At 35.9% G+C, this 72,089-nt stretch overlaps 1 protein-coding gene, 1 long non-coding RNA gene and 1 pseudogene across 3 annotated transcripts; all 3 read left to right on the top strand.

Annotated features, from left to right (window-relative positions):
• The first annotated feature begins 21,350 nt into the window (after nt 1-21,350).
• Nucleotides 21,351-24,525, top strand: LOC130053186 (uncharacterized). The gene is made up of 2 exons (XR_008801690.1): nt 21,351-21,528; nt 24,401-24,525. It is a non-coding gene; the product is annotated as an uncharacterized LOC130053186 (long non-coding RNA).
• A 7,764-nt stretch (nt 24,526-32,289) lies between these two features.
• On the top strand, nt 32,290-41,775 carry LOC125682380 (receptor-transporting protein 3-like). 2 transcript variants are annotated; one of them, XM_048922916.2, is made up of 4 exons: nt 32,290-33,096; nt 37,494-37,638; nt 40,056-40,226; nt 40,576-41,775. In XM_048922916.2, exons 1-4 carry the CDS (start codon nt 32,831-32,833, stop codon nt 40,738-40,740), a joined length of 747 nt encoding a protein of 248 aa, XP_048778873.1. In that variant the 5' UTR covers nt 32,290-32,830; the 3' UTR covers nt 40,741-41,775. The 2 variants fall into 2 exon arrangements, with proteins under 2 accessions (XP_048778873.1, XP_056015853.1); XM_056159878.1 differs by having other exon boundaries at nt 32,383-33,096; nt 40,056-41,775.
• Nucleotides 41,776-61,643: 19,868 nt separating this feature from the next.
• On the top strand, nt 61,644-64,574 carry LOC125675473 (uncharacterized; annotated as a pseudogene).
• Nucleotides 64,575-72,089: the final 7,515 nt, after the last annotated feature.

Below are 72,089 nucleotides of genomic sequence, written 5' to 3' on the forward strand. Positions count from 1 at the left end.
CTCACGTGAAATTCACATTCATGTAACTTTCACGCGAAAATTCTTACATGAATTTTCCTTGAAAAGAGCATCAAATTTGAATTCACACACACACACACACAATCACATGAATATTGTATCATTTAGACGACTCATCTATTAAACAGTCAAGTATTTCTTTTTCAGGGTCTCAAAGAAAGAAGACAATGGGTCAACCGTGTAAAAATGAATTCAATCAATAAATTATCGGCAGATTGAATACAGAATTTTGCTCTTTTTCGTGTTTGATTCAGGATATCAAAATTTGCATGAAATCCGTGTCAACAGTTTTAGTATGAGAGTTACATGTAACGTGAAATTTATGTGAATTTTATGTGAAATATAAATGAATTTCATGTGTATTTTACGTGAAATTCATGGAGTTGTTTTTCGTGTGAACTGACATTTGATGCTCATTTCACTTGAAATGCATATTGAAATTTTCACGTGAAATTTATGTGAATTTCACGTGGGGAACTTTTGCCTGTGAATGACTGCTCGATTATTTCCGTAACAACAAATAAATCTCGTATGTAGGTCAACGCCATCAGCGTCATGTGAATGCACTATTTTGTTGTTGTTGTTGCTATGAAGAAATCTACAAATTTGCATCCTCTGCCAGCAGGATTACATGAACTACAATCATAAATAACAACAATTTAATCACTAAATCAAGTTCTCACGAACATCCACATTTTTCTCAAACTATGAAAATTTTAAGTAAAGATAACAAATGACGCTACAGTATAATATTTGGATATCCTGACTTTTGACTTCATTAGGCTTTAATAAGTTGCAATTTGTTAAATCAGTATTTCAAAGAATGGGAGGCCAGACGACGTTGTAGTATTCTAGGCAGGACATATTCTCTTGTACACTTTACTCTCAAGATATCTTTTAAAAACTATCCCTCTCAATGTTTTCCTTACAGTACGTGTTTAGTTCTGAGTGTGTACGATTAGGAGATGAAAAATACAAAACATTGTAATTCATGCTACATGTACATATACATGTAAACATTATAATTATAGAAACCACGTTTTAAAAAATCTAGCAATAATACGTTTTCCAGCAGAATGGCTGTACAAAATGTGGATATTTTTTACTGATACCACGTGGAACGGATGAGAAAGATTGATTGATTAAATATTGTTTAACGTCCCTCTCGAGAATATTTCACACATATGGAGACGTCACCAATGCCGGTGAAGGGCTGCAAAATGTAGGCCTATGCTCGGCGCTTATGGCCATAGAGCAGGGAGGGATCTTTATCGTGCCACACCTGCTGTGACACGGGACCTCGATTTTTGCGATCTCATCCAAAGGACCGCCCCATTTAGCCGAAAGAAAAAGAAAACTATTGTTTCATCCATAGATTATATTAATGATGTGATCAGTACATTCAGCTGGATTCATTTAGACATTATTTAAAAAATGATAATAAAAATTTCTTATTTCACGATTCCAGTTTCAGTTGATACACATGTATTCAGACAGCCAATCAATGCATACAAATAAGAAGCTTCTTTTATATTTCAAAGTAATGACCTTTATAAACTCTCACTGGTCTAACCCACGTGTTTTGTATGTGAAACCAGAACTGGAGTAGGTGCACAAGATTTTCTCTCCTTCTCCAACAATCTCGTTGCTGTACTGTAAATATACTTCCCTTACTATTCTTTGATAATAAATCTCATTGAACATATCTTTACTATTCTTTGATAATAAATCTAATTTAACATATCTTTACTATTCTTTGATAATAAATCTGATTTAACATATCTTTACTATTCGTTGATAATAAATCTGATTTAACATATCTTTACTATTCTTTGATAATAAATCTAATTTAACATATCTTTGATATTCTTTCCATCGCTATATGTTAAGTAAGTCTCATCTGTTACATGTATATTTCTAGCCTATCTGGCGCCTAAACTATCATTTATATAATGAATAAGAAATTGATTTAACCATTCTTACTTCCAGACTTCTTTTAAATCAACTCATTCCTTCCTATGGTATGATATCAGAGATATGATAAAGTAAAATTTAACACAAGTGATCCGAGTATAAGCATTCGGCAAGATTATAGATAATGAAAATAGATAAATATTTGAATTAGGTATAAATAGTTTATACAGAATGCTGTAAGTGTTACGAATCAAGCCTTAACGACTACTTTTACTATCCAATGAAATTATTCAATCGTTACATATATTGTATACGTGACTGTACATGTGATGCGTGAATGCAAGTTGGATAACTAATTTGTGTAACATGGCTTGCATTTTTGAATACACTTGGTGACATTTTGACACACATTAGATTTCACTAGTCTAAGATTACATATATTTTGTTGCCTACTGCTACTTGAAGGTGGTGTATACATCAGTTTATGAGTAATGAATAGGAAAGCAAATCATTAATGATACTGAATTTGATAATAACGACTGGATACTGAATGAGTTACACTACACGAGGAAGCAGAAGAGAACACTGTGTGCATCAATCATTATATGATTGAAAGGTTAAAAATAAAATTATGATAAATAGTTCCTTGATTTCTAACAGTCTTACGTTCTATGCTATCAATATTTCAAGGTGACAGAGAATAATTTGGTCTGTATCAGCAGAGATTCTCCACGGATATATTTAGTAGCCATTGGGAGGTCTGAGGAAAACATATTAACACGCGCAAAGCAAAATGCAGTGAATAGCAATTGGATTTAATTTTTTTTTAAAAATAATAAAATATTACTTCTCTAAATACACAGAGACAGACGTCTTTTATGACTTATTTACATATGCATCTTAAAGAACATTACATACAAACTAATAAATCAAAATAATTAGAATATCTCCAAATAACACAGGTGATATAAGATAAAGCAAAATTATAAATAGGTATAGTGCTTTATTATTTATGGTTCTTTCAATATAGTAAAAAGACTATAAATCTAAAACTTCCCGATCATCATCTATTTAGCATAATCGTAAACTTCATATTGATATGCAAGTTATTCCCCTTGTCCTTCATCTGTCTGACGTTAATTGTCGTAAACTCATTCTGTATGTATATTTCTCTCATCGTAGTTTATGTCTCGTACAGTTTACAGACTGGGTCATTTGGTAATCCATCCTTCGGATTGTCCCAAAATGCGTTAAAATAATATTATAACTACATATCCAATATCTGTAACAAAATATTGAGCGTTACACTAGGGAAATTTGATATGGATGAAAAGTGGAGAATATGAACAGCGGTATTTTGAAATGGAAAATCTTCAAATTTACTTTAATTTGTTTTTTTAAAAATGTAGTTTTAGTAAAAAGTATTTTAAAAAATTGAAACCCCTGCTGGACTCGCGATCAACAGTTCATCAGTTGACGTGCTAACTTTTTGAATCGAAAAGGAATAGACAAATATTGCTGATATTTGTATTTTCATCCATGTTTTAAAAAGGGAGACACAGCCATTATAATGATGTAGTATAACTCCGTAATTAGCACAGTGTGTGCAAAATTAGGACCCTAGATCTCGATGTACAGTGTATGATTCAACGTAGAGGCTACAAATGGCGGACACAGGTCTTCGTGTTGGTGATGGCGTGGACGTCCTCTGACAGTTTCTATGTACACGGCAGTCCAGATCCAGATCATGGACATGTTTTAAATTGTCTGTTCAGAAATTAAGTAGAAGTCCGTGTAGAAATCATTGTGACTGCTGCATACTAGGGATCTTGGATTTTGATGAAATTCTTCCCAAACCATCACAGTAAACTTTACATCAAATCGTGGTTGCTAAAGAAAATCAGACATTCAAATTTCCACAGCAACCATACATACGAAAACTTTAACAGATTGGTCAAGATTTAATAATCAGAATATATAGAAGATGTTGATTTTGAAATATTTTAAGTTTCGTGAACTCATCTTGAACTCCTGAAATTTATTACTAGGCAGTGTTGCGTGTATGTGGAAATTAGGTGTTCGGTTGTTACTAAGACGTTTTAATTTAAAGTTCCTGATTTGTTTATACTTACAACCATATGTAAACATAGTCAATGCTCAATATTCAATTGATAATCAATAACAAACGGGAATAGGTTAACATACTTCTATATATATTATTGCAATATTCTGTAATGTCTCGCAATATCTAGTTATGAATTTACAGTTCAGAAGAAAATCATGATCATAATTTAGTAACTTGTATATTGTTCGGCATAAACATGTTCTCTCTATTTATTACTCTTCTATAAAAATCAACCAGTTACATCTTTTGATTGGTTGCTTCTTTCGTAGATATTTGTATTTATGTATAAGCTTTGTAAATCGGTTTAAATTCTATATGAAGAATTTTTATATTTTTTTTGATAAATTTGTGAATGTAGTAATCAAGTGGTTCAATATACATGTGATTTACCGCAAATGAATGAATTGGAATGGCTTGATTTACTCTATAGGTATGATTTGTGTGCAAGCCATCTTAACTTCAGATAAATCAATATTTACATTAATGTGTTTTAACGAATGTTTACATTAGAATGTAGCTAATTGATGAACATGATATCGGAGGTTTCGTTTCTCTACCATAAAACTACAACTAATCTGATATTTAATAATATCTCCGTTTACCTGATCAGGATATAGGGCTTACGGCGGGTGTGACCGGTCGACAGGGGATGCTTACTCCTCCTAGACACCTGATCCCACCTCTGGTGTGTCCAGGGGTCCGTGTTTGCCCAACTATCTATTTTGTATTGTTTGTAGGAGTTATGAGATTGATCAATGTTCGTTATCTTCACCTTTCATTTAAAAAGTGAAATTATTCGACATCTTAATTAAAATTCTGTGATAGCAAAAAATACTAGTATTCAATTTTTTATTTCTTTATTGCTCAAGACTTCCATCCTATAATAGAATCTAAATTATGGACAGTACATTGTCATGAAAAACATGAACAATTCCTCGTATACTTATGTCGCTATGCATACTCGTTGAAATATGTGTATTTTGTATGTGATCATCTCAAATGCCTGTTGGGATGCCTTGATGCAGTGGTTAACGCCCTCGCTTCTTACCGCTGTGACCCGTGTGTAATCCGCAGAATCGGCGCGGAAATTGTAGGTGGGAGGGTATCAAGATCGCCACACGTACACGTGGGAGGGTATCAAGATCGCCACACGTACACGTGGGTTTAGTATTCCATATAACGAAAGATTATGTGTTTTGTGTAATGAAACAAAAGTTGCAGATGATTATCATTTTGTATTAGAGTGTAGTGCTTTACCCGGTATAAGAAAAGAATACCTACACAGAAAATATTGCATGAGACCAAATGTAATGAAATTTTATGAAATCATGTCAACGAGTAATGTTAAAAACCTTAAAAACCTGTGCATGTTTATTTTAAAGATATACGAATTAGTACGTTCTCCTTAACACACAACTTGAAATTGTACATATTTATGTATATATTTCACTTTGTTTATTTGCATACCTATATACATTCCTCTGACTTACTTGTATTGATACATGAAATTTTTGTATTGTGCCTCATGTACCATTTCCATTGTGGTCTGAGCGAATAAAATGAATGAATGAAAGATTTCCTCTTGATATCATAGTTTCCTCCCAGATCAATTATCACTTTATGCAATTTACTATAGAGGTTGTTAAAACTGTTAATCGTCGTAAAATTAATAAAATGCACGTGATTTGGAGAGAAATTTTATGCTGTGCAAGTTAAAACTTCTATAATTTATGATTCATAAATATGAGATTTGAAGATCTTCGAAAAATGAATTTGTCGGCATATTTTAGGGGCCAATTAATCTGAAAGTAAAATTGATAAACGTATTCATAATTGAAATACATATATGTCAAATGTCTGCATTTATTTATAGAAGTGATAAATGTAAAATTGAAGACAAACATTTGTATATTTCTAAGCTAATGAATTCAGTATGAATTAAAATTTGGAAATGAGAACCTTGATCTTGGGGACCTCACCGTCTCCCCCACTGCCTCTGAAACAGAGTTAGGTAATGCCTTGCATTTACACATTAGTACACTAGTACTGTCATAAAAGTACAAGACTTATCCTTCTTAAATCAACTGTGACAAGTACATTTTATTGCACCGAGTGGAGTTTATGTTCCGTTATAGTATACAAGCTATCTCCACTCGTACACGTTCACTTATTAGCGCTTATATGAGAAATGCTTTGTCAAATATTCTTACGCCAGCGGAAACTAAAGAAACATTAATATTAAGCCTGGGCAGGTTGAAATTGGTGCCATTAGAATATTCAAAATGATGTCTAGAATTAAAGTTATGAATACTGACACCTCATAAATGACATCTTAAGTGACAATTTATATGACAGGGACGATATTTGTCATTCATAACGATTCTGACCCTATCGGTAAGGCACTCAATAACATTTCTATTTTAACACCGATGCTGAAAAATGAATGCCACACGACCCTTCAAGGTTTGTCAGAAACTCACACTTTTTTTGCAGTTTTCTTTCTTCTCTTCATAATGCACATGCATATTTAATGGCAAATTAGAAATTTTGTTTCACATTACGTACTTATAAATGAATATGGTGGTGTAGATTATATTTACATATCATGTATTAGACATGCATGTAATTCCGGTCTCCTGGCTACGTATGTAAACTAAAACCTATAGAATTAGGAATATATACAGGTGTACATATGTAAACTAAAACCTATAGGAGAACTAGGAATATATACAGGTGTACATATGTAAACTAAAACCTATAGGAGAACTAGGAATATATACAGGTGTACATATGTAAACTAAAACCTATAGGAGAACTAGGAATATATACAGGTGTACATATGTAAACTAAAACCTATAGGAGAACTAGGAATATATACAGGTGTACATATGTAAACTAAAACCTATAGGAGAACTAGGAATATATACAGGTGTACATATGTAAACTAAAACCTATAGGAGAACTAGGAATATATACAGGTGTACATATGTAAACTAAAACCTATAGGAGAACTAGGAATATATACAGGTGCACATATGTAAACTAAAACCTATAGGAGAACTAGGAATATATACAGGTGTACATATGTAAACTAAAACCTATAGGAGAACTAGGAATATATACAGGTGTACATATGTAAACTAAAACCTATAGAGGAATTAGGAATATATATGTAAATTTCTAATCAGTAACCATTACTACGATGAAGTATAAGAAAACATTCTACTTCTGCTGTCTCCTTCATCTACAATACATACCTGTAATATACCTGTAATATACATGTATAGATATATATCATACATATACCTGTAATATACATGTATAGATATATATCATACATATACCTGTAATATACATGTATAGATATATATCAATAATGACCCAAGGAGAAGAACTAGTCAGTTGTACGAACCTGCTTCTGATCCTTTTGTATATATCATATACAATTAAAAAAAATCAATGACCAATGAATTTAGTCAAATTTTCCGGACAACCCTTGCTTCCTTCAGGACACAGAAGTTAATTACATGTATAAATTACATCGTAATGAGAATAGAATTTGTGTTTTGTTCATTTTGTTTAGTTTCTACATGCATCCCAACTTTGTGTGGATTCAAATTCAGTTCAGTACTGATCCTGTGGGGCCACGGAGGGTTATAATTAGAAGTCAAAATGTTTCGTGGGAAGGGTAGAGAACCTTTTTTAACACTTCTGGTGAATAACAGCAGGGTCAATGTGACTCAGGTGAGCAATATGGCCCATTAGCCATTTATCTGTGCATCTTAAACTATCTTTAGCCATCTTACGTAAAACTTTTTCTCCGTTTGACTTGAGGAAGGTTGGGTCATCCCGAAAATTTGACAATCTTATTGTTCGTGTCGCTGAACATTTTAGTGCGTTATATAATTTTTTGGGGGGTATTTGACCTTGTATCTACTTTGGGTCCAACATCCGACACGTTAAAGCAGCGTGTATGTATATATAGATTTTTTTTCGGCAACTGTCGGCTGTAACAACGTTACTTTTTCGATCGATTGTGACGTTATTCAAAGCATGTCACGAAGGTCCCTTTTCGCAACTCATATAATACATTATATATATATTAAATGTAATAGCAATGAACTATTAAATGAATATAGCTGCCATAAGTAAAGAATATATATATTTATAGAATGTTTATGCATTATGAACTTTATATTGATAGTGCACTTCATATGTACCATTGAACATATTTTGAGAGAATAACAGAACCTTGAAACAATACAAAAATCTTCAGGATATTTATAAATCATACTTGATGCGTATGTCAATCTTTATTATAAAGTCTGCCAATTAACAGCCACATATCTATCAGAAGAATAAGAATTAAAAGTTATGTTTCCGCGGTTAGAAATAAATGGATTGTGTCATAGTCATTATTTGAGAATATTTATTTAGTAAAACACATTGCAGTCCAAAATATCGTTTTCTTAGTAATATTAGTTTTTAACAATATCAATTCATGTTCATATTCTTAATTAATCGTAATGATTTATTGTCAAGTGACCATAACGGACGACGAAAGTGCATATTAGTGTCTAAAATTACTTTCCATGACAAAGGGTTTTCTAAGAAAATTATCATTGATATTAAACTAAAATTTACTGTTAATAAAAACTTTGATACTTGTTTCACTATACAGTACAATCTTTTGATAATCTGATAGTCTTTCACACTTTGATTATTCGAGTATAAAATCGTTGATAGTTTAAGTGAATTTCGTTATATTTTTTGGTGATATTGAATATATTTCAACAAAATGAAAATTGAAAAATATTTGATTTACTGCGTCGAAAAAATACCAGGTCCGGGCTAAATCAGATAAAATATTAAATATCCTCCTGGGCACCTGATCCCACATCTGGTATGCCCAGGGGTTCGTGTTTGCCCAACTCTCTATTTTGTATTCCTTAGAGGAGTTATGAGATTGATCACTGTTCGTTATCTTCCCCTTTCATAGTTTATTATAGCAAGAACTTTAATCCACATATAAGCATTAGTTTATTATTCATTTTACACTATATCTATAGTAAACAATCTGATTCCATGATTTACTACCATAAAACGTAAGTTTGGGACTTCAATTTACAAGAGGAAAAACTTTTTTAAGGTAGCTCACTACACTAAAGCTTATACTCTGTGTGACACCACGTCACAAGATGGAGATTTAAATGGTTTGTGAAATTATTTGTATCGATCAATTCGTTTGTATACCATTGTAGCTCAGTGGTTAAAGCATTGGGATGGTGAACCGCAGATCTCGAGTTCAAATCCCCGAGAGTCATGTTTTTATTCAAATTTGTATATTTTTTGTCTTTTTGGCATATATACTTAATATATATCATCATATCTTTTATAGTTAAATCAATTCAGACTGATTTGAGAAACTATTTCTGGGTGTAGTGAGTCACCTTAAATTATAGTTTACTATTGTGGCTTTTATGTTAAAGAAACTTCAACCTTAATGATAACTCTGCTACGGCTTTCCACAAACTTCACAATCTATAATACAATTTAAGCAGGATCGTTGAAAAATAAAACTACCCTCCTTGTGAAGACATCCATGGCGCAGTTAGTACGCTTAATTAGTTTGTTTGGGGGATGCGATATTTTTCGTGTTCAAAAGACGCTCCCATACGCTCGAGTCTTATTTATGCGTACCGGTCGCCTAAGGATAGGGGGGAGGGGGGGGGGGGCTTACTTCTGGACAGGTCCGATTCTCGATTCCGACGCATCGTCAGAACTAAAACGTTTGACGAACCTTTGAGATTAGAAATGAAAGTCACAGGTCTCTTAACACAGGGATCACATGACAGTGTCACGTTAGATGTTGACACGACCACTGCTACGACGTCATACTTCGGTCAATTGTGACACTTTACAGTTGGTGATGTTTCGATATGAGTGATTTTTTTTTAATAAAACGTAAAAAAAAAAAAAAAAAAAAAAAAAAAAAAAACCAACTAAAAAAAACAAAACAAAGAAAAACCATTTTCTACTTCAAGATTACTGTCCCGCTATACTCCTACCACGATCACGTCACGCTCCACGCCCGCCCTTCAACGACTGCGTTATAGTGCTCTTACACGCTACAATATCATACCACGCTAGCACTACGCTACAACCTCGGATATCGTGTGCACTACGTCATTTCCGTTGTGTAAATGATAAATGGGTCAGCTTTATATCTATACAAACAATGTTGTAAATGTTAACGATTTTCCTATAAATATTTTCAGATAAATAGTTTAGAGACTGTTTGCATAAACTTCAAAGAGCAAGAACGAGGCTTGCCAAAAATTCTGGAAAACATTCATCTCATTGGCTAGGCAGAACACGTCTCTAAATTCACGATTTAAAATCAAAGATTTACAGGTCAAATATTTGAGAAGTTTAGTTTACCAGAAATATGTTTTGAGGTGCTGCCGACAGGATATGGAAAAACTGCCGTATGAAAGGTGAAGATAACGAACAGTAATCAATCTCATTATACATACATAACACACACACACACACACACACACACACACACATATATATATATATATATATATATATATATATATATATATATATATATATAATTCCTTGGGAGAACGGGTATGCAGGGAAAGTAGGCTAAAGAGATGATCCAGATTCCTTAGTTTTTATCGTTATATATCCTCTTCAGTATCGTTTGTTAAGGACCACTAGTAGTACATGTATTGCTAGCATTACAATTGTCAAAATGTTTTCGAAGGCGTTGTCATTCAAACCAAACGGCAACAAATTACGCCATCTAGTGGTTACAACTGTTATCGCTACTCTCTATCAGACTGTTGCTAGTTGTTATTAACGGGAAAAGACAAATGTATTGTTGAAAGAGACTTCATGAACAAGCCAGTTTTCAGTTCGAAAGAGGCTAGCTTTTAATAGATGTTTTACGGTAACACAAGTTTAGTGGAACAAGAATGTCAGTAAAACTCTGCATCTAACCAATTCATGACTTGCACAATGATCAATAACTGTTGAAATAAAAATATTTTGTATATAAAAGGTAAGTGTTGAGTGACCTTGACCTTTGACTGTTAAAATGAGAAACTTGACCTTTCAAAAATGATCTTGAGAGAAGGTACTAACTAGTACCTCGGTCTGAAGACCTGTTGAAATAAAGGTTTTCTATATACAAGGCATGTTCTGAGTGACCTTGACCTTTCCAAAATTGCAGTAGGTGACCTTTATCTGAAAGACATTTGCCTGTTACTTATTTGTGTGATATATGATCAATACCTGAAAATGAGGAACTTTTTCGTTATACATTTTAAGTTCTGAGTGATCTTGACCTTTCCAAAATTCCCCTGTCCAAGCAAAATCTGTGATCAAATTCTTATGAAAGGTTTAGGAGACGGGAACTGTTAAAACAAGAAACGTTTATGTTTTGAGTGGCCTTGACCTGTTTTTAAAAAAATGACCTTGAGAGACGTTGGTCCACAAGACCTTGTCTCAAGGAACATTTGTGATCAATGATATCAATTTCTGATGAAAGATTTAAAAGATACGAGATCGGACACGACTATATGCTCCCCCGAAATGTTGAGGTGGCGAAGCAAGAAAACAGCGATACCAAGACCTTAATCGTGCGCAGAAAAAAATGCGCTGTAATCGAAGAGGGGTTTGTAACTCTCGGGTGAATTTTTTTTAAAAAAATCCTCAGAAAGGTATAGTTCTGTAGCTATAAACTGAGTGATTGTTTATTTAAAAATGAATTTATAAACTGTACACAAGATAAGACCTTAGTTCCCATACAACATACGCGCATCTCTGGATCAAACTTAATCAGCATGGTTGAAGCCATACATGTATATTGAAACCCAAAACCAATACGAACATGAAATAGCAAACATTGGATGTACCGAGACTTCTAAAACTATTGCAAGGGGGAAAATAACCTGCATGCAACAAAATTTCTAAATTTATAACATGTACATTTTGCAACTGTCAACGAAATGTGATGCATGCATTTTCTACAATATTTCAATAGCTGTTCTTCGCGAAGTTGATTGGTCGTAAAAGTCGCGTCACAGCTGTATTCGGGAGCGATGGGACGCAATACGCGTAGCGTGGACGTAGTGGTGCATGTAACGTAGGACGTAAACGTCGTGGTGCAAGAAGTCGAGCGTCAGGACAGCGTAGTCAGTCCTGCATTATACTGTTGTAGATCAAGCCACGCAGGCCCTGCCAAGCCACGGCTGTCACTACACATCTGCCACGGCCCTAATACTAGACGAAGTCACGGCTGTCAGTGGACTTCTGCCGTGGCCTTGATACAATGTCACTAGAGATCAGCCTGTAATCACCACGACCTCGCTACAACAAATTTTGTTATCATGCCGTAGCTCTACAACCCTGTATGTTCGTATAATCACTGTCATCACCAATACCCTGCAAATGACTTTCTACAAACGCACATTAATTTGTTAAGTTGTAGCGCGGTCGTCATCTACTCTAAAATGGTTTTAGATTAAAACTGAAAACAAACCGCGATGAATTTTTTAAATCCTAATCTCATATTACCCTATGATGTATTCATAATGAAATTTAAAGTGATCAAGACTAGGATAGAAGTCAATTTTACTAAGACAATCTTTCACTCATCGAGATGAATAGGATCGGGCAACAGGTTATACCTATTAATACCCTCACCTTAACTAGGAGGTCAATAAAGACACCAATATTTACAATATACCAGGTAGGCATATAGGACCCAGTCATAATATACAGCATGTTACACACCGCATAGCGTCATGCATATGATTATATTACATACGTACACTCAATTATATATGCAGTTCATACTCTTATGTATTTGCAAACCCGAAATTCATTATTTTATATTCACATTCTACCTTTATTTCTGCAGGTATTCCCGACCATTATATTAAAAGTACTACATTTGTCAAGATTCGTACGCGAATTGTTCACACTTCCCGCGCATTCATGAGGAAATGGCCGTCATTACGATTTTAAAGCAAAAACATTGTATGGGCATGATGGGTGGATGGATGGATATAATTTAGTGTAATTTGATTTAGTGTGTAATATATCACAAAGTCGATTGGGTATACTCTACTAGTTTCCTTACTTCTTCGGGAAGTAAGAAGTAAAGAAACTAGTCCAGTGTACTTTTGAAATCGGTTTTGTTAAATTTCCATGGTACTACTAGTTATGTAGATTTTTCGATACTTATTGCTGGCATATATTTACTCGTATATATAGAAAGTGTTTGAGAGTTTAATCTAGAGCATAACCTACCGACTTCTTCATTCTGGGGAGTGTCAAATTAAAAACAAAACATCATTGATATTATCATTCAGTCAGGTACCATTGACAATGATTAATAGCAAATAGAAAACTGGTTGATTGATTGATGTTTTCCGCCACACTGAACAATTTTTATTGGTGGAAGAGAGAACCCAGATACAATGTATCTAGGAAAAGACCACCGACCTTCCGAAAGTAAATTGGGAAACTTTCTCACTTATCGGCGCGAGCGGGATTCGAACCCGCGCCGACAGAGGTGAGAGGCCGTGTGATTTTGAGCGCTAAGGAGGCCCCCTATAGAAAACTGAAGACAGAAGCCAGATTAAATAAAATTTATATTTTCAGCTACGTATTAAAGAATAGAATTGGTCAGGATTTTGTCCAATACTTTGTAAGCACTATTGATTACTATGAAATTACATATTGTCCAGAGAACTTCCCACAATTCAATGGAGCTAGCAATGAGTGCAGAAGACTGTGGTTACCTAACATACAGGTACATTGTACTAATGTATGCCGCAGCTATTAACGTTTCTCTGATTATTGGTGCATAAATATCAAAAATAAGAAACTTGTCCGCCAAGAGATGTTTTGATAAATAGCTCTCTTGTGATAAATGTTATAAACTCATTGTGAGCTAACATTAAAAGTTTCTGCGACAGATTTATTTATGGTTGTTCCGGATGTCACCAGTAATGAATGTCTCACTAAAACACAGCGACGAACTTCTCAAATCAATTATAATTCTTTCAAATACCATAATTGCTACGATAGCGAAAAGTCTGACCATCAACTCGACAAATTTTGCTGACCTTCGCAAGATGGTTTGCCCCAAGGGCGAAAGATACAAGTACCATCACAATACCTACAACAGCGCATGCTGTGTCAAACACAATGTAATAAAATGTGTGCCAGTTTAGCGCTAAGCATCTAATTCTGTCTCTTAAATCTTTTTTTGTTCTAAATCCGTAGAGCGGTACATATATAGTAATTAGTAACTTAATGTAATATGTACTATTTTTGTGTCAATCTAAACTTTCCCATTTAAAAGTGTTTTTCTGTTGTTGTTTTTTATCATGGTGTAAGTATTGAGTTCAGTTTCTCTACTCTAGCTATAAATGCAACAGTATATGAGGTACACGTAGACGAAATAATTAAAATTGTGAATAATAAAGGTAATGAATGAATTTAAAAAAAAAATTGGAGTGGGGTGACAAATTCACAGAAGACAGAATACGGGAAGTTATATTTAGCTTTTTTCTGAATTATTGTAAATGTAATACGGTTTGAACTTCCATGACCTCTATCAATCACAAATATTACTTCTTCCAATGAATGCACCATTAGGAGCGGAAGACCATGTGGTCTTTATCACTCTGGATGGAATATTTGGACCTTTCATCTGCGCTGGACTTGATCAAACCGCATTTTATTAACCCTTGTCAAAGCATCTGTCTATGGTTGCAGTCTAATCGCTGACCATGGTCAGCAAAGCGTGGATGAATTGGCCAACTGAGACAGCCAGTAAACAATAAATACATCGACCTACTAACCTACTGTTACAATCTTAGCAAAAGTTGTATCCCGAAAGCTATTTTCAGGTTTTAAATATACCACCACCACTCCAAATTAGAAACTAGCCCACGGGTACTGAACTTTTACCAACTGAATCTGAAACTGAAAATACGTAGCAATAAGTTACAATTCAATTATCTAACATGGCAAACTGTGTAATATATACATGTATATAAATATAGAAGTAGAGCAATTCTTTCCCGTACATGTACATAAATGTACCACTTTTGAATAATCTACCTTTAAATGTGAGATTCTCACATCTTTGTCAATCTTGAAACGTAATGTGGAGAAACTTGTTAAAAACAATCGTGATGATCCTTAAAATTTTCCTCTTCGTCACATTCTCTCCTTCATCGTGCCCTGAAGAGTTTTATTATACATATTTGTATTCACTTCTTGAATCTCCCTCCGCTTTCATATTGTATAATATCATTTGTACATGTATTTATCTGAATGCATGTGTACATGTATATATGTACTATATATGTAATATCAATTTGTGTTATGTGTGTTTTGTAATATATTGAATTAAATGAAATTTAGAAGAAAAGGGTAATGCACTAATCGGGTCAACTTCTATAAATAAAATAATAATTAGTAGTAAAACGAGGACTTTACAAAATGAAAGCGTAGTGTTGTCATTCCCTGTTTTCTTGCCGACGACTGATCTATGTTATTGAATTTGTATCTACATGTATATCTATCATCCCGCGAGGATCCGGGTTAGAATTGGTCCTCAGTACCCCTTTCTCATCGTAAAAGGCGACTAAATGGGGCGATCCTTCGGATGAGACCGTAAAAACTGCAGGAGTGGCACGATAGAGATCCCTTCCTGTTCAAAGGTCTTAAGCGCCAAGCTAAGGCATACATTTTGCAGCTCTTCACCAGCAATGGTTGGTTGTACATATGTATATTGTTTAACGTCCCACTCGAGAATTTTTCACACATATGGAGACGTCACCATTGCAAAAATGATTTATTCTAATATTTCCCACGCTACGTGGCATGTCCGCAATATCACTTCTCTAAAAGGATGTCTTATTTATTGAGAGAATCCCGGAATTGCAGTAGATTTTGTTTGTAAACTCATTACGGAATATTACACACACACAAATTATTACGAACGTGCAATATGCACATCTAAAAATGGTAATGAAGCATTGTACAAAGTTTCAAATCTATTCGATAAGCCATATAGGAGGAGAAGCATTCACAAGATTTTGTGATAGACAGACGGACGGACGGACGGACGGACAGAAAGTACATAAACAATATGTCTCCCCCTGAAAGAGGGGAGACATAAATGTATATTTTCACGGCTGGGAATTTCGACAGAAATGAAATTTAAGAAATAAAAACTTGCTTCATGAAGTATGCCAGTGTGAAGCGTTGCAGTTCATACCCTCACGTGGTTTCATATTTACATTCTACTTTCATTTTTGTAGGAATTCCTACATTGTAATTGTAGATATAAGTATTTGGAGACATCAAAAGACTTGAACCATTCTTTTACTTTCAAGACAGATAGTCTACTTGCGTCTCATGCTGGAGCTCAAGTTAGAAAGTATGCATACATTATGGGTGCCATTCTTACTCTAGAATTGTGTTTTCTTGTGTCTATGAATGTTCGACATAATTGTTTGTAAAAGAGTCCCAAAATTTTCATGACGCAAGAAGTTCGTGAATGCACAATTTGTAGGATCCCTTTATATGCAAATACAGTTTGGGGGTCATTTTGCTAACCTTATGAGGTTATTAAACCTGAAATATTGAAACATAATTTGGTATTAAACTCTTTTTCAATTGTTAAAAATGGGGGGGGGGGGGGGGGCAGTCATGCCTGAACTCTCTTTGACTAGACTAATGCTATTTAAAAATGATATCAAATACACTGCATTTTACTTTAATTTGATAAAACTACGTGTATGTGTCATTGTTCACCCACTAGATCGAATTAGGATCCGGCACATAATGAGTTTACTTGTCCGTGTATATGTTTTTGTGTGTTGGGTTATGCTAAAGACTTCAACATTCAGACACACCGGTAAAATGAAAGGTCGATTAAAGTAATATACCCGTAAAGGACAAGATCTATTTAGGCACGAGTGGACTCAGCTACGGCTTTTGGGATAATGTATGGAAAATCGTTTTAGTCTGGACAACAACAAAAAAAGACAACATTGAACAAAAAACCGTAACTTAATTTGCAACGGTTTTTATTATTATTTGTTGAGTCGATTTTCATGAGTGCCGTCATCCATGTTCCATTATGATCTGGGATCTCAATTTCACTGTGTAAGTTTCGGATCTCATTTCTTTGGACCAAAGACTCGTCAGAAGACATCAAACACAAAATTAACATACTGTATGTAGAAACACATTCACAACCTGTACCACTGATGTTTAAATTTATTACATCTTCATTAAAGAGTGACAAACCTGTAAATTTGTCCACAGGACATGTAACACCAATGCGTATACTTTGTACTTCGATATTCGAGAATCGTTATATTGGTTTCGCTCAAGTTACCTATTAAATCGTGATTTTCTCGTCAAACATCGCTAATAAAGAGTTTTGTTACAGTGATTGAAAATTGACAAACGCATGTTTATTTTTCGCTGTCTGGGTTCTTTCTCCTTTAGCACAATGCTATCTGTTGAAAATTAGAACGTTATTTCTGAATAAGTATCTATCCTATTTAAATAAACCTACTATTACCCTTTAACACTTTAAATATGTTTTCTTTTAATTTCGGGAGTACTCGTGTGTGCCTTTCGAACTCCCTCCTATTAAAGTAATCTATCAGGTCGAAAATAGGGTATAGAAAATTAAATACAAAAATATGGGTTATTCTAATGATATCGGGAAAAAAATATTATGTTGTTGTACATACAATGTATATACCAAAAAATATATATTTTCATAAAATTCATTCCATATTAGAGTCACCATGTTCAGAATTTGTGTATATTTCCTTTTATTCAAATATATATATTTCAAACTGTTATGTTTGCATATATGTGACATACATATATTTGATATAAGGTATTAAATTTTTAAACATCCTGTACAGACATACTTACATTGTACATTTTAATTTGAAACTGATATATATTTATATGAATGTAAGTAGCCGTGTTCTAATTTTTAAAAAAAAATCTCATTTTAAAACTACAGAGCACTTTAATTATACCTAAACCGTAAACGTTTAAAACTGGAATGAAAATGTAAAGGTATACAATGTACAGGTATCAGTAGGCTGACTTGTAACGTTCCGCGAACGACATGTGGACGGTCCTGGTACATGTAGTTGTCAGCATTTTCTCGTCCAAACTACAACAGGCCACGTGGATTATTCCTGAACCTCATACCATATACGTCACAAATAAAGAAATCCTACCGAAAGGGATGAAAATGTAGTCGGCATGCATATGGACGTCCAAATTATTTCCCCAAGTTGTTCATCATTTCATCCAAAACCATAGGCGCTATACGGTGGGTGAAGTCAATTTTCAAACGTTTATGAAATAAATTTTTGTACAGCATACTAGTAGATAAGTAAGCAAAATTGATAAGTCATTGAAAAAATTAATAATAAGTTTTAAGATTTTATCAAAATAAAGATTTCGGTTCTATTGAATATACATATATAGCAATATATTGAAATCAATTTGTGCACGGGAAGACAATAATGTAATTTTTGTCAACACAGTGTGTGCTAGTTTGGTGGGTCTGAATGACAAAATCTTGTTGATGTGAAAAATGTCATTTATTAATGTAAATGACAGATAATATGCAATGGTAAATACAACCAATAATAAACAAGATATACATGATGAAACATCACAATCAACATACATTTAATATCCACAATTATATGGCCCAGTAATTTTGCTTCGTTCAGAGCCCCTGGAACGGTTTTTTAACACAACTATCAATATATATTAAAGAAAATGAAAGGAAGCTATACGAATATACCCTGAATATAGGGAAGGGTTACCAGCTATTACGTGTCTATGTTTGGACCGTATGTTAGATCTAAATCATCAAAACTGAAGTACCTACCAACTTAGGAATACAATCTCCAAATGTTTTTATAAACAAATTGTATATCAGAAACGTTATTTATTATTATCCTTATAAATGCATGCATCAATTCATAGATTAAATAAAGTGACTTGTAGGTTCAGGTACAAATTGCCAATTTCCATATCTATTGTATATTAAATATCTTATATGCACAATGTCACTTTAATACACAATGACTTACAATGTACTAACAAGCTAAAACGCCTGTGGGGATCCGGGTTAGAATAGATCCACAGTACCCCTTGTCGTAATAGGCAACTAAATAAGGCGGTTTTTCTGATGAGACCGCAAAATCCGTGTCACAGCAGATCTTTTAGGGAGTTTTTTTTGGGAGGCTTAGCTACACATATTTTTCGACAATGTATCAAGTTTTAAAGAGTGTAGGTTAAAAAAAAAATGATTTGCTCAAATTGTGATTATTTGGTGTTTACACAGTTAGAACAGTGGCGGATCCAGAGGGGGATTCCAGGGGTTGACCCCCCTCCCCCATTCCTCAGAAACATTTGCTTTACAAGGGTAAAATAATGCATGATGAGGGTGGATCCCCCTTTGAAAACTAAAATTGATGGTAGAAGCCCCTTTTCAAAAATTCCTGGACCCACCCCTAAAGAATACTAGAGTGATACTGTGAAAGATAATTACAGATATTTGACAACATATAGAAATAAAGAATAGCGTTAAAACATAAAAAAATTATACCATAACTGTGTCGCACCGGCTCTAGATTATTATAATGGAGTAAGGGGTTATACAAACTATCATTGTGTGGAAATGGTCTAAAACAGAGCAATGTGATATTTCCTCGGCGTTCATCGTTCTACACCAATCATAGCGTTCCAAGAAGAAATTAGATAGTCAGGATAGTTTTGTCGACATCAGTTGAACATGATACGTATTTGAACCATATATTGACGATGGGCGAGGAACGAATTACTAAAGAGGTATTCTACTGGGATCGAGTCCAGCCAAGTCGGACAAACTGGATCTATCATACTAAAGCCATTATGGATTCATTAAATGAAAGGTGAAGATAACGAACATCTCATAATTCCATAAGCAATAGGAAATAGATAGTTGGGCAAACACGGACCCCTGGACACACCAGAGGTGAGATCAGGTGCCTAAAGGAGTAAACATCCGTGTCGACCGGTAACACCCGCCGTGAGCCCTATATCTTGATCTGCCAGGTAAACGGAGTTTATGTATTCAAAATCAGTGTGTCACGAACGGTCTAACAATCGGTGTGAAACAAATCAGACAACATCTGACCCAATGATAGGTTGTATTGGCAAACTAGGTCGTTATAGCGACCATAGAATTTGCGAAACACTGACTTTAAACGAGAATGTTGAAACCCCTGTGCCATCAACTTGTTTGTCAGTAACTGGTCTCGATTTAAAAAATGACCATACGTAGAACAAGCTCTTGCGTATCGAATCAGTTGAGAGATATAAACTCCATATGCAGGTGATAATGGAATACATTGCTACATAAATATGGGAAGTTCACGATGGAGAACCTGAAATCATCCCGTTTGTCATAAAGTTGAGTTGTTAGTTTGATAGGACGCAACACTATCATGTGATCTTGAACCCGTAGACGCCAAATTACGTCAGCAATCCTCAGTTCATTCGCTCCTAAATATCAAATTATTCAATCCGTGTCTTTATGATAAGTTTTCAAAAGTTGTTTCCTAATCCTTCTTGATGTACTTTATGTATGTAATTGTTAAGGACACTGGTCTGTGCCAATAAATATGGCTGTCCAGTTCTGTCCTCACAGTCCAGTTTACCAAAAAATAAAAACACCAGTTATTAAACACACACTTTACTAGTGGTAAGCATAGGCATTTATTTCATATACACCCAAGTTAAACATGTACAGTATACCTATTGAAAAGAACACAATGTTCTATGGGTGAGATTAAGGAATTACCCAATAATCGTATCGCAGATTCCATTTTATAAGTATAAAAGTCCTCAGTTATAAATTTTCGTTTTGTTTTCTTTGTGTCTGTTTCAATTAAATCAATGTATCTCCCCAGTTCACGGTGTATCGTACTGTAAGGCGAGTAAAAATTCCAAAACCCACAATGCTAGTTGCGGTTTTTCCAACCATCATCTTGTGTTACCAATACGTAATCAGACGATATGGAGAATTATATACATAAATCTTCTCACCAGGTGATAATTGTTCATTGTTTTTTATTGATAAACATTTTATATAGGGCGACAATAAGAAGAAAAACAACTTCATTTATGATAATCAACACTTTGTCTATATCGTTATAATTCTTTGCCAGGTACAGCCTAGCCAGTTAAAAAACACAGACCTGGGGTGAAATGTAAAGTGCATCTCAAAGTACGTGTAACATACACGCTTTTCCGGGATGTTCCTTTCAGGAAAGATATGTTAAACATGATTCTTCTGGTGTCTGCATGGCCTCTATGGACCTTTGGTTGGCGTGAGTCATCCTGCGCTTTACTTAAACTCTTGAAATGTCATTAATATTTGTTTCGCTTTTAAATTTCGGGGTCATTCATATTCATAAAATGCATATATGGGGGCAATTTGCAATTGAAGTTTTCCATTAAATTGTGCATGCATTGCATTGGCTTAAAGACAGCTGTAATTCGTCTCGAGTGTCTCAATTCTTTATTATATATGTATACAACTTTCCATTCTATTTTCACAAAATATGTAACATCTCTAAGCATTTCTGAAAGAAGTTTAAAGTGTTAGAAATCATATGAAAAGAAATAAAAGGTAGCGTAAATACATATCAAACGTGTACTTTTTCATACGTGAGTAATTTAAAGGATTCTGTACAATCGTAACACCTGGAAATAAATATGCAACCCTTTTTTATATTATAAATCAAAAAGTATCAATTATAATAAAATCCTTGCCGTCATAACAGACGTATATACGTATGCATGAAATTTGATGAGTCCTCGGCATAAATAGAGAAATATTGTTTGTTATGATTTGGTTAATGTGAAACCTTCATTTCAAAAATAAGAGGTCGTTGTTTGACGTTTCGGTGCAGACGACATCGTGACCTTTGGAGATCTAACATACGGTTTGTTTACTGTTTTTGGCATCGTCGGATACCCACGGCTGATCTCGTCTTCTACTCGTGATGAGCAGAAGACGAGATCAGCCGTGGGTATCCGATGATGACTGTGTGGACTATAGAGCAATTTTATACTGGAATGTTGGTTATTTGAGTATGACATAAGTAGATACCAATGCACTAGTATTGGTCAAAAGTACGACAAACATGAAAAACTGCATTATATTACCGGATCTGTGTAGCGTCGAAGTTAAGAATGAAGAAATCAATCACATGGTAAGGAAAAATATAAACGCATTGCATAGACCGATATTAAGAAAAATATGAACTCAAACATACATATACAGCCTTGAAATATCAAAAGCTCACAAAAGTTTAGAAAGCTTTGACAACTACATTAATTCTCTAAGAAAACGGTATTATGTATTCGAAAAAGTGGCACTAATATATTCTAGAGCCTTTCAAATTTGCCGATTCACGCCTTTTTACCCTCTAATTTGCGCAAGAAAACATATATGACTTCACATATTTTAACATAAAGTTTAATTACAATTAAATCAGAAAACAGAAGTTAACGGCGAAAGCCTACCATCAAAAATATTTAAAAAGTTGAAGTTCAATGTCCGTAGTACGCTTGCTCTCTCTGAAGTCGACCAGTGCAAAAAATGTCATAATGGTGGGACTTTCTCGCACCACAAAAAAATTGTTGACGGTCACCTTGAACAAGAGCGCCAGTATTAGAGACTGTAATCTAAGACCCTTCAGAATTTTCATTGAAATTCTAGGGATACCCTTTCCATGGTCATAGGTTATACAGCTCCAAAAAGTTTGACTTTCAGCTGATGAAAACCAAGGTCATTTTTGTACGCCATTGTTACTTTTTCTTTTCCGCCGCCATATTATCCTATCTAAATTATTCTATATTATTCTTACTGCTAAACTGTAATATACAAATAACCTTCAAGTGACATTGAAGTATATACTTTAGAAACTAAGAGGAAAAGTGAACTATATGTGGAAATTGGTGTGGTTTATCAGAAAGATCTAAAACTTTTATTGTACTGCCACTACAAGACAGAAATTTAATCAAAATGCTGTGTCATGAAGATCTTTTTGTAAAAAGTATAGCAGATATATTCACATTTCGATACTGACATTGAAACATTAGTCCTTGGAACTAGTATGAACTCAGAAAGTACAAATAACTATTGTTGGGAAGATGATATTAAGAATGTGTAGTTCAAGCACCCAGTTAAACCGTGCAGGTACATCTTCTTCAGAATACATCTAGTATCGTGTACTACCGAAATAATTACTCTGTATATACGGTGTCAGCATTGTACCATCGGTATCTAAATATCCCCATTTGTATCTTATTAGCAAGCAGTTTGAATTCTTTTCAGCCCCCCTTTTTTGTTTTACGTCCCGTCGAGAATTTTTCATTCACATACTTAAATAGAGACGGTGAAGGGGTAAAAATGATACGAAATTCTACTTTGTATTCTAATATATGTATACATAATCAATTTACATTACTACCAAAGTTCATCCCGAAATTCCGTATACTTCCCAAGATATGTAGAAATGAATTTAGAAAAATGACTATTATTTTTGGTCGACTTTTAGCTGGGCCCTACACTATACGACTAAACAGAATGTTTGAGCATTGCGACAAGCTATTACATAGAATGTGCAGCATAAGACATCATTTCTAAAATGAATTTCTTATCCCAGTTCATAAAATGAAGTCCGTAATAGCTCTAATTGACTGAAAATTGTAAAACCGTTTTTACTTTCACTATCACAGCCTTTTGATCCGTACCACTAACTATCCAAATTAACATCATTAGTATAAAACTTGTGTTAATGTCGTTTAGATAAAAATAGACATAATAAGGCATTTGTATATTTATAAAGACTTTTTATTAGCATAATTTATGTACTATAATGAATCAATATTGATAAAAATTAGTATTTGAGTCTGTAAATCGTTATGGGTCCTTTCATCTTTTTGGGGTAATTAGTTATACCGGTCAAAATAGCTGTGATAGTGAAAACGTGCTACTCCCTTGAAACGAAAAACAAATACATCAGCTTAAACCCATGGAGTGAACAATTATCATTTGAATCTGCACAATATGTTGCTTGCATATCAAATTTGACATTTTCATATCTATTCTGTTGTAAATGTTGTAAAATTTGAACCTGAGTTGACACCCTGTGGGTCATGGTTTGAACGTTATGAACTGTTTTGTTTCAGTGCTACTTGCGGAGATGGGGTCTGAACCGACATGAAGTCGCTTTACTAAATGATGTTTTGCCAAGATTGGTTACCACAGTGCTCCGTTTCTGTAATTAGATATCAAATAAACTTGTACAATCCCATGTTGTGCTGTTGATCTGTTTATTTTTTCAAGTTTATAACTTAAGACTCTATTGAATATCACGTGGTATTCACTAATGAGAATCTCCCACCATTCTAGAACCTTTTAAGGTGTTGTTTTCCAGTTTTGATTTTGTTTGTTTGTTTGTTGAATTCATATGTAAAACAAAATATCATATTGCAATCATTTAAATACTCAGATCCAATCTTGCTAATACTAGCCAAGGCAATTTGAAACAGTAAAGTGTTGAATATTTTTGCAAAGAGGTCATAAGCATCCATTTTTCTCTCAGAATTTGTGTTTCATCTTGATTAATTTTCTAAATATTCAGGGACGTCAGCAGTGTGATGGAACTGCTTCTGCTATGGAAGGATCTCCTGTTAAAGGTCGCATCCGAGAGAACTGCGAATTAGATAACTTCAAATGTCGAGAGCTCTATAGTCATTAATACAGATAATAATTATATACTACGCAAATACTTCCAAGCTTTTGTACTCAGGGGGCAACATTCCGTACAAAATGGCTTTTGATGTTCATTATATTTGTCTGGTAGTTAAAATCTGAGTGAATTAGACTTGGAACCAAACTCTGAAAAATGACTCCATGATAACGAACAGTTACAGATGATAATCTTCTGTAGAAAAATGCTACTTGAAATTTCAATGAAGAAATGAAAAATTATTTTTAAAACTTTACTGAGACATCAAGTGCTGGGGCGGTTCGTTATGAAATCCCGTAAATCCCAGAGGGCTTCTCAGAAGATTTTATCACGTACCTCCACTTCATAGTCCAGGCAAAATTAAAAAAAAAAAGTCATTCATTACCTTATATGCATTTGAGACAATCGATTTTATAAAGCTCATCCTAATCCAGGTTACTGCTGTGTTAAGTTCTGTTATTTTATGATATTTTGAGACAATCGATTTTATAGAGCTCATCCTAATCCAGGTTACTGGTGTGTTAAGTTTTGTTATTTTATGATATTTTGACTGGAATTTCTATTGCTGTCGTTCTGAAGGTGTGTAATGGTTTCTAAATGTATAGTTTAGATGTTCTAAATGTATAGTTTAGATGACAATTGGATTGAAAGTAAAGGATGTAAAGTACTCAGTCAAGGATTTGACGTTGGGGAATTTCGAACAGGGCGCAGTTTAGTCCTTGATAATCATGGCGCTGTGGAAATAGTGAGGTAGCATTTCTTTCTCCTGTTCTAAATAAGCTAATGATAGATTCTGATTACTCACTGATCGTTTATTCTCAAGAAAAGGGAAGATAACGAACAGTGATCAACCATCATAACTCCTATAATGAATATGAAATTAAGAGTTGGGCAAACACGGATCCCTGGAGACGCTAGAGGTGAGATTAGTTGCTTATGAGGAGTAAGCATCCCCCGTCGACCACACCCTCCCTATATCTTGATCAAGTAAACGGAATAATTTGTATAAAGAACGGCATAAGAATCGGTACGAAACACGTCAGACAGCATTTGCCCAATGATAGATTGTATTGGCAAACTAGATGGTTATAACGACCATAGAATTTGGGAAATGCTGACTTTAAACGAGAATGTTGAAACCCCCATATCTGATCAATAACCCTGCTTTGAACCGAAGTCCCACCTCTGGTATATATATATCCAGGGGTCCGTGTTTGCCCAAATCTATTTTCTACTCCTTATAGGAGTTATGAGATTGATCACTGTTCGCTATCTCCACCTTTCATCATCACATTTGACATCCCAAACTTTTTTGGAAATTGTAACTGTTTTGTTTCGGATTTACAAAAGCATACCACAAATACATACATTGGTTGTTATTTGCATATACCATGTTTTGAAAAATATGCTTTATGTAATAAATGCAAAAACACATGGCACTTCATAATAACTTAAATGTATTTGTATCTATGTCATGTGATTCAACAATTAAATCAAGGTTCAATAGTGTTCGTTGATTCTGAAGCAAAACAAGTAAGACAAGAATATATAATGCGACATGTTGATTTATGCTCCATAGTTACTGAAGTCTTGTCAAGGAACCGAAACTTGCTTTTTGGATACAGCAGGTGAATAAATAAAATGCCAAGCATGTCTGAAGATGTCATTTGTTAAGTAAATGACTACAACTGTACACATATATGGAAATCAATGATGCCTAGAGACAGTGCTAACTAGAATTGTCCTAATAGGACTAATACCCCCGCAGGGCACATTGGATGGTGGGAAAAAGGAATTTGTGTTTATTGAAGCATAAATGGTCTTTATATGTAAAATATACGTTAAACAGTGACAACATAACGACGCACCCTCAAAAGGGAGAAAATATCCATGACTTCCTTAAATGTTCAAATAGCAGGTGCATGACTTCATCATTCATGTAAAATTTTCACAGAGTTTTAATAAAATCTGTTCATCGGTTTTAAAAATATACTCTGGACAAATTATGTTCTACGGACAGCCATGTAGTAAAATTACAGTATCTATGTTTATATGCCATATTGATATTGAAGCAATGTGTCATACTGGATTTGTAATATATTTTTAATTAATATCATGATAGTGATTTGCCAGACTTCTCAGCAGATGTGCATTCTCTCGAGAATCTTGGTGTCTGTTTAATTTGCCGTTTTTCCTCAAATGAAACAGAATAAATGTAGACAAGCAAGATAAACGTCACATTACCACTACATATATATTATATAAATTAAAGTTTTAGTATTATGGTTTTAAAAAGTTCTACGGACAAGATGGTTCCTGTATACCCCCTGAACATCGTTTTCGGGCGTATAGATACATGTAAATAATAAATATTCATTTACAAATATTATGCAATCTGAACCCCCTATAAAAAAAACCCGCAAAGATAGATTGATTGATACTATTGAAGATCGACAGACTGATTGATAGTATTAAAGATCCACAGAATAGTAGTTCTATATACATGTATATATGTGTGGGTATGTACGCGCTCGCTCGCGCGTGTGTGTGTATTAGAACGAAGGTAAGATAAAAGTGCTGAAAAGGCCACGCCACTGTTGATTATTTAAAACTCAAATTTTTGACAAAAGAGACATATATTACATAAACAAATATCACACATCACGAAAAAACGACATATATCATATATATTTATACACACACCAAACTCGCCATTCGTCTCAAAGGTTCAGATTTATAAACACTGAATAAATGCACATTCATAAACACATGATTGAGGTGAATTGTTTGAACTACAGTAAGGAAAGAAATAGTGTACGTCGCTAAGTATTGCGCCATACATCTCAATGGACCTCCTAACACGGGTGACTATCCGCGCCATTAAGATGAGGTTCAATTTACTAACTACTTTTATACATTCTTAATCTGGTTATATTGAACCCTGTGTTGATTTGCACAATCATAAAATATAACCCAGTCGGTAAATCATATCAATGATGGTGTGAGAGAGGATAAGATGGTGTTTGAATATGGACAAAATGCGCAGAAACACCAAAATATTTACGCGACTTAATTAATGTATAGTATTTACCTTATATTTCAGGGCATGACTATTAATACTAATGCGTCATTTTAGTACACAGGCGTATACTTTTCTTTAAAATGACCTTTTAAGGATACATAAGGAATCTGTCGAAAGTTGTTTCTAGGTTATTTTAAATGCATGCAGTTCTTCACTAGATATTTCATATTAAAATGATCAGTCATGTGAAAGTGAGTGATTTCCATGTATCTATCGAGTTCGCATCGAAAACAAACACAAGATATAAAGACATATATCACTGTTATACCTATAGATATATAATTCCAAGGGTTAATTTAGGGTAATAAACTGTTGTCTTGGATTGTCTTGAATAGTACGGGCCTGACAAATTCTGACAAGACCTACCAAATGAAAGTTTACACACTCTTCAATTCAACCCGATTGAAAAATAAAGATAAACATTACCTGAACAGATATTGTATAATTAAGATTTATGTAAATAACGCATCCATCAAACTTGCAAGAACAAGACTGCACAAAACAAAGCTCTTCTGACTAAGCCCTAGCGACCGAAGGGGACGAGAAAACCGGGATCAGGCTATTTTCACTTTTAATAGATAGCTGGTGAGGACATGGTAACGCAGAAGAGTGAAATAAAATCCCAGGGTGCAAGAATGCGCAACATACATGCCATCTGAAAATCCGGAGGGATTACTGGCTGTCGCAAAGAGCAACTGACAGGGGAGTTTCTCCAAGGAATAGTCTTCTTTGAAGGATGTATACATGCTTGAATTTCAGTTTGAAACATTTGATTTCACTTCTTGCAAAAGCAATGCACTTGTTACCTGTAGGTTCCACCACCTTTCCTTTTGTTTCGTGGTCCTTCTTTACAGCATTCCCTTTCATTGCGAACCATTGAAATATTGGTTTATACAATGATATGACGAAGTATGAGTAAATTGTCTCATTGCGAAGCTTAAGCTTTATGGACTGTTTTCAACGTGCAAACATGTTGTAACCACTGCGTCTTGACAAAACAAGAACGTAAGGTCGCCCAGCATGTGTGATACCTGAGTGCAGTCCACACCTGAGATTTAACAACATGTATATAGAACGTTGTACTATTTAGCAATTGTGACATTGATGCAAAATACGGAACATAATTTCGAACATGTACGATATAAAATCATGGATTTATCACTTACAAAGATACGAGGTTGCTTCGAACTGGAGTCAGCCAACATACTTTTGATGAACTGCAGATTCAATATGACTGTCATCAAAATTGACTGTCACATATGTTTCGAAATATTTAATAAATTTAGATTTCAAGATGTCAATTTTTGAGCGTTATATTCACGTCACAAAGCTTTAACATGATTGGTTTGTGGTGATATTGAATTCTTAACTTTGTATACGTACTGCTGTTGGACAGTAGAACGAGTTACTGGACAGTAGGAGAAGTTACTGGACAGTAGAACGAGTTACTGGACAGTAGAACGAGTTACTGGACAGTAGGACGTGTTACTGGACAGTAGGACGTGTTACTGGACAGTAGAACGAGTTACTGGACAGTAGGACGTGTTACTGGACAGTACGACGAGTTACTGGACAGTACGACGAGTTACTGGACAGTAGGACGAGTTACTGGACAGTACGACGGGTTACTGGACAGTAGGACGAGTTACTGGACAGTAGGACGAGTTACTGGACAGTATGATGAGTTACTGGACAGTAGGACGAGTTACTGGACAGTAGGACGTGTTACTGGACAGTACGACGAGTTACTGGACAGTACGACGGGTTACTGGACAGTACGACGAGTTACTGGACAGTACGATGAGTTACTGGACAGTACGACGGGTTACTGGACAGTACGACGGGTTACTGGACAGTAGGATGAGTTATTGGACAGTACGACGGGTTACTGGACAGTAGGATGAGTCACTGGACAGTAGGACGAGTTACTGGACAGTAGGATGAGTTACTGGACAGTAGGATGAGTTACTGGACAGTACGACGGGTTACTGGACAGTAGGACGTGTTACTGGACAGTAGGACGAGTTACTGGACAGTATGATGAGTTACTGGACAGTAGGACGAGTTACTGGACAGTACGGCGAGTTACTGGACAGTAGGACGAGTCATTGGAGACAGCACAAATATCATGACATTTATGTACATCAACCATCAACAGGTGCAAAGGCGTTTTGATGCTTAAGTGTATATATTATTTGTTATCGAACGAATTCGCACTACATATGAAAGCGTGCAGGCACGCTAAACACAAAATCAAGTTCAAATAATGGCTTCGAAGTGTTTGATAAGTACAATATCACTGCAGAGCAAACAGCAACAAAATCTTTCGAAATTACCCATGCTATCTAGCTAAAGAAATCGACTTATTATTTTTACCTTTTATCCAATCTTAACAACTTCAGATTTCTTGTTATCAAAGACAAAATATCAACCTCACACTTATGTTGCTTTTCCTATCCCTGGTTACAGACTACCGTATAACGTCCGAAACGAAGGTGTCATATGCAAAACTACAACAATGCAGGATTGCACATTCAGAACCGAAAATATAGTTGTTCAAGTCACCACCTATAAATTCTGCAGTTGCACTGGATTTTTTTTCCTTTTACACATCATGTACCGGAATAATTAGCACAGCTCGAAAAACGTTTCTACAAGATGCACCAAATGCATTAAATTCAATCAGAGCTGATATAGTGGTCACTTTAACGTTTTAAAACTCTCCATGTCGAAGTTTGAAATGATTCGTGCTGTAAGAAATCTTGTATCCTTACCAATAAATAACAGTGCATTTACAGTGTATAAGGCGAGCCCTATCTCAGTACTTGAAAACAATCATGTTGAATCTGGAAGTACTTTCATCATTCATCTTCACATTGTTCGCCATGGTTGTTGTCTTTACTTTGAATCTAAATTCCATCATGATCTATTAAATTAATGATACATTTAATATGCATATGTTAGTATGTATGTTTAAGAGTTTGACCTGAGGGAATTTGTACACGCAACTCCGGGTGGGTTTTCCTTAACGGGTAGCACGTAGATCCGCCGATATGCAATACTGTACATAATGGTTATTGGTATTTTCTCGTTCGTGGTAGGTGTACAGAAACATCCATGTACAGTATATTACAGACTCATAGAACGCGGGGGTGGTGGTGTCTTTTCAGCTTATTATAATAACTGTTCGAGTTTGTTGCTCCTTTCAAAATCTACGGACCTGATATACAAAGTCATTCATATACACGTACAAGTTAAGTCCATTTGCGACACTTGCTGTGGGATGTCTATATCATGTTTGATGTATTCTACAGTGACTGTAACTTAAAACTACTTATCTCTGGTCAGTCAAACGAGGCAGATTTTCCTCCTCGAGCCCCGATTTCTACCTGTCATGGAAAATCTACGGCCTCATCATCTAGGTTTCTATAAATAGGCTGATATTCTTTTTTACTCTTTTGTGAAGTCGGCAGGAAAATGACCAAGGTTGAGGCCTTCCACCTTCTGTCCAGACCTATCATTGGTATATCAGCACGCGCCGTGTCTCTCCGACACCTGCTGACAGTTGAGGTGATAACTGTTATAAATTTGTACACCTCGTTACTGTCGCAAAGGTACACTGTTAGACTGCGCCGGACCATGTTAAAGATCCTGTAAGACCTGCCCATGTGTCTAATATTGCATCTCCTGACATGGAATATCCCACAATTCCCATTGAATAATTGTGAAATACACATACATGTACATCGTAAGCAGATAAGACTAGATTTTCGCGAAATTACACAACCGAAATAGGTGCCACTAGCAAATGTGTGTGGTGAAAAATTGTTCATTTTAAAGAGAATTTCATTAAATAATCTTGTACCTATGTATACGTAACTGAAAAATTACATGCTTTTGCAATGCCGCAAGGCCCCCCGATTTCATTTTTCATCAGGTTCTTAACATACTTCCGGGTTCGTCTGTAGCCTTCAATCAATGCTGTAAAACAATGTGTCCATAAAACATGTATGCATATTTTCTCGAAGATATATTCGACTGCTATCAATTAAGCAGAATTTATAATTTTTTTTATTCATATGACTTAAGCGTTGTATAAAGCGACGCTATTAATACAGAAAAGATATCAAGATTATAATAATGCATTAAGAAATTGACAATGCACTGACTCTGCCCTAAGGTTCAAAAATTAAAACCAGTGGATTTTTGGGGTATAATTTGAAGTGTAACATGATTTTTTCTTCAAATAAGAGAAGAAGTCTCACGCGCCACTGACAACAGGTTGAACTTACCTGAATCGCACCTTGACAGGGGACCCTATATAAATAACAGCACACTTGAAACTCAGGCATCAGAAATCGTTGTGTCGGAAAGGTAACAAGACATAGCTGCATATAGTACACTTGACAGTCGCCAAACTACAGCATATACGGACTTCAATACTTTATTTTCTTCAGAAAAGAACTATTAATGTGTTGATCAATGCATCGGAAGATTACCAAAGGAATAGAATCTGTCTGAGGTAGAATTTAGAGAGCCATTTTCTGGCTGTCGCCTGGAGGACTGTCGTAGCGGTACACATAACGTTATTTGGTCATTCGTCGTGTCCAGGGGCCATCAATACGAGATTCTATCTCTTCCCAATCGTTGGACCACAGTACACAGGACCCAGTGATTCAACTGAGGACATTAAATTAGGGGGATTTGTATGTCTCATTGATTTAAATCTTCAAACTCAGGACCTCTCGTTAAACGATTCCGCTGGATTCGCTTATTTCTCCCACCATGCTGTATCTAACACAGCCTTCAGTGAACCCAGGGCTTGGCAGCACCGGGGTGAGTCCAGTGGTGAGCCCGGGGGTCAGTCCCGTCAGCACCATAGCGCCAATGACCCTCAATCCATGTACTACCTCCTTGGCCCTGCCCCCTACAGGAGGAACCTCTACAGTCACATTTCCCACCGTGCCCCAGGGGACAACGATAACCCCCGGGTCAATCATGCACCTTATAAATTATGGAGACAAGGATTTAGGGCTCCTCCTTTCACAAAGGTGAGAAACATTAAATTGTCATTATTAATGAATTAATCAAAATTTTATTGCCTAAGCCAGTCTATATCATAGTTGGGTAACATTTTTGTCGCTAATGAGAGTTCACTGAACTGTCTGTGTGCCGTCGTTCCTTCCAGTCAGAAGATATTTCACATTTCTGTATTATTTTGAAATGATATAAGAAGTTTATGCATGCAATTTTGCGATTTAAGGAAGCGCCCAACAGTTCCCACCCTCTACGCGGTACTTCTTCTTTCTAAGACACGAGAGCCAGGTTCACACGGAGCACATGGGGCTCCCCGATTAAAATGATAAAACGAGATGTCATTCTGGGTAATCAGATATGTGGCAATATTTACTTGAAGACAATAAACTCTCTCCTAAACTGGTCTTTTTAGTATCGCTCAATCATCAGACAATTGATGAGATTATATATCTCTTTTAAACTGGAAACAGAAAATTGTTGGATCAATTGATAAAGTGTCATCCCTTGCGAAAGATAACTAATCCTGGTTTGTAGACATAAAAGTGAATGAGAAATTTACCTAGTACATAGCTTCAACTAAAGTGTCAACAATATGCCGAAATGGGCACTGTCATTTAAAGATTTGAAGCTTCTTGGGTTGGGAAGAGCAGAGGATTTTGTTTGTTCATTATACTTAGATACAATAAAATTCTGACACAAATTAACAACGGGAGGACGTCCGTGATGTACATAGGGATAACCCTCGCGGATCTCAATCACGATCATTTGAAAGAAGGGGAGGCATTAGAAACTTGAATTGCACATCAATTTGCGTTTTATTTGAAAAATATGTTAATCAGATTCCCAGATGTTGAAATATTAAAACATTTCCATGTACTGTAAGACGTCCATACGAGGGGGGTTCATTAAGTAGAATTATCTCTGAAGAAGGGCTAAACAAATAGTTGTTTTATCTTATCTTCACAAATAGGTCAAATATTATTATAAAACACCCGGGTCTAACAAGAGTACCCCGTCCTTAACTACTTATAATATGTAGAGCAAGACCTTCATAAATGGTACCTTTTTTGGAATGTCTAATGTGCACATGACAATTTCTTTCAAATTTGTCGTACGCTGGTTCTAAACATTATACACCCATACCAGAGAATGCACCCAGGCTGTACTGATTTAGATGTAATAAATCATATGAAATGTTAAAGCAAACAGTTGGAGTGTTGAAATAAAAGTAGTAGCATATTTACGAGCTTCTCTGTGGATCTTTTAGCAAAACAGACTCCCTTTTTTCGTTTTGCTAAATAGCTTCCATATCTTTCTTTTTGATGTGATAGATAATGCACACGATTGTTTGCACGTGGTATTATCATGCATTAGAAGTGTTCATGTTTTAAAAGAAACTGTGGAATTAATAGGTGTGCATAAATAATGAAAAACATCTCGCATTGGGTATATTTCACCGCTCTTGTCCCGTTCAAGGTAGAATTAAATTTCACCTGTTTACCAGTGTCTGTAGCGTCCTATAGAAAAATAAATTACATTTATTTCAGTGCAGATACGGCAATAACGAGATAGAAGATATAAATATAAATAGGAGTTGCCATTCACTGACCCTGTCCACTTCCTCGTTTCAGTAAAATTACATGTAATTATTATCGTGAAAAATCGTCACAGCTAACCTCAGAGTGATTAGTGTACAGACAAGCATATTCATGACATAGGCTCCGTCTATACTCCCGGTGCTATAATATTAGAATGGGGGATTTGTATCTTTCCGGGAAAATTAATTTTTTTCTTGAATTTCTATTTTAAGGGAGCAGGTACTTAGTTGCCAAGTTATGCAAGCGACGTTGTATTAATTTACTCAACGACACACTTTAATTAGCATAAAGTTATTAATTATATTCAACGGTCGACGTTCGTAAAAATGAACGATTGCATTTCATTACGGACAGTGTTGCAAACCCTCATCTCACTTTACTGCAAGCAAAACGGTCTCACTAATAAGTACATCCACATGTAATACGATCAACTCACAAGTAAAGTTAACTTGAGAGAAATCTTTTCCAAGGCTCGTCAAATTCTATTTGTATAAACGTTCTACTTAATCATGGCGGTGTACTTTCTCAACAATGACAAGGTATGAAATTTCCGTCAAAAAATGTCAAATTTTACATACCACTTGAATAACTTGTGTTTGCAGGTTGTAATTGTAATACATTCGCGTAACGGTACCAGCATTTTTATGCCATTTGTATATACTTATGTTAAGTATAAAACTTCGCGACATGCATGTTTTGCGACAAGTGAACAAAATACCGGTGTGTATATATACATGTATATATGTATATATATATACATGTATATATCCGTTTTTGATTGAAAAATAATGCAAACTGTATTTTGAAAAATCAAGAATTCCTGTAATTTTAAAGACCCGAATATCTTATGTGCACGAATAACGATGTGAATGAAAGTAGAAAAGTGTATTTGATCATTATTACAGTGGGAGGGTCGACCCTTTCATTGTACAAGCAAGGCCTTGACACGTGTGAACCTTTTCAAAATGAAGGCCTTACAGAGTCAAACAAACATACCAACAACTGACGAAGACTAAGAGGATCAGATTGCTGAAATGTTATGAGCATCGTATAGCCCCTGGGTATCAAATTCAACAGAATAAACACTGTCCATTAAAAAAGACATTTCATGACCGTTCAAATGTCGTGCTGACTGTTAATTTCGTCAAATAAAACGGGAGGTATAATGGACGGTCGACGGATTAAAAGCTAGCATTCGAGTTTAATGATAAGACGTACGAAGTACTTAAGATGATACGGTTGATGAAAATGAAAAGGGTAAAGGTTTCTATATCCATGTAGAAGAGTGAGTGGTTACATCTTCCATCGTTTGTGATACAGGGGTACCATGTATCTATTATACATGCACCATGTACATGTATTAATTAAAACAATTTTCATTCAATAAATTAATGGGATTTGGCATCAGACTTAGCCTATGTGAGCCCCCTCAAACAGAACATGTACCATATATTGATGGGTTGTCTGCTAAACAACCAGTTGGATTATTGATAAAAAAAAAAATATGAAAAGAACAAATAATGGATGTGTTGAATAGGTTGTACATTGTGATGATAAAAAATATGTACAAGAAATATCATCTGTCAAAAATCGTATGCAAATAAGGCAGTTCCGCATGATTTATCCCGCTGTGTTCTTCCAATTTACTGATCTTGTTCATATGTTTGGTCTTTCCTGCCTTGCTTGATATAAGCTTCAAACGCCTAGTGTAATCGGCGATACATTAAGATAAATGTACATTAAGCAATACATGTCCGTGTTTCAGTTTGCAATTTGAGATTGAGTCATTTGTTCTTTTCATAGAGTGCAAACGTAAGCGGGGCCCCATATTATGCGAGGGTCGTTTAGGTCATTATTTTTTGTCTCGTACGTCAGTAATTATACAGCATTGAAAAAAAAAGACAAAATTAATACAAAACGATAAACATTAAATTTCTTGGATTTGTATTTTTTAAAAACTGAGCAATAGTGTACGTTAGGTCACCAGCAATAGTGAGACTGGTACGGCATTTGTTGTCTTGCATATGGTTAGTAATTCTTCAGAATTACCTAAAGATTTGCATATTTAACCGCAAAGTAGGACATCCCTGACCAAAAAGTTGAGGTCCTCGAACTTTTCCTGTCTCTTAAATTTCACAGTAATTTTCACATTTGTCACTATAGACTGAAAGTGTGCCGTTTTCAACTTGTGAGCCATGCTTCGTTTCATGCCTCTTTGTGAGAAATACCTTGAAAGTATAATTCTCTAGAGGCATTGAAGAAAGTACCTACATATAATATTCCCTCACTGCATAAAAAAAAAATAACACGGAAATCTAGAGAACTTATGCAAATGTAAAGACGTAAAATTCAATGAAAGAACATTCCTACCCCTTTAAACTGTCAAATTTGTATCTGGTCTACAGGTCCAGGTAAAATCTATGGGTTTTTATCATCACACTTCTGTTGCTATCGTTATCTTGCAATAAATCACGAATAATCGCGAGAAATGCTTGCCGAAAACTGATTCTACCCGACCAACTGGAATTTGAAGTAAATTGTTTAGAGGTTTTGCTTGAGCGCACCTTAAATGAACGAATGCATATATTTATTGTATAAACATAGTATTTGAAAATACATCAAGTTGATAATACGGATTTTAGAATGTAGATCATTAAAACATTGTTGGTTCTTCCTTTTTTATGAAGAAAAAAAAGAGAATCCATCAGCAAATGAGAAATTTCATCCCTGTGGTAAACACAACAAATCACATAAAATAAGCAACATTCATCCATATTACAAATATTTCAGCTTAAATTCTATTTCTTACACAGAATGGAACTGGTATGGCATGGGGAATTCGACAGACTTTTTGGACAGTATTACCCCCATGTCTGGCAACTCGTCCCCACCTTCTGTCCGCCTAACGACAGATGGAGAACATTCAAAGACAGTGCCAAAGTCCGATTCTCGTGCCAGGTAGGTAGAGATTAAGAGAGCATGACACAAGACGAATTGTTACAACATTGATGTCTACCGTCCACCTCCATCTTGATAAGGCCAGCCCTAACATCAAAGTAGCTTAGAGAGCCACATTAAAACAGGTCCTTAATTGTGTTTAAATATGTTTACAGTAGCAAACACGTCCCAATTTTGATTTGGAGGCTGGAGATAAGGACACCATCTTCAAATAGATATGCATTCAAAATTGTGAAATAAGATCTGCTGCTCCAATTTCATCACGTTTTCTTCGCATGTTATAATCTTAGTAAGTCAGTTAATGCTGTATGCACAAAGTTGGTCATAGGTCTATTCATACATATCTAACTGAGATCCGCATAGCAAATCCTTGAGTAATTACGTGATGTAGAAATGTTGCATGGCTGTACCTCAAATGTAAACTGAACTAAGATATCTCGGATTATAAATAATGTTAGATGTAGTATTGAACAACGGTCCGGAAGGTCATCTTTCATATGTTTCCAAGCCTTGGAGAATATTATATCGTACAGTATATGGTGTCACACAAGTTGATGATAAAAAACTTTCCAGCTAAAATTTGACAAGTAAATGAAATGATTGATTGATTGAATATTGTTTAACGTCTCTCTCGAATATATTTCACTCATATGGAGTCGTCACCACTGCCGGTGAAGGGCTTCAAAATGTAGGCCTATGCTCGGCGCTTATGGCCATTGAGCAGGGAGGGATCTTTATCGTGCCACACCTGCTGTGACACGGGGCCTCGGTTTTTGCGGTCTCATCCGAAGGAGCGCCCCATTTAGTCGCCTCTTACGACAATCAAGGGGTACTAAGGACCTATTCTAACCTGGATCCCCACGGTATTAAATGAAATGAAATCAGCCGATAGACATCATTTACGTTCTGTGGCCCTCATAGCACCTTACGTGAAATCAAGTGGCGGTGTAAATATTCATAATCTTGTAAGTAGCGTGTGGTTGCATTAAAACTTGCGGTAATGTAACTGCTTAAGTCTTCATTTGCATCCATTAATCAAATTGTTATTATATACTGTTACAGTTAACCGGGCATTTTATAGTACAAACTTGAAATTTTGTCTTCTCTGGTTAACCCCATATTCTGTCAAATTGTTAAAATCAGCATTTTTTACTCGAGCGTAACACCATTTATAACATCATTCAGACGATTAGATAACTTAAAAAAGGCTGGACACATCTCTTTTCTCTGCATGTTCCAAACTAATCCACACAAAACAACCTTCAGATAGTTAGGTTCCCGAGGAGAACTCGGAGAGCAAAAACTGCTACCAAATAAAATTGTTCCGTTGCTTTAATCGCTGATCGACTGTACAGTCTATAATACAAAAAGGTCAGCATATGCTTATTAAGAGGAGACCGTTCACTGTCCATTGCTCTTGGTCGCGAACGAGGTGACCTTGGATGATTGTCGATGGCGATTATCAGAGGTGACGAGTCACCGTCCACGGCGAGGAGTAGGACCCCTTATCTACCGGGGGTGATGGTCCGTGCTTCTCTTGTGGTCAATATTATTCTGAATAAAATAGCTGTCAAGCTTGGTTTATATCCTGTGATGACATATTTTGTGACAAATTTACATAATTTCCCCCACATTGTGTCAAGTTTATTAATGAAGACCATAAAGTCTCTATTTTCTGAGTTTTAAGAAATTTGTCAATGGCTCTAAACTCTGGAATTTGAATGAAGATTTCGGACCTATAAACTGGATTATTGCTTGATCCTAAATCGTGGGTTAACATCATTATTCCAAATAATTTCTATGTGTAATCGCAAACATGAATTTTACCATTTAACGGCTCTTCCAAAACAAGAGTAAACTAATCACTTTATTAAACAAATTGGCACAAAATGTTTATTCTGCCTGTCTTAAATAACGTGTAAGCACCCCCCAATTACTGTTGGTATAATTCACTATGTACATAGAAATCTTATGAGAAAAATCAACCTTTCTTTTCTGGATGAAAAACAGTGATCACGGAATTATGTCAGTTCTATATATAGACTTTAAAAGACCAAATATAGGATGGTTTGGCTACCTACCCGGATTGTTCTAAATAGCTATTTAAATCATACTTAAAATTTTGTAAAGACGAAGCAACCTTAAATAACGAAATATATTAAAATATCTCTATGACATGCGATTGCAGTATTTCGAAATTTCTAATTTTCTTATACAAACACTACTTGAAAAGAAATTTCGTAATCATGGAACATTTTCACATTATCCTTCACGTTACCATACATGCAATCAACGGTCGATAATTTTTTAATACATATAAAGAGATGTATGAAGTCAGATCAGATTGTGTGAGTAGGACTTTATAGACTTATATTCGTATGCTAAATATCTCAGATCTTACCCTTCTTAATTTGCAGGAATGCGGTCACGGTTGGACGTCAATGAAGGGGCGCGTCATCTTCTGGTTTCAGCTGAACTATGGTAGCAACATGGGCTATGTTATGTTTAAGTTGTATGGACAACAGTGTCAGAGATGTAAGAACGGCAAATACGAGCACGCCATGTGGTACCCAGAAGAGGTCATCAAGGTTAGTATACAGGGGCGTAAGGGTTGTAGGGTCAAGGCAATCCAATGGAATGCAGAGTTAGACAGAGACAGTATAAATCATTATCTTAGCCCCATCCTCACTCTTTATTGGTTTTGGAGATCGTGTAAAACGAGTTTACGACGCACTTCAACAAAGATACATTACAGATGTGCGAATAAGGTATTGGAGTTCCGTTTTCGTTCAGAAATAGTTTACTTTGTTGTAGGTGTGTCACAAACAAACAGTTCAGGTGGTTCCCCTTTCTGATTTAACGTCTGCGTTTTATATAAAATGTTGCAGTGCTCTGCTGGATAAAAAAGAAACATCAGCATTGTTTTGTATGTTACAGGTACTTGGAAACGTGTACAACAGAGTAGGACAAATTTATTATGGATTTGTCCGTCCACCTCTTCGAATTGATCGCCGTGCAGGGAAACCACGAAACCAACACAATTCTGAGCTGTGCCAAGCGTGCAAAGAGGGTCTATGTCGAGAAGAGTGGACATTCACGTGACCTAAATTAACCAGTTAGGCAGACATAAGGGCCCTGCTTTGGCAGGAAAATTATAAACGAAACATAACTAAAATTTTTGTTAGTTTATATATTTTGTGAATATAATTATTTGTTTTTGTGTTAAAATCTCAACATGTTTGGCGCCATAGGCGATGTGAATCCATGCATTTTGTTTTGCAATCACTTTATTTGATATGTGTGTCTCAAAGTATCGCCGAAACATCGACTGGCTATACACAAAACGTGCTTCTCGGCGTGTTTGGTTACATATTCTATGCAAGGTTGTTAGTATTAATTATTTCTACCAATTAATACTTGTAGGTAGATTCGAAATACAGCATTTGAATTCCGTTTGCGATTTATACTATAAAGTATATTTTATCTGATTTCTTGTATTTCAGTGCAAGATCACTTAAATTTATAATGTAATGATTACATGAATGCATTGGTTTTTATGTCTTTGCTCTGTGTATTATGTGTTCCCAGTATATTTTATCTATGTATTTATGAATTTGTGTATAATGCGAGATCTTTTCAAAGCTAATTGCCCATATGTGTAGGTTGTTTCTGCCTAGCAGCTTTCCGTTTGTCTTACTTGTTTTGGTGAAAGTTTTCCCCTCTTTTTTCGATCATGATTAAAATCACAATTGTCATTGATAAATCAAAATGCTTTCAGTAGATTGGTAGTATTCTCCGTTTTCATCTTAGGTATTAGGTTTTCACATTAACATGATAATGCCTCTGGTCTTATCTTCATTTTCATATATATTTTTTTAAATTATATTTCACGATTTATTTGTCTCAGTACAAACTATTGTACTTTTACATTATCAAATTATGTCTATAAGGGCTAAATTATAATGATTATGATGTCCCATGGGAGAAGGTAATTCTCCGAATAGACCACGTGATATGACCAAACGTGATGATGCCGAAGTAGTATTTATTCATTCATCTTCCACAAATTATATCAAACCTGTCATAATATATACTGTATTTTTATTTTGAAAATATTTTGAATAAAATTTAAATTTTTTAATTCGTTATATATATATTGTATCACATCATATGTAAGTGATGAGAGATAGTTCAAGCATGAAATGCCTTTTCACGATGTCAGCCATCTTCAACCATTAATACACCCACTTTTAACAGCATTCAACCAGTGTACATTAATTACTGTATTCTAAATACATCATTTAAAAATATTTTTCTCAGAAAATTTAAATTTACATACCGAACAAAGGAAATTTACGGAAGATCATCTAATATACACACACATACATGTGCGCGTATGTGTTCGGGGAAATGTTTTATTCATAGTGGAAGGAGAGGTGCGACATATTGGCTAAGTAATGTTTAAAATTCACATTTAACGTTTGCATGCAACCACCACCGTAAACTGTAGTTTTACCAGAGCCAGAATTATGCTATACGTCCTACACAGGGAGACAAAACAAAATTATATAATACGTCCTACACAGGGAGACAAAACAAAATTATGTAATGCGTCCTACACAGGGAGACAAAACAAAATTATATGATACGTCCTACACAGGGAGACAAAACAAAATTATGTAATGCGTCCTACACAGGGAGACAAAACAAAATTATATGATACGTTCTACACAGGGAGACAAAACAAAATTATACAATACGTCCTACACAGGGAGACAAAACAAAATTATACAATACGTCCTACACAGGGAGACAAAACAAAATTATACAATACGTCATACACAGGGAGACAAGACAAAACAAAATCATACAATACGTCCTACACAGGGAGACAAAACACAAAAGAGATGTTTGTAAAACACATATGCCCCCCATGGTGCAAAATTGAAAAGGGTTATACACACATCATTTAATTGATAGAAGTATCATCAATTCAAAATATTGAGCAGACAATATCTTCCTATGTGAAGAGTGAATTGGTCATGTGACCTTAAAATCAATAGGGGTCATCTACTCCTTATGTTGTACCAGTGTACCAAGTTTGGTGTCAATCAAGCAAATAATTCTTAAAATATAGGAGACAATATATTACTATGTCCAGTTCAGCTATTGACTTTCCTCAAAATCAATATGGGTCATCTTCTCCTGAAGATGTACCAGTGTACTAAGTTTGATGTCTGTCAAGCAAAAGGGTTATCAAAATATTGAGTGGACAGTATATTGTATGTCCAGTTTGACCCTTGACCTCAAAATCAAGAAGAGTCATCTTCTCCTGAATATACACCAGTGTACTAAGTTTGATGTCTGTCAAGCAAAGAGTTCTCAAGATATTGAGCGGACAGTATATTCCAATGTCCAGGTTAACCCTTGACCTTATAGGGATCATCTCCTGAGGATGTACCAGTGTACCAAGTTTGATGTCTGTCAAGCAAAGAGTTCTCAAGATATTGAACGGAGAGTATATTCCTATGTCCAGTTTGACCCTTGACAATGTGATCTTAAAATCAATAGGGATCATCTTCTCCTGAAGAAGTACCAGTGTTCCAAGTTTGATGTCTGTCAAGCAAAGGGTTCTCAAGATATTGAGCAGACAGTATATTCCTATGTCCAGTTTAACCCTTGACCTTTAAACAGGTGACCTCAAAATCAATAGGGGTCATCTTCTCATGAAGACGTATAAGTGTGCCAAGTTTGATGTCTGTCAAGAAAAGGGTTCTCAAGATACTAAGCAGACAGTATATTCCCATGTCTAGTTCGACCCTTGACCTTTGACCATGTGACCTCAAAATCAATAGGGGTCATCTTCTCCTGAAGATATACCAGTGTACTACGTTTGATGTCTGTCAAGCAAAGGGTTCTCAATATATAGAGCGGACATTATATTACTATGACCATTTTGACCTTTGAATCAATAGGGGTCATCTTCTACTGAAGATGTACCAGTGTACCAAGTTTGATGTCTGTCAAGCAAAGGGTTCTCAAGATATTGAGCAGACAGTATATTCCAATGTCCAATTTGACCCTTGACCTTTCACTATATGACCTCAAAATCAATAGGGGTCATCTTCCCTTGAAGACGTACCAGTGTACCAAGTTTGATGTCTGTCAAGCAAAGGGTTCTCAAGATATTGAACAGACAGTATATTCCTATGTCCAGTTTGACCCTTGACCATGTGATCTCAAAATCAATAAAGGTCATCTTCCTCTGAAGATGTACTGGTGTACCAAGTTCGATGTCTGTCAAGAAAAGGGTTCTCTAGACATTGAATGGTCAGTATATTACTATGACCATTTTGACCTTTGACCTCAAAATCAACAGAGGTCATCTTCTCCTGAAGATTTACCAGTGTACCAAGTTTGATGTCTGTCAAGCAAAGGGTTCTCAAGATATTGAACGGAAAGTATATTCCTATGTCCAGAGTAGATTGACCCTTGACCTTTTGACCTGAAAAACAATAGGGGTCCTCTTCTACTCATAACCAACCCACATATAAAATATCATTATCGTAAATTTAAAAATCAAGTGAATGGTTCTCAAGATATTGAGCGGACAACATGTGGTCTACCGACCGACCGACAGGTGAAAACCAATATGCCCCTCTTCTTTGAAAGGGGGCATAATTATATAATACGTCCTACACAGGAAGCGACAGAAATAAAATTATACAATACAGCTATACGTACTACACAGGGAGACAAAATTAATGTTATACGTCCTACATAGGGAGCGAAATAAGAAACTGAAAAAAAAATATGAAAAGCTGATCATTTACAGGTAACACTGCATTAAGTAGCGTATAATGGTTCAAGTTACATTGTGATTTGGCAAACAGCTTAGATGACGGCAGTGAGATGCCAAAACCTTGTCTTCAAAATGATGTGGGGACAGTTTACAATTGGCTACACGTCTGAAAGATGGTTAAACAGCAGGCAACAACTGTTGTTTTGAACACTTCATTTTGACTAATGGTTCAACCAGTCTAGACAGGTAACGCGTGTTCAAAACTCTGAATGATTAAGATATGGTATGTTTATTTTTCTTCAGAGATTAACCGTGGACTTTTTAGATGATAAACAAGTATGCCTCAGCTAGTGAGAAATTGTTCAATGTTCAGTTGTTCATTTTATCTTCATGCATTTTGGTAATTAATGAAATACATATAAATGTTATGGTGCAGGTGACAGTTCAATATCTTATTTTCAGTTCGTGTCAGAAGTTGATCCATTTAGTCGTTAATGATATACATGTAAGCTGCTTAGTATCCGTCCTTCCTGTACATAACTATATCCCTTGTAGGAATCAGAATTATAAATCGTTCTACAGTTTGACTCAATAGGGTTCACAGCGGGTGTGGCCGGTTGACAGAGGATGCTTATTCCTCCTAGACACATGATCCCACCTCTGATATGTCCAGGATTCCGTGTTTGCCCTAATTATCGTCATCACTATTCGCTATCTTCACCTTTTCAATCCTACGTTGCCCAGTTCCTTAGATTTTTACATTCGATGTAGGATATTTACGAAATAAATTTCAGTTCTGAAAATACATGAGGTTATGAACTGTAACACTTCACGCTGGAATACTTAATGAAACACGTTCAATTCTTATATTTACATTCTACTTTCCTCTCTGTCGGAATTTCCAGCCATTAAAATAAACGCACTACATTAATCAAGTAGTTCAGTACTTATACCCGCATTGTTTACAACTGCAACGCGTTTATGAAGAAATGCTTCTCAAAATATATCAAAGGCAAAAACATGGGATATGTACATATAAATATATATATATATATAGCTATAGTAAATATACGAATGTAATTACAATGAACACAGTGAATATACACAGAATGACACAAGTACACTATTTCAACTTGCAATCATTTAAACGTAAAGGGATCACAATGATAAATCGACAGCTCACAGAAATATTACACGAAAGGACTACATGATAACGATAAACCACTTCCAATATTGTATTGAACAAGTAAAGATGTGAAACTTCAAAGATGAATATTTGAAGATATTTTGATTTTTCTGTAATTTTTAAATAACGTTGGTCGAGTAAAGCAAGAAAGACAATCCAATATTTCGCCAAGGGTACCTCTCTTTCCCTGTATGCCATTGTATGTTTATCTGATAACAAGGTTATCCCTCATTCAGAGAGAGAGAGAGAGAGAGAGAGAGAGAGAGAGAGGGTGTTTTTGTTTATATGTGAACGTGATTGATTACAATGTTACAAAAGAATATGTTAGATGACTGATAGGTTTGGATGTTTCAAACCATGTGTCGGAGATGTGTGGTCTTTTTGTAACGGAGACATTTTTATGCTTCTAATGGGATTTGAACCTGGATCTCTGGCATACAAGTCCAGCACTCTACCAATTGAGCTAAAGGGTTAACCCACTAGCCAGAGCTGGTAGGAATGACATATCACTAACACTACTACATTGTCCCCCTCCTTTTAAAAAGTCATCCCTGACTCTTCCGGAGTGTCAACACCTGTGGGACGAATTACTGAGGACAGTCTCTCTCACCTGTCAGAGATAACCCAGGTCCCAACGTGGGCGCCAAATGTAACAAGAGACATTTTTATGCTTCTGATGGGAAACCGGGTCTCTGGCACACAAGTCTAGCACTCTACCAATCGAGATAAAGGGTTAACCCACTAGCCAGAGCTACATGTAGTAGGAGTGCCACATCACTAATACTACCACATTTTTATGACGCAGACGTTACCACTGTCGTGATCGTGTGCAGGATTGGACAAAACAAAATGGCAGACGGCATTTCCAAACAAAGGTAGGCTCTTAAAACTCTTCATTTACCGACTTATTAGACGACGAATTTATGAATTTAAAACACTGCCTGGCCAGGGAGGCATCATTAAGTTGATTGGTTGTTGGAATTCTTACTCATGTACACGTACAACTCTTAATTCATTGATCGAAGTTGACGATGTTGCCTCGATAGAATTCGAAGCGGGCGAAGATGTTTCTAATCATGTTTTCATGCATTTTAAGAAAGATACTTTCGGTAAAATAAACTCTGCACATATCTTTTGATGAAAATTTGAACCAGTGTATGCGATTTGTCCCTTAAATTGCCTTGGTTAGATAGATATCTTGACTTGAACATTTGCTAATATGCAGGATTGGACTGTGGTCGTTTCCACGATAAACGTGCCGGATTGGACCTCGATTTTGGTTCAGGATTGAACCCTCTTTTTATCTTTATTTTCAAAATCCTTTATATTTTCGAATCTCGACTTCAAGTCAAGATATCTATCTAACCAAGGCAATTTAAGGGACAAATCGCATACACTGGTTCAAGTTTTCATCAAAAGATATGTGCAGAGTCTATTTCACCGAAAGTATCTTTCTTAAAATGCATGAAAACATGATTAAAAACATCTTCGCCCGCTTCGAATTCTATCGAGGCAACATCGTCAACTTCGATCAGTGAACTTAAGAGTTGTACGTATACATGAGTAAGAATTCCAACAACCAATCAACTTAATGATGCCTCCCTGGCCAGGCAGTGTTTTAAATTCATAAATTCGTCGTCTAATAAGTCGGTAAAATGAAGAGTTTTAAGAGCCTACCTTTGTTTGGAAATGCCGTCTGCCATCTTGTTTTGTCCAATCCTGCACACGATCATGACAGTGGTTACCATGCCTCAAATATAATCTTTATAAGAGAAGGTATTGTCAGGTGGGTTGTATATTGTTTAACGTCCCGCTCAAGAATTTTAAACTCATATAGAGACGTCACCATTGTCGATGAAGGGCTGCAAAAATTAGGTCTCTGCTCGGCGCTTACGGCATTTGTGCAGAGAGGGATCTTTATCGTGCCACACCTGCCGTGATACGGGGCCTCGGTTTTTGCGGTCTCATTTAAAGGACCGTTACATTTAATCGTCTCTTACGACCAGCAAGGGGTACTAAGGACCTATTCCAAACCGGATCCCCAAGGGACAGTAATGTCGAGGGGAAGTACATTACATGAACACTCTGTGTATAAAATATCTGAGGTAATGTACATGTAGTTATAATTATAAATGTTTACATGCTTTGCTGTGAAATTGTGAATGCAAATTACGTATATGCCATTTGACTTCAGGATTCAAATAACAACTCATTTTCATTTTAAGTTGGCAAGTTAAAGTAGTATTCGTATCGTCTTTTAACAACTGAGTAATCATGGGTGGTCTACAAAAGGCAAAAATATGCTTGCATACACAAACAATTTACGTTTCATGAAATCAATGCCTTTCCAATTCCTGACAAAAAAGAAATATATGTGGTACGTATAAACTAGTCCCCTACATTAGTATCACATTAAAAAGTAATTACAACAGATCAAAGAAAAATTTAGTGTTTATGACAATTACAGAAAAGCCAAACTATGCATATTTATAATGGTGTTTCTTTATAGGAAGATAATCTAACGGAAGATATTATTTTCCTATTGAAAGATGCTAATTATAATGCATTCTCAAATATTTTTCCCAAAACCAAATTAACATTTTTACACCTGTCCTTTTTAAGGAAACTAATTTAACTGAAGGTGCCATTTGACGATTATTTGGTGACTCTCACCTTTAGACTTTAATAGAGGATATTTCATGTAGGAAATAATAAAAACATCACACAGAAAAAAGAAAAATTCTCCAAGAAACACAATAAGCAACTTACATACAACTTGTTTGCATGTTTCAATGCTTTGTGGCTTTTTCTGTGCGCCACCTTTTTGATATATTATTGTTTTAGGTGTATATTGGCTGGGATCAATTTGTGTAATTTGCATGTTTATTTGCTCATTTGCAATCCTAGTCATTAGTAAACGGTTGTTTGTATTAAGTTGTCCCAGCCAATTAATTTTGTATATTTTGGTCGATTACGTCATTTATCTGAACTTGGTTTATTACGTCATTTGTTTGATCATGAAAATAAATGACATGTTCACATAAACTGTTGTGTTATTGCATTAGGCTCCTTCTCGGTTTCTGCGACCGCCTTATTTGATCACCTCGGTTCAAAGCTCTAATTTGTGTAGCGACAGAACAATAACGGAACGGATCAAAGATGTGATTTTAATTAGATAGGTTGATAAGATAAATGAAATCTGTTTAACGTCCCACTCAAGAATTTTTCACTCATATCGAGACGTTACCATTGCCGATAAAGGGTTGCAAAATATAGGCTTATGTTCGACGCTTATAGTCTTTGAGCAGGGATGGATCTTTATCATGCAAGGTGAATATAACGAACAGTGATCAATCTCATAATTCCTACAAGCAATACAAAATAGATAGTTGGGCAAACACCGACCCCTGGACACACTAGAGGTTAGATCAGGTGCCTAGGAGGAGTAAGCATCCCCTGTTGACCGGTCACACCCGCCGTGAGCCCCATATCCTGATCAGGTAAACGGAGTTATCCGCAGTCAAAATCAGTGTGCCAAGAACGGCTTAACAATCGGTATGAAACACGTCAGACAGCATTTGACCCAATGCGAGGTTGTATTGACGAACTAGATCGTTATAACGACCATAGAATTTGCGAAATGCTGACTTCAATCGAGACTGTTGAAATCCCTGTACCATCAACTTGTTTGTCTATGATACGGGGCCTCAGTTTATCGGTCTCATCCGAAGGACCGCCCCATTTAGCAAGAGGTACTCAGGACCTATAGTAACCCGAATCCGCAAACAAAAATGAGATTAGAAGCCATCATATTGATAATAGGTCTTATTATTTTATTCATTAGGTTTCTGAAGATTCAAAACATTGCTTCATTTGAACAATCGTTGTATTCATTGATTACCCTCTCTCTGAAAACAAAGAATACGACAATTAGAGGCTTTTAGGTCACTTTGAAGAAAATAATACATATATGGAATTTCGACAATTTCAAAGCAATCATTATCCCCCTAATATTTAAACCCGTTGGTAATGTTATAAATGATACGTACTGCATGGCCCAGGGGAAAAGGATTTGACACCTCTGCAAAATTAAATTTCAAAAGTCAACAAACAAAAAGGTCCTTAATTAATGTTAAAATATATATTAGTATATCGTGTGGTAACTATACTTACGCGCACTTTGCGATGCATGCATTATCATATGTTACTTTGTTCACTCCGCAAACATATTTCAATGATTTGGGGCAAGCGCATTTTTTACATTCTCCTTTTCGAGCGATGGGAACACCTCTGTAATATTTTTACATTATGATGTTATTAATGATATGAATTGTTAGGAGACTTGGATTTCAAAAGAAAATCATTATAATTTAAATGCAAACTCTGAAGAACGCAGTTTTCTATTCTTCTACAAGTCACATTTACAAAACTTACGCCGCTCGAGCCATGCAAGCATTGCCGTAGGTTTTGTTGTTTTTCCCACATACAGGTTTATAGTCCAGTTGACAAGCTGTGGGCCTCATGGGACTCCTGGCGTCCGAGAGCACCATCAAACCAAGCAAAACACAAACAGCAAGAGCTCTGTATTGCATGACTGCAATAAAACATTTTGATCGTAAGAGTCAATCTACATGTATAATGTTTAGCCATTTTAATTCTTCTCTCCCTAGTTAATGGAATTGTTCTAAACCAATTAAATTATTTACAACAGACGTATCTAGACTCAATTCTCCTAAGATAACAGATAAACTAGGTGATAAAATTAGCATACCCAGCTCACTGTACTTACTTGAATACACACGGCAAGAACAAAAGCGAGGAGCATGCTTTCAGACTTCCATATTTATAGGGCTACCTAAATGTACCGATGTGTGTATTGATAAATGAAATGTAATTTTAGATAATTAATTATAGCTTTTAGCTATATCTATGGTATCACCTGATGTTGACATGGAATATGAACATTAGATAGGGTTCATGCTGTGTAACACCTACATTAGTGACCATTTCTCTTCGATGACTTTTTAACTTCATAATTCTAACCTACATAAATATGTATAATATCAAATCAAAATGAACATTTTCAGTCTTAGTCGTCTTCGTAGAAGAACATGAACATCCGTAATTTCTTACGAAAACAATGCTAATTTTACACTCTAGATGACAAGAAAGAGATGAAGATAAAAGTACGATGTGTATAGGTAAAACATAAAATCATTTATTTGTTTGGAACATAGTTGTTTCAATATTCAAAAATTATGAAAATACTTATACAATGTACATGTATTCCGTTAATTCTGTTTTATTCACATGTATAGCTCGTGCTACACTATGCAGTAACTGACTGACCAGTAACGTTTTATATATTAGTAGATGGGGGTACTTATCGCGGAAATAAAACTAGAGGCCGACAGTTAAAATTATAAATAGTCTCAAGGGCTATGTAATCTAAAATAAAAAATCCTGTTCTGCATATCCAAGCTAAATTGTATTATTCAGCAACAATGAAAGGTGAAGACAACGAACAGAGATCAATCTCACAACTCCTATAAGCAATACAAAATAGATAGTTGGGCAAACACGGACTCCTGGACACACCAGAGGTGGGAACATGTGCCTAGGAGGAGTAAGCATCCCCTGTCGACCGGTCACACCCGCCGACCGTGAACCCTACATCCTGATCAAGTAAACGGAGTTATCCGTAGTCAAAATCAGTGTGTAAAGAACGGTTTAACAATCGGTATGAAACACGTCAGACAGCATTTGACCCAATGATAGGTTGAATTGGCAAACTAGATCGTTATAACGACCTTTAAGGAATATATGACTTTACATGATATAATACATTCTAAAATCCATGTAACATTTGCCCAACAATCTATTTTGTATTGCTTGTAGGAGTTATGAGATTGATCACTGTTCGTTATCTTCACCTTGCATTAACACGATGTAACTAAATAAAGTCAAAACCCTGGAGTTGCGAAATTCACAATTTTGGTTCATCCTTTCCTGCTTTTATACTGAATCAGCATATTTGTCAAATGATAAAGACAATAATCACTATAATAATTTTGGCCCCACCACGGAACAAAACCCTTATCTTCTGGGATCATGAAATTTACACTTTTAGTAAAGGACTTCCTACTACTTCTAAATGTCTGTTTAGTTTCAATTCAATATCAATAGTATTAACGAAAGTATCATTTAAATGTTTTACACATTTACACTATATATATCAAGTTTGATCCCACCTGAAGAGTCAGAACCTCTACCAAGGGAATCATGAAATCTACATTTGGTAGAGACCGTCTTGCTCCATATTACTATGTATTAAGTGTTTCTTATAGATATGCGGTTGCAGAGAAAATATTTGAAAATTGGTCAGTTGTTACCAGGTTTTGCCCCTCCCGTAATCGCCCAGGGTGCATGACATCCTTAAATTTAAAATGTATGTCCCTTGTCCCGAAGATGCGTCAAAGAAAATTTGAAAAGAGTTAGAATGATAGTTATCAAGAAATAGAAAATGTTCAATTCTTATCGCATTTAATCACTGACCATTTTAGCCCCACCTGATGCCAAACCCTATACCCCTTGGATCATCATAGTTATAATTTTAGTAAAGGACTACCTGTTCTTTATAGATATCTACTTAATTTCAATTTCGAATCAATGCCACTAAAGATGTTTTTAAATGTTTTACACAAACACCATATATACTAGACTGCATATACTCAGGGGATCCTGAAATTAAAGCTTTTGGTAGAGGTATTCCTGCTCTACATCACGATGCGTTTAGTTTTTCTTTCAGATGTGCGTTTGCAGAGAAGACAAAGAGACCCACATGCCTTATAGGTCACCCGAGTATTAGATAAAAGTATCACTACACCCGGTGCCATTAAATCTTGAACAAAAATCCTGTTGTACTTCTATTATTCAGCAACAGTATAAAAGTAGATGTGTTCAAAAAACTTAAATTCCCCCCGAAAGTGCCTATACTGATGAAACATTTTGCATAATATAAAATATGTTACATTAACACGATATGGCATTCTAAGACACCAAACCTTTGAGTTCAAGAATCGTGGCTCTGTTGACAAGTGAAGAGTCAAAAGTTCGGAAATTGTCCAACATCAGGTGTGGATTCACCATCTTTCACGTGAATCGGACAGCATCTGCTTTCAAGTGGACTTGTGCTCTCTTTATGAAGAAATGCTGAAATTCTTGAAGAAGAGGAAACGACAAGTTTGGGTTCAGGGCACTTGCAGATAAAACAAGAGATGTTTGTAAAACACATATGCCCCCATGGTGCACAATTGAAAAGGGTTATACCTGTACACATACATAATATAATTGATCATCAATTCAAAATATTGAGCAGACAATATCTTCCTATGTCAAGAGTGGATTGACCATGTGATCTCAAAATCAATAGCCCTATAGGGGTCATCTTCTTCTAAAGATATACCAGTGTACCAAGTACACTGTCTATGAAGCAAAGGGTTCTCTAGACATTGAGTGGTCAGTATATTCCTATGACCAGTTTTACCCTTGATTTCAAAATCAATAGGGGGCATATCTACTCCTTAGGATGTGACAGTGTACCACGTCTGATGTCTGTCAAGCAAAGGGTTCTCAAGATATTGAGCGGACAGTATATTCCTATGTCCAGAGTAGATTGACCCTTGACCTGAAAAACAATAGGGATCCTCTTCTACTCATAACCAACCCACATATGAAATATCATTATGATCAAGTGAATGGTTCTCAAGATATTGAGCGGACAACATGTGGTCTACCGACCGACCGGTGCAAAGCAATGTGCCCCTCTTCTAAAACAATATGCATGAGAAGAAGGCGTTCTATGGAGAGGTAATGAAATTGATGGTAGACTGGATATTCTGGTCGTTGTGGATTTGAAACTGTCTCGGGAAGTGAGAGATTGCTTGTGACAATGTTTGGGGTTGTGGTACAAATGTCTATCCTTCTTACACAATATATCATTGGAGGTGGCTCAACAAGATAGTTTTTGAGGAAATAACGTATATTTTTGGGTCGTTTTGTTATGTTCTTTTCTTGCATAAAATACATGGGGAAAACTTTAGTCTTTCCATTATTTTCCATTGATTCATTCTGTTTGTCCTTAAAAATGTAATTTTATAATTTCAATAATATCAACTTTGAAAATGGATTTAAAAAATGTTTTTCTGTAAATCAAAATAATCCTTGCAGAGTTTCTCAGTGTTCTGTAACAGCATGATTGGGTGAAAATGTGAAGATAACGGAATAGTGGTCAATCTCATAACTCCTATAAGGAATACATAATTAAGAATTGGACAAACACCAACATCTGGAGTTACCAGAGATGAGGTCAGTTACTTAGGAGAAGTAAGCATCCCCTGTCGACTGGTCAAATCCACCGTGAGCCCCATATCCCGATCAGGTAAACGGAGCAATCTTTAGTCAAAATTAGTATGTAAATAACGGTCTAACAATTGCTTTGAAACATAAACAGTGAAGATAACGAACAGTGATCAATCTCATAAATTACATAAGCAATACAAAAGTAGATAGTTGGGCAAACACGGACCCCTCGATATACTAGAGGTGGTGATCAGGTGTCTAGGAGGAGTAAGCATCCCGTCAGACAGCACTCGACTTAACGACAGGATGTATTTGTAAATTTGATCGTAATAACAACCATATAATTTGCGAAATGTGTATTACATTGATCACTGTTCGTTATCTTCACCTTTCACCCATCTACATTCAAGTATAAGTTCATGTTCGTATGTCTGGATTTTTTTTTCAATGATACAAAATTAAGTCATAACATTAAAAGTTACCTGAAAAAATATGGGTCTTGTGTGGATTCGAACCCACCAAAGGCTGCTTATGTACTACTACGCTATTAGGACTCCTGCACTTATGTGGTTTTAGGGGTGGGGGAAAACTGTAAACTTCATTATCCCCCTAGTAGAGGCTCCTGGGTGGGGTTAAAGTTAGTGTATATGTGTAAGACATTTATCTTCTTTAATGCTATTGATGCTAAATAGATAGGTAGTCCTTTACCAAAATTGTGAATTTCATGATCTGAGGGAACATAGGTTTTTATTTTCCAGGTAGGGGTCAAAATTATCATAGTGATTATTGTCTTAATCTCCAAGTGTTTTGATACGGTATCAAAATCAAATGCATATTTAGGACAAGCAGAAAAGGACTACCAAAATTGTGAATTTCGCAACTCCAGAGGTTGTTCTCTGGAATGTCATATCGTGTTCATTTTATTTTATATAGCGCAAAGAATTCCATCAGTATCGGCACTTCCGGGGGTGGGTGGGTTAAGTTTTAAGAAGACATCTAGTTTTGTACTGTTGCTAAATAATAGAATTTAGCTTAGAAATGCAGAACAGAAATTTTAGTTTTAGATCCCATTGTCCTTGAGACTATTTATAATTTTAACTAACACACAGGTGACCGACAAGACATGTGGGCCTCTTGTTTTATTTTTGTGATAAGTACCCCACCTACCAATCTATAAAAAAAACGTTACTGGTCAGTCAGTTACAGCTTAGTGTATCATGAGATATGCATGTGAATAAAACAGAATTAACGGAATACAAATATTTTGTTAAATTTTAAACATTGAAACAACTATGTTTCATACAAATAAATGATTTCATATTGTACCTGTACAATTTGTATTAAGGAATGAATTCATTTTTTCGTTGGATGGAGGTATACCATAAAAAGAAAAATACGGAAAACTGCATCATTGCGCATAGCGCGTTTTCCGTCTTTCTTTTTTTTTCGTGGTATACCTCCATCCAACGAAAAAATAAATTAATTCCTTATCATTTAATATTTAAAAACATTTGAGTTTATATGATAAAACATTATATGATTTTGAGTTGAATTAACGAGTTATTCTTGGACTACATTCTATGTCATTTCGAGATGGGCGTAGTAATTTGTGAATACACAACTTAAAAAAAAAAAACCCCACCTAAATGGCGACTTTTCACGAACTGTTTTTTACTGTTGAGCAAACGGGTTACTTGTGGACGGAAGAATGCAGTTTTGAAAGGTTGAGTTAGAGACAAGTCCTGTTGAGAGAAAATTGCTGGAATTTTGTTGAGTGGAACTGGAATTCAGTGCAAAGTTCGATGTTAGTACTAACGGAAAGCGTGGGATACGTGCATAATCATGATGTGGGATGCCAGGTAGGGTTCTCTTGAGGGTTGTCACGGCTTCCAGGTGGACAAGTGAGTGTTACAGAGGGTTTTTCGAGTTTTATCAGTGAATTTCTAAGGCGTCACAGCTGTTGTAACGTCGTACGGAAGCCTCGTTTCGGTGTCCACTCATAAACATATTATGCCGGAGTTCGAAATCATAGTTGTTAAGGGCTACGATATTGCAGTATCTCTGAGGCAGTGTGCGGTGTCTCTGGTATTTGGGTTCTTGACATGAAGGAAGTTGTTGCAAGGTGCAAACTGGACTATTGTCATCCCCGGTTGAATACATTTAACTCTCAGCCCGGAAGTGTAGAAGCAGACGTGTGTTGTTATATTTGAGGGGGGGTGGGGTCCTCAAATAGCCATGTTTATTTCATTTTACATAATTAATTATTATTTATGTTTGATATTTGTTTTTGTTTAATAAATTTCTATAGATCGATAGAATTGTTAAGTTTTTCTTTTCAGGATTCCCTAATCTATATATAAATACGAAGCATTCAGAGGAATCCCCAACATTCCAATAGAAAGTAGTTCCGGTCTTTTATTTATTTTTTGTTGGATACGATATTCCAATAATTTTTCAACCAATGTAAAAGCGTGTAACATGTAAAATTAAATGATTTTTTTATCTGTATCTTTTTCTTGTCATCTACAGTGTTTTCGTAAGAATTAACACATGTACATATCCACGTCTTTGTAAGAAGACGACAAAGACTGAAAATGTTCATTTTGATTTGATATCATACATGTAGGTTAGAATTATGAAGAAAAACGTCACCGAAGAGAAATGGTCACTAATGTAGGTGTTACACAGCATGAACCCTATCTAATGTCCATATTCCATGTCAACATCAGATGATACCATAGATTTAGCTAAAAGCTATAATTAATTATCTAAAATTACATTTCATTTATCAGTACGCACGTCAGTAAATTTAGGTAGCCTTATAAATATGGAAGTCTGAAAGCATGTTCCTCACTTTTGTTCTTGCCGTGTGTATTCAAGTAAGTACAGTGAGCTGGATTTGCTAACTTTATCACCTAGTTTATCTGTTATCTTAGGAGAATTAAGTCTAGATACGTCTGTTGTAAATAGTTTATTTCTTATATTAATTTTGGTATAGAGCAATTGCATCAACTAGGGAGAGAAGAATTAAAATGGTTAAACAAATTACATGTAGATTGACTTGTGCGATCAAAATGTTTTATTGCAGTCATGCAATACAGAGCTCTTGCTGTTTGTGTTTTGCTTGGTTTGATGGTGCTCTCGGACGCCAGGAGTCCCATGAGGCCCACAGCTTGTCAACTGGACTATAAACCTGTATGTGGGAAAAACAACAAAACCTACGGCAATGCTTGCATGGCTCGAGCGGCGTAAGTTTTGTAAATGTGACTTGTAGAAGAATAGAAAACTGCGTTCTGCAGAGTTTGCATTTAAATTTTAATGATTTTCTTTTGAAATTGTTCAATCCAAGTTTCCTAACAATTCATATCATTAGTAACATCATAATGTAAAAATATTACAGAGGCGTTCCCATCGCTCGAAAAGGAGAGTGTAAAAAATGCGCATGCCCCAAATCATTGAAATACGTTTGCGGAGTGAACAAAGTAACATATGATAATGCATGCCTCGCAAAGTGCGCGTAAGTATAGTTACCACACGATATATCTATTTTAACATTAATTAAGGACCTTTTTGTTTGTTGACTTTTGAAATTTAATTTTGCAGAGGTGTCAAATCCTTTTCCCCTGGGCCATGCAGTACGTAACTATGATTTATGATAGTACCACTGAACGAGTTTGACCGTTGAAATATGAGGAAAGAAATGATTGCTTTGAAATGTTAAAATTTTCTAAATTCCATATTTGTATTATTTTTTTCAAAGTGACCAAAAAGCCTTTAATTGTCGTATCCTTTGTTTTCAGAGAGAGGGTAATCACTGACTACAATAATTGATTGGATGACATTTTTCAAATGAAACAATGTATTGACTCTTCAGAAACCTAATGAATAAAATCATAAGACCTATTATTAATATGATGGCTTCTAATCTCATTTCTGTTTGCGGATTCGGGTTAATAAAGGTCTTTGGTACTTCTTGCTAAATGGAGTGCACATGGTGCTTCCAATGAGACCGATAAATCGAGGCCTCGTGTTAGTGCAGGTATGGCTCAAAGGCCGTAAGCGTCGAGCATAGGCCTAAATTTTGCAGCCATTCACCGGCAATGGTGACGTCTCCATCTGAGTGACAGATTCTCGAACGGGACGTTAAACAGATTTCATTTATCTTATTGACCTCTTGATAGATTTAATTACTGTAAAGCATCGCCATACAAGACATATATGGATTGTTTTCATTTAATTCTGCTGTCACTTCATTGGTATATATTTGGAAACAGACAAAGAGATACTTTATTAATTCTTCTTAGACCTATGTCTTATGAATTGACTGACGTGTTTCGATATTTTGACACAAGAGGGCAGTTTTTACGTTGTTTTTCACCAAAAAAACAGAGCGCAGACTTGGACAACCTTTAGATTCGTGCCATAGGTTTTTCTTTCTAGTATATGCACATATTATTGTTGGTCCTACGCTGCAGTTTATTATTTAAAAAAAGAAAAGAAAAATTCACATATTATATAAATTTGAGTAGAAACAAGAGGTACTGTGAGCAATGCTCACTAAGAATACCCCCTGCTTACCCCAATCTCCCAAAGGGTGTTGGTAATAGGTATAAACTACCTCTTTTCTAAGTGTAAAAAACAAATGGCATGAAAAACCGAACCATATTGCTACTTCGATGTCCAGTGGGCGTGACCTTTGACCTTTTGACCCCAAACTCGATAGGGAATACCTTCATCCCACGGGTAGTCCATATGTAAGATATGGTGACTGTAGGTGGAAAGGATAACACTTTAGAGCCCGGAAACCATATTGCTACTTCGATGTCCAGTGCGCGTGACCTTTGACCTTTTGATCCCAAAATCGATAGGGAACATCTTCATCCCATGGGTAGTCCATATGTATGATATGGTGACTGTAGGTGGAAAGGATAACGCTTTAGAGCCCGGAAACCATATTGCTACTTCGATGTCCAGTGCGCGTAACCTTTGACCCCAAATCGATAGGGACCATCTTCATCCCATGGGTAGTCCATATGTATGATATGGTGACGGTAGGTGGTAAGGATAACGCTTTAGAGCCCGGAAACCATATTGCTACTTCGATGTCCAGTGCGCTTGACCTTTGGACCCCAAAATCGATAGGGACCATCTTCATCCCATGGGTAGTCCATATGTATGATATGGTGACGGTAGGTGGTAAGGATAACGCTTTAGAGCCCGGAAACCATATTGCTACTTCGATGTCCAGTGCGCTTGACCTTTGGACCCCAAAATCGATAGGGAACATCTTCATCCCATGGGTAGTCCATATATATGATATGGTGACGATAGGTGGAAAGGATAACGCTTTAGAGCCCGGAAACCATTGCGTCTACAGACGGACGGACGGACAGACAGACGGACAACCCGATTCCAGTATACCCCCCCCCCCCCCCCACAACTTGTTGCGGGGATATAATTATGCGTCCCTTTAGATGCAATGTTCTCCACATTACTAAATATTTGTGATGAATCACGTGGAACTATTATTTTGGATATGTCCAGTCTTTATACATTTTTGCCTTACGAAATCGTAGAAAGACTGTTTGTTATCATATAGGCCCTTGAAACTGATTTTAATAATGTAACAGTGTGATGACATAACACAGATCGATGTGTGGTGACAAATTGGAGGTTGATAAGCTCTCTGTGTGTTCTGTACCAAACTGAACTGACCTGCTTTATTGCTTAATGAAAGCTGGTGCAATGAGTGGAGCTGTATGTATACGATGCAAAGTGAAGATGGACCCAATGAAAAATTATTGCTTTATATGTACTCTCTCCCTTTCCGGTGTGTTATATACATGAGGTGCTTATTCCTTCTGGACACTTGGTCCCACGCCTTGGTGGGGCACGTGTCTGCCCTACTCTTTATTTAGTATTGTTTATAGGTGTGATCACTGTTCGTTATCTTCACCTTTTCATAAAATTGATGATTTACAAAGACAAACCACATATGCAAACAATGGGAACGATTTTCAAAAGAAAACACTCCGTTTTATATCTGTAATACTTAAAGAAATAAATTGTATTTTTGAAAGTATATGAGAGCATGAACTTGGACGCCTCACGCCGGCCTACATCATGAAGCGCGTTAGAGCGTTTTACCGGCGTGAAGCGTTGTAGTTCATACCCACATGCATTTTCAAAACTCCAGTCGCTTACCTGTAATCACGGGCACTGGAAGTTAATGTAAATATATAGTATGTGCATGTATAAAAAAGGAAGGGTAGGACACTTTTAAAAAGGCAAATTCGGGTTTGGTTTATTGTGGACGTTTCTCAAACGGCCTGACGCGATGAATCGTTCGTATATACCATATTTTCAATATCTATACGGTTTCATTCCGCTCCAATGCCGTTCATTTGAAGAAAAAGATGTTTTTACACTTCCAAGTGCCTAAGAATTTCACTAGACTGTCATACTTCCGGTTTAATCGCACTGAATTGAAAGGTAAATTCTGATTGGTCAATGTAATAAAATTTATAAATCTTATTAGTTCTGAAATAATGATAAGAACATTTGAACTATAAAAACAAACATGGCTCATGTACTTAACCACTAGTCTCTAATACCATCATGAAGTAATAATCCTGAGAATTATTTTTTCTACATATGTATTTATGGATTAGATAACATGTGTCAATTCAGACTTCAATTTTATTATTGACCAATCAAAATGCAAGCTAACTTTAGTACATAAATAAACAAATCGCGTCGTAGTATATCTTGTAGTTTTTTCCGGCAATATATCGTATTAAGATCACAGCAACAACAACAAAAAAACCAACCAGGTATGCATCTTTTTCTGCATTGATCAATGTTTTCCCTTTTTTTCTTTTCGTCCTCTTTCTATCAGATCAGATATTATATCGCCTGCAGTCTGACAAATTTGGATTCTAGGCTATATAGAAATATTCTTATTTCACCATTACTAAGGCTTTGAGCTTTAAAGGAAATGATCCTTTTTTAAATGTATTGATTTCGCAACAGTAAGAATAGTTCAATACGGGCCTATAATATCGATAGTTAGCTTTGAATGCACATGGAGTTAACGTTACGTTACACCTGCAGACCTCTGCAACGTTAAATTAGATATATATGCATATAGACCTGGAATGTAACACACACACATCAACAAAATTACCGAGATCAAAATGACAAGAATGTAATTAAAAATATATGCATAATTATAACTTCGAACATGCAAAAGGTATTTGCGAGATCAAAATATATAACGGCAATCAAATCTACTATAGAAGATTTAGATCAATTGTATACGAAGTCTTTCGTGGCTTAGTGGTAAGGCGCATGAATCCTAATCTAACGATCAAGGTTAAAATTCTAAGATGACTTTTTTAAAATACAAACTTTCATGTTTACGTCTACATTTTGTAAAACTTAACAAAAAAATCAATGTCTTTCAGAAGACAATAAATGCATGCAATACACACAATCATGTTACAGATGATTGTCATTAGTTTACAGAAACAATGTTTCTTTATCTATTTTCAAAGTTAATTTAATCTAAATTGAATATTAATTTTTTTTTTCGATTAAAAAGAACGAAACAATAAAATATAATGGAAAGTAAAAAGTTTTTCCTAATTATGCATCTTATGCAAGAAAAGAAAAAAACCAAAAGACAGGGGGGAAAATGTGAATCTGTTGCTATTCGTCGTTTCCTCCGTAAGAACTTTCTAGTTGAAGCAGATATATTGTGTAACAAGTGAAGACATGTGTATTAGAACCAACAAAAATGTCACAGCAATCCCGGTCACTTCTAGACACACAGCCTTTTACAGATAACTTCAAAATTCGCCACAACCAAGAATATCCAGTCCACCTTCCACAACATTAACTTTCTATAGAACGCCTTCTTCTCATGCTTACTGTTTTATCTGCAAGCGCCCTGGACCCAACTAATTTTCGTTTCCTCAACTGTAAGATTTTCAGCTTTTCTTCATAAAGACATCATCATTCCACTTGGAGGCAGATGCTGTCCGATTCATGTGGTCGATGATGAATTCAGACCTGGTGTTTTGGACAATTTGCAAACCTTTGACTCTCCACTTGTTAACAGGACAACCATTTTTGAACTCATTCAAGAAATAAGACATTATGCCATTCAAAACTCCACATGCAGATTTTCTTTTGAACCATCAAACATGAATTCATCTGATTATCAAACACTGACCCGCATTTCCAAAGAAAAGTTTGAAGACCTCCACACCTATATTCTAAACGACATAAGAAACACAGAACCGTGGCACCAGGATGTCTCTAGGAATGTTTCTTCTGAAACTGAGGTCTGGGATGTCTAATCAACTTCTCTCCACCATATTTGGAATTTTAAAGTCATCCCTCTGCAGAGCAGTAAAATCAGTTCGCTCAGCACTCATGAAATGTTTTGTACCTCACTTTATTGGTCTACAACATATAAGCAGAGAAGAACTTATTGAAAATCATACAAGACCTCTGGCACAGGAACTGTTTGGCAGTTTTACAGATCACAAAGCTATTGCTGTTTTTGATGGAACATATATTTACATTGTACCTCACTTTATTGGTCTACAACATATAAGCAGAGAAGAAACTTATTGAAAATCATACAATACCTCTGGCACAGGAACTGTTTGGCAGTTTTACAGACCACAAAGCTATTGCTGTTTTTGATGGAACATATATTGAGAAGAGCAACAACTTTCAGTTTCAAAGAAATTCATACAGTTTACATAAAGGCAAGATCCTTGTTAAACCCATGGTTGTGACATCTACTAATGGATATTTTCTTACAGTTTTAGGACCATACCTGGCTAGAAACAACGATGCCACCATTTTAAATCATATGCTTTACACTAATGTAGAAGATCTGAAGGGCTGGTTCCATGAATATGATGTTTTTATTGTAGACAGAGGATTTCGAAATTCCCTTGATCTTCTTGAGGAGTTGGATATACAAACTGAAATGTCACGTCTACTAAGTAAAGGGCAGAAACAAATGACAACTTCAGATGCCAATACCTCTGTCTTGTTACAAATGTAAGTTAGTCATTACTTATTTGGAAAACTGGTACATATCTAAAATGAAAAATAAGTTCATCATGGGCAAAAATTCTATCATCATATTTACATTCAAGGAATATTCATGAGATCAAGAGGCTCAAAGGCCTTATAGGTCATCCAAAACAGAAAGTTAAAAGTAGCACTAGCCCAAAGGACTGCGAATTCTATAACAATTTTCCTATTTTGTATATCTAAGCTAAATTTTAACATTCAGCAGCATAAAACAAGATGTGTTCTAAAAACACAAATGCCCCTGAAAGTGCCCATACTAATGAAAGACTACATGAAAGGTGAAGATAACGAACAGTGATCAATCTCATAAATCCCATAAGCAATACAAAATAGATGGTTGGGCAAACGCGGACCCCTGGACACACCAGGGGTGGGATCAGGTGCCTAGTCATATCATACTATATGATTGTTATATTAACACGGTATGAACAAGTAAAAATAACAAACAGTGATAAATCTCACAAATCCCATAAGAATACAAAACCTAGGAAAGGGAAAATATGGACCCTTGGACATGCAGTTTGTACCGCATGACTCAGGTGACCTGAAATCATATATCTTTCAAATCATGCATGATGACCATTAGCCTTACTTTACTGGATAGACCTAGACAAACTTAATCAAAAATTAACAAGCCAACTGTATGGCCAAGGAGTATTTTTCATCGAATATTGATTAAGAGGTATAAAAGGTAGATTGTTTACTGACTGTACCAAGTAATGTTAAACACGAAATCATAATATATATTCAGTATTATGGCATTATTATTACCTTTCTGCTCAATGGTATATATTCTTTGCTTTACAGATTCGTTGAAGCAGCTAATGCAAGAATCAAGCGATGGAAGTACCTTGTCCAAGTTCTTCCTACCAACCAAGTGCCTTTAATTGGCGATTATGTGCGAATCGTATGTGCAATTTTCAATCGATACTTGAAACCCCTGTCTGCTGGTAATGAGGCTGAAGATCTGTTGCTTGCATCGAAGATGAGGTATCTTTCCACTAAAATCAATTCTTTACAGACATTTGTCGATGAAATTACTTTAAACAAAAGGTCCGCCAACTGGGAGAGATCCGTAACTTGACTTGTGGTGTATACTGCATCAAATTATGTCCTAGTTATATTCACGGGTATCTGGAGGGAGATGTTGACACCTTGGTTCACAGGGAATTCCATGGGTTAATAAGGGTTAAACTTCAGAGTCGACATGTTTCTTCCAAGCAGTATCTTGTTTGAATCCAGTTTTCAAATGCTGATATAACCGCCTGGTATTGTTGGTGTCGATCTAGTGCCCTTGTTGTGGGAGTCCCACATAGCTGCTGAAATCTGGTACATTGCTATTGACAGGCACATTAGATAAATTATATCTCGGAGATGACCTTAAAAACGGATGACCCGTGTCACAGTAGGTGTGGCACGCTAAAGAACCCGCACTGCTCAATGGCCGTAAGCGCCGAGCATAGGCCTAAATTTGAAGCCCTTCATCAGTCTTGGTGACGTCTACATATGAGTGAAAAATTCTCGAGTTAGACGTTAGGCAAGATACATAGAATCAATCAATCTAAAACTTACCTAGAAATGCGATGAACTCATCCTCTGCAACCTCCACGAACTACGCAAAAAGCGTGTGAAAAACTGCGTTGTTTGGGAACAATGGCCAATTAGATCGGAAAATATGGTGTGCCATTCAGGTAATAAGGAAAATTATCTTTTTGTATTGGAAGGGAAAACACTTTATTCAATATCTTATTAGTCATTGCTTAATTATGTGTTGCATTGAATAAATTATCTTTAGTTTCATACATCTACCGTATTTATGTCGACGTTGTATGACGCAATCTTGGCGCAAATTATAGGATATATACTCTTGTAATGTAAACCTAAAAATAGCGAATTTTCACCACCTCAACATAAAAAATCAAAGGCCTGAAGGGCCACAATGGCGTCGTGCTAAGAAAGCAAAGATTATAATGAAACTATGTATTGTCCAGTTTATCAATGCTTCATCCCTTATTGTATGTACACAAGAGTAGATATAGCTTTATATAAATCTCAATGGAGAGTCTTCTACCTGTGAATATTTTGATGCCATTGACTACAGTCACACCTTGTTATTGCAAATTCAACAGGACTGAAATTAAATTTGAGATATCCAAGGATTTGCGATGACAAGGATAACACACACACACAAAAAAGAAGTGGTTTGGACTGGCAACTCTATTTACATATTCCCGATAACGAAGATTAGCTGTACATGTATTAAAAACACACATACAGCTTTGAATTCAAGCAATACCAAGAATATTTATCCTTCATACAGGAATAATGCTTCTAATACATCTGTACAGTAGCTCTTTTCACACAAAAATTCAATTACAGATATATTTTTTTACAATTCCATTCATTTCTTCAGAATATTTTTCAAAGGATTATTTACAATATCTAATGTTATTAAATAATGAAGATTTTTGTGATCAACCATTGCTCTCAATTATTCACACATCTTTGCTAGCCAAGGGAGTACTCTACAATCCTTGGCACAGATGTAATTCACAAAGAACTGAAAATTTGTGCATTAAGATATTTAGTGAAAAAGTCAACTGTTGTGAGAACTCTCCTTTTAATAGTTGTAAAGGGCAGCATTGCATGTACTTGTTGATAACATAATAAAAACAAGAAATAAGTTTTAAACCAAAATTTTAATAAGAAATATGTGCAACAATGTAAACAACTATGGACCATTTGTAGTATATATCACTGCTAGCATCTCAAGAGATGAAAATCTAGTCAGATTAAAAAAAAAATTTGTTAATTCAGTAACTTTTACCTCCACAAAAACCTTTACTTGAAAGCCTTATAATAATGAATGCTTCCGCGCTTGGTTTGTTTACAATAACATTAACACGTGCCAGTGTTTATATACCGAGTTGACCAATGATTTGCAAACCTACAAATGCGTTAATACCCTACTGAGAATGCTACAGTCAAATAAACATTACCTACCCTAAAATATAATGACCATAAATAATCCGCGATACACTATTTCTCAGTTTAAATTTCGCCAACAGCACGCAATGTTTACAAACAAAACCCACGCTATCTTTCGTCTAGACACGCTATCGTTTCAGACATCACGTGACTTTGCAAATGTAGTTCGCATTGAAATTGGAATTTTTATTTGATTTGTTTTTATTTTTTGTGAAAGTTTTTATATGTTAAAGTAAATCAATGTGATAATTTTCATTTGTTTCTCATTAACAACTTTAAAATGTCGTAAATCATTAAACAGTACAGATATTCATACGCCATTACAAAAAGCGCGGGATTTTTCCGCGGAAGCATCGATAGTCTGACACCTTCGGTCGCGTAAACTTTTCAGCTGATTCAGTCGTACACGCTGACTAGATGCCGTTCGAGCAAAGCTCGACGCCATAATAAGTACATGGTGTGAAAATATCTGTTAGAACAAGATGTGTTTGTGAAATACAAATGCTCCCGATAATGGCCAATTCCGAAGATGGCCAAGGTCACATGGACAAATATCTTGGTGCCAGTAGAAAGATCGTGTCACAAGAGATGCTCATGTACAATATGAAAGCTCTATTATTTACCATTTAGAAATTATGACCAATGTAAAAATAATAATTTAAAAGTAGTTCAAATGTCAAGGTCAAAAGGTTTACTACCAACGGAAAGGTCTTGTCACAAGGAATACTCATGTGAAATATCAAAACAGTTGATGCAGCTGAGGAAAAATAAGTCGTGTAACGTCTACACAAAGAACATTATTAAAGTATGAGGAAGTAAGTAGCGTATGATTGATGTGAAATTTTAATTGACAGGTCCGAAATCTTCCACACTAGTCTGAATTTCGCTGCTGTCATAGGCGATAAACGACTCCGTGACCTGGACCGGTAAATGTCCTAATAAAAATAAACAAGTGAAATCGAAAGAACGATGACGTATATCTTTGTTATTTTAAGAACCTGTAACTTGAAATTTGGCATGCAAGTAGTTAAAACATTAATCTATGCAAGGAAAACGACAAATTACGCATAGCTTACCTAGTTTAAGATTTTTTAGGCATTTGAAGCGAGTGGTTAGTTGTTTTTTTTTTTATCTGTGTCAGAGTTAGACCCCTTTCTATATTTATGGTATCACTGAGTTCGGGCCCAAAACGGGCTTGGCCCCTGTGGATACGACCTTAAAACGGATGTCCCGTGTCAGTCGGTGTGGCACGCTAGAGAACCCTCACTGCTCAATGGCCGTAAGTGCCAAGTATAGGTCTAAATTTGAAGTCCTTCACCGGTCTTGGTGACGTCTCCATAAACGTGAAAAATTCTCCAGAGATGTTAAACAATATACAATCAATCAACATCTTTACATATCTGTACATTTTCGAACATCTTCTCCTTTACTGTGCCATTTCTTAAAACAATTTGAAGAACCCACACTGTTCAATGGCCGTAAGCACCGAACAAAGGCCTAAATTTGAAGCCTTTCACTTTTAACAAATTCGTACTCTGCGACTTCCTTAGGTAACGTTGCAATTACTTGGAAAATGGTCCCTGAAACGAGGATCCCCTGTTTGTTTTTGTTTCATACCTTGTGTATGCAAGGTGAAGATAACGAACAGTGATCAATCTCATAACTCCTACAAGCAATACAAAATAGATAGTTGGGCAAACACGGACCCCTGGACACACCAGAGGTGGGATCAGGTGCCTAGGAGGAGTAAGCATCCCCTGTTGACCGGTCACACCCGCCGTGAGCCCCATATCCTGATCAGGTAAACGGAGTTATCCGCAGTCAAAATCAGTGTGCCAAGAACGGCTTAACAATCGGTATGAAACACGTCAGACAGCATTTGACCCAATGCGAGGTTGTATTGACGAACTAGATCGTTATAACGACCATAGAATTTGCGAAATGCTGACTTCAATCGAGACTGTTCAAATCCCTGTACCATTAACTTGTTTGTCAGTAGCTTACCTCGATTTAAAAACTGACTATACCCAGAACAAGCTCTTGCATTTCGAATCAGTTGAGATATATAAACACCATATGCAGGTGATAATGGAATATTGCTACATGAATATTGGAAGTTGACGATGTATGTTATTATACCGGTAGAAGGCCAATCTCTAAAGCTTACAATAACGTGAAACGATTACTTGAATGGAAAGAGGGATGAGATAGACCGGAAATTCACACATTTCAGATAAATTATTGCCACACACAAAAAATTATTAAACAGAAGGGGGTGTAGTAATATCCACACTTCAGGTGCCTGTGCGTTAAACAATTCACAACTAATCTCCTCTACACCATTATATATTATCCCGTGGGGATCCGGGTTAGAATAGGTAGGTCCTCAATACCCCTTGCTTGTCGTAAAAGGCGACTAAATGGGGCGGTCTTTCGGATGAGACCGCAAAAACCGAGGTCCCGTGTCACGGCTAAAGATCCCTCCCTGCTCAAAGGCCATAAGCATCGAGCATATGCCTAAATTTTGCAGCCCTTCACCGGAAGTGGTGACGTCTCCATATGAGTGAAATATTCTCCAGAGGGACGTTAAACAATACTCAATCAATCAATCCATTATATATTTGAGAGAAACCAAATTCATGTCTCCTGGGTCAGGGATTCAGAACCTAGGGCGGGGCCAATATAGCCATATAGTGAAAGAGGCTTAAATGCAAACATGAGATATGGGATATGATACTCAGGTGACCGTTAAGGCCTGTGGGTCTCTTGTTTACATGTAGCATATAAGACTTATGTATTTATACATATTTGACCGAGATCATATTCTGTGTATATCATAACAATCTGATTAAAATATAAAAGTGAAATTTATTCTTTTGAATTTATATTTTACTTTCATTTCTGTAGGACTTCCCAGCCGTTAAAATACACGTACTATAATTATCGAGATTTATATGAGCATCGTTAACAACTACAGCGCGGTCGTGAGGAAATGACTATCATTACAATTTGTAAATGTATCAAAGACAAAACCTTGGGAAATGTAAATATTCTTAAATTTAAATGCATACCATCAATGGGAAACATACATGTACATGCAAGGTGAAGATAACGAACGGTGATCAATCTCATAACTCCTACAAGCAATACAAAATAGATAGTTGGGCAAACACGGACCCCTGAACAATGTACATGTGTATTTCTCAGAGATGATAAAGGTTTGAGAGGGAGTGTCTTTTGCTGTTTGTGGGAAGCAAAATTATTGTAGTTTTAAACGATAGTAACTGAATAGGCGTTTTCTACCGTTTTGACGACGAAATAAATTGTCATAATCACGTCCATTTTACAAAAGTTGGTTCAACATACTGGTTATTTAACTTTTTGTAGACTATGTTTATTTACTGTAATTTAAAAGTATATTTATGGAAGTCGCCACAAAGGCGAATAAGAAGGAGACATTAGCTGGGGTTTGAAATCCCTTTTGTCTCGATAAATTTGGCATAAAAGATTAGTTTTATGTCGGAGAGGGGAGGGCTGCTAATTTCTTTTTGGGTATAGAAAAGGCATCGCCTAATGTCGCATCTCCAGCTGTAAAGGGACTGGTTCACGTTTAATGAGAAAAATATTTTTCATTTTTAATGTTGAACGACGAAAATACAACTATCTAGAGTTGAAAACCAAAATTTGACCTTAACGCAACGATAATGGCAACATTTTATGTTTACAATGCTAATTTTGTAATTGAAAACATCCTAATTTTGCACAGCCACAAATCTAACGTTTAAATGGCATATTTAAACCTAAAGGATACATGAAATGTGATATGTATCATAAAACTTAAATCGATAATAATTTCGAAACGGAGAGGTCCTTTGGATGGGACCGCAAAACCTTAAGTCCCGTGTCACAGCACGAAAAAGACCCCTCCCTGCTGAAAGGCCGTAACCGCCCAGCATAGACAAGACTTTGCAGCCCTTCAACGGCAATGGTAATGTCCATAAGGACTGATCCCGAGAAGATGGAGACAGTGAAAAGCTGGCTCATACCTAGAAATGTTAAGGGTGTCCGTAGCTTTTGAGAATCTGTTCCTATTATAGGAAATTTATCCAGGGATTTTCAGCGATAGCTAAGCCCTTGCACAAATTGACGGGAAAATCCCCCAAAATTTGTAAGAGACTCAAGACTGTGAAAAGGACTTTGATAAGTTGAAAAGAGTTTTAACTAGTACTCCGATACTTTCATATTCTATGAAAGGTCAATATCTGATGGACACAGATGCTTCAAACATGGGTATGGGATCTGTACTATCACAAATCTAAGAGTCAGAGGGAAAAGGTCATACAATGTATGCTAGTATAGTAAAGATTTTAATACGACAGAGTGCCGATACTGCGCAACAAGACGTGAATTATTAGCTATTTTCCAGTCTGTCAAACATTTTCACCAGTATCTCTATGAACAAGTGTTCAAAATATGGACATACCACGGTTAGATGACTTTAAAATTTAAGAATTGTACATAGTGCCAAAATATAAATTAAATAATAACCAGAGCAATCTGTATAGAGATATTCTGTTGTAAGAACTAGGGCACACACTTTCACAATGGGTTTGATTGATGGTATCTTGTTTAACGTCTCTCTCAAGAATTTTTCACTCCTATGGAGACGTCACCAAGACCGGTGAAGGGCTTCAAATTTAGGCTTTTAATCGGCGCTTACAGCCATTGCGCAGTGTGTGTTCTTTGGCGTGCCACACCTACTGTTACACGGGACATCCGTTTGTAAGGTCATCTTAGAGGACCCGTGACATTCACACCTAATTCCGAGCATTTGGCAAAGGAACTGTCACTGCCTGTTTTAACGACTTGGGTCAGTCGCGACCGGGATTCGAACCCTGGCCTTCCGCATACGGGGCGAACGCTCCAACATCTAGACCACCACGGCGTTGGGAAACCTACAGAGCATGAATATATGGGAACTGCCGGTAGTGAGTTAAAGTTGAGTAAATACCAATAAGAAGACATGTCATAAAATGTGTACAAGATGGGACTCAACAAAACTGGGGAGATATTTCAAATTGGGCTCACGGCGGGTGTGACCGGTCGACAGGGGATGCTTACTCCTCCTATGCACATGCTCTCTGGTGTGTCCATGGGTCCGTGTTTGCCTAACTATCTATTTTGTATTGCTTGTAGGAGTTATGAGATTGATCACTGTTCGTTATCTTCACTTTTCATTTAAGTGAAACTTTTATATTTTAACGGGTGCAATTTGATGAGTCTTTAGAATTCATCGATAATATCTTGTATTTTGTCCAAGATGGATTGGATAAGAAATATTGTGCGGTTATCCCAAAAACTCTAGTAGGAGAAGTTTTAAAACTATATAAATTTTAACTATATTAATTAAAATTTTTAGTGATGGTCAACATGTCGGAATATTGGACCATCGGAATACAAGGCTTGAACCCATTGTATCTGGATTCTCTCTTCCACCAATGAAAAAACAATGTGGCGGAAAACAGCAAACCAATCAATCGAGAATTTTCAATCATATGAAGGGGAAGGGCTTCAAATTTAGATTTAGAACTATGCTCGGCGCTTACGGCCATTAAGCAGTGAGGGTTATTTAGCGTGCCACGCCTACGTTGACACGCGCACGCGACATCCGTTTTAAGGGCATTTCCGAGGACCCGTGACAATCCCACTTGATGCCGACGGTTGGCGATGAACTGCACTAACTGTTTTAACGACTGAGGTCTGTACCGGCCGGGATTCAAACCCCGAGCTTCCGCATGAGAGATTCTACAATGTATCTCTAAACCACCGCAATATTTGCGGTTATTTATGATAAATTTCTGATGAAAGGTTTCAATACCTGTTGTAATGAGGCAATTATCCCATACCTATGATATATTTTGAGTGACCTTGACGGTTTCAAAATGACCTTGGTTCAGACGTTAACGTCCCTCACGAGAATATTTCTTCATTCATTTG

Source organism: Ostrea edulis, chromosome 1 (genome assembly GCF_947568905.1).
Source record: "Ostrea edulis chromosome 1, xbOstEdul1.1, whole genome shotgun sequence".
NCBI lineage: Eukaryota > Metazoa > Mollusca > Bivalvia > Ostreida > Ostreidae > Ostrea > Ostrea edulis.

Coding starts and splice junctions, on each gene's coding strand:
- LOC125682380 (XM_056159878.1), top strand. CDS start 32,831: ATGCTGTATCTAACACAGCCTTCAGTGAACCCAGGGCTTGGCAGCACC. Junction 33,097..37,493: donor GGGCTCCTCCTTTCACAAAG/GTGAGAAACATT, acceptor TTTCTTACACAG/AATGGAACTGGTATGGCATG. Junction 37,639..40,055: donor AAGTCCGATTCTCGTGCCAG/GTAGGTAGAGAT, acceptor CTTAATTTGCAG/GAATGCGGTCACGGTTGGAC.